We start from the raw sequence: 66,705 nt of genomic DNA, 5'->3' as shown, positions 1-66,705 counted from the left end.
AGGAAGAATGGTTTGAAAACAACATCAAGGCTGGGTGCAGTGGCTCATGCCTGTGGAGCAGATAGAAAGATCATGGCCTGAAGCTGGCCTCAGCTTAAAAAAATGCAAGATGTTATTGGAAAAATAACAGAGCAAAGAGGGATGGAAGCTTGGTTCAGGTGGTAGAGCACCTGTTTAGTAAGTACAAGGTCCTGAATTCAAACCCCACTACCACCAAGGAAGGAAGGAAGGAAGGAAGGGAGGGAAGGAGAGAAAAGAAAGAAAACGAAATTAAGTGAAAGAAAGCACCAGCCTTAATCTTAGCATTTGAGAGGGAGGAGTACTGTGTGTTTGAGGCCAGCCTGGGCTGCATAACAAGGACCCTCTCTCTTATAAAAGAAAAAAAAAAATGAGTGTGACTTTGAACCCATCCACAGGACTCATGGCTCAAGGACTGGAGGAGAAAAATAACCATGCTGTGCACTTGTCAGCGTGCTTGGGAGATTTTCAGTACAGTAAGAACAACCAGTTAAGTAAGAACAGTAAGAACAACCCTTTAGCCTTAGCAATGTGATTTTGTAGAAGTTAATGAACTGTGTAATAAGAATTGTCGAGTCAAATGCATACATACTTACAATTTTCAATAAAAATGAAAATCTTGCCTAAAACTGTATTGAAAACCATTATAGCTCCAGGCATGGGAAAATTTGGGGAGGATATGAATCAGATTAATTTTTAGTTGGTTCTGGGAGGTGGTAGCTAGGTAAGTGAGATTGCTGAAGTGGTGTGTTGTGTATAGATATAGATATTTTGTTGTATATAGATATGGCCCAAACAATTTATGTACATATGAATAAATGAATAAAAAATAAAAATAAATAAAAATATTTCTAATAAAAATATTTTGTTTATATATGTACATTTAAGTTTAAATAATGGAAAAGTTCAGGGACTAATTCTTGCCTTGAGGTCTTTCAAGTTGATATGACTTAAAAAAAAATTGGGTTTTCTAAAACATTACAAGCGAATGAGATTATTTGCTGTGTGTGTTTTAAACAGGTAGACAGATAATATGTATGAAGAGCAACCCAAATGACCAAACATTTGTAAGTAACAGTTCTGGTATTTAATATCTACAATGCAAACAGCCTTCACCAGGAGATAGGAGCCGAACTGCTCTGGACGCAGAAGCAGAGCAGACACTTTCCATGTGAATGACAGTACATACTCTCTGAGGTCACAGAAATCCCATCCAGTGGTGCCACATGAGGCAGGACTAACACCAAGTCTTAAAAAAAAATCACAGATTGTTAAATTTTGGCCCAGAACTGGCAGCTGACCAAATTTTTCCAGCCTGCACTAGTTTTAATCATATTTTTAATTTTATTTTTCTTGGTACATTGTTTTCCATATGTACCAAGTTAAAAAAAAAAAGGTAAAAGCCACAAAAAATTTATTACATGCCAAAGGTATGAGAGTATTAGACTCCCATATAACTATTTGTAGCTGTATTTTTTGTGTTCATTAAATGCACACTGTACATGACATTAAAGTGGTTTTTTGTAACGTAAGAGTATAAACAAATAACCAACAACTATATTTTAACAAACTACCTGAATGTATGGATCTGTTTAATGAGCCAGCCATCCTTTTAGAAAGGTGGTATAACATAGGAGAAGAATCATTGTATTCTTGGAGCCTGGAGACAATGTTTTAATTGGTAGTACTGGGGTTTGAACTCAGAGCTTCAAGCTTGCTAGCAGATGCTCTACTTCTTCAGCCACACGCCCAGTTCTCTTTGCTTTAGTTATGTTTCAGATAAAGTCTCATTGTTTTTGCACAAGGTTAGCCTCATAACATGATTCTCCTACCCGTCTCTGCATAGCTGAGATTACACCTATGAAACACCACACCAGGCTTATTGGTTGAGATGGGGGTCTTGCTAACTTCTTGCCTGGCTGACCTTGAACCATGGTCCTCCTTATCTCCATGTCCTGAGTATCTGGAATTACAGGGGTGAGCCACTGTATCCAGCCTGAGCAGAGAGACTTTTAGGTGGCTTTGTCACAATTATATTTCTAAATAGCATTTACATGGTGTTCTGAAATTCTTTGAGCTTTACCTCCTATCTGTACGTGAGTTGTTTAGAAATACACAAGAGCAGATAAAGATTTTAGGCCAAGTGCTTTTGACTGGGGGGCATGAGCAACTTCAGCCAGCTGAGGAAGAAGGAAATGAGATAGGAGCAGCTACTGTGGCAGGCAGGACAGAATTGGGGCTAGTCTGAGACATGGGGCACAGTTAAAAGTGGCATCTTTATTATTCTTTTGTCTTTTGAATTCCTCTGAAACAAGCAGAAAAGGGTCAAAAATTATGTATTAAAATAATTTATTTATTCCCATTGTTTTATTTAGTTTCAGAATTTTAGCAGACTGCATTGTACTTGATAGTGGCAAAATTGCTCACCTGTCACAGGTTGGGGATACTGAGGTGTCTTCTGAATGCCCAGCCATGAGGTGGCATCTATGTGGGCAGAAAATTCCACTCTTCTTTCCCCAGAGACAAATAGGAACACCTTGGTGGCCCATCCATCTCATCAGCTGGTAGTGCTGTGATTGTTCCAGACAAAGGGGACAGGAAGTCAGATGAGCCTAATAGGAATATGACCCTTCACCCCAAGCAAAGGCTGCATGTCATCACTATGTCATGGGGAGAACGTGTTTCACAATTTTGTGAATAAACCAAAGAGAATGACAGTGTCACGTGATCCTGTGCTGTCTATCAGCAAAACTCAGAAAATACCGTGTCAAACCAAGTGTAAACAGATACACTGTGGCTGGTTCTGAATCTGAATCTGTTGGATATACAGTTTTATTTGTATGTTTTAAAATTTTTCCTTTGGAATTAAAATTCTGAAAAGGGAATAAGCATCACAGCTCACCAGACCTGTGTCTAGCTGACTGGTACTTGGACTCATTTGGAGTCTTCTTCTCAAGAGACCTCCTCTTCACTTTCATTTTCTGTGGCTCCCTCTCTCACACCATGTTTGAGCTTCTTCATCTAAATTGAGACCTAAAATCACCATCGTGTTTCTTTAACTTGTTTGAATTTTTTATCATCATTGCTCTCACTATGGTCTTAACTACATGAAAGAATGGCCTTATTTTCTGTCTCATTCGTCAGTATAACCTAGGCTCTCCAACCCTGCTTGTAACAGTCATTGTATTCCATATGCTGAGTGAAAGAATGTCACTAGTTTAAATCAAGTTGCCTTGTAATACATGTCTACATCACTTAAGGTTATTATATTTCAGGATATTGTTTGATTTTTGTCTGCAGTGTGGGGATGGAATCCAGGACCTCACAGTTGCTAGGCAACGTGCTCCACCATGAGCCGTCCCCCGGCCCCTATTTTGGATATTATTTTAAAGGAATCTCTATTATTTGATTGCTTATGGACTTTTCTAAAACCTATGCTGCATTTCAAATACCTAGAAAGTATAAAATAAATATCAGCATGTTACTGATATCACCAGTTACTGTGTCAGAAATACATATCTTCTGGTGTCCTGTTTATATTTTAATATGTCTTGTTTAAAGTTAATAGATTAAGTTTAGATATATTTCTCACCATTCAGCTGTTTAAGCCGGCCCAGGAGTGGAAGCAAATTTGGAACTGCTGAGACTTATTTTAGTTTTTTATTTTTACAGACTGTGGATTGAGCCCAGAGACCTGGCTTGTTAGGCAAGAGCTTTGCCAATTGAGCCCGCCCCCAGTCCTTTTGTTAGTATTTTGCTTTTGAGATAGGGTCTCACTAACTTTGCCCAGGCTGGCCTTATACTTGTCTACCAAGTAACCGGGGATTATACGCATGAGGCAGGACTCAAGGTAAGACACTCTTTCACAAATACCTTACTTCCCGCAGACACTAAGAAACTTGCCATAAAGGTTAGATTCTGCATATTATAATTTTGTTCATATAATTAAATTAAACTTGAAATCAAAATCAAATGAACAACTATTTATTGTAAAAATTGATTTCTTTATTGCATAAGAAAAAGTATTTCTAGATGTGCAGCAATGTAAAACTTGCCCTTGATATATTAGGCATATTGCTGAAGTCCACAGCTGGGGATTATAAGACAGCCTGTATAGGATGAGACTTCAGATGAGGAACTTGCTTTACTCCCTGGCTCTGTTAGTTGCTAGCATATACAGACTTAGCAAGGTGCCATTCTCAGAGAGGTAAATGCAGGAAAAGTGCTGCTGTGCTGACATGCACTTGTAGTCCTAAACTTGGGGGGCGGGTGCCGAGGCACAGGATACTTTGAGACCTGGAGTTTGAGGTCAGTTTTGGGAAGCATAGTGAGATTCTATCTCAGAAACAAAAACAAAAACAAAATAAATTAAATAAATGAACTAGTGTATAAGCATATGGAATGATCCTAGCAGAGTATCTGGCATAGAAAAGCATTTCAAATACATAATTCTTTTCTCTACTTCATTAAATTTTCTGCACTTGTTTGTCAGGATGGGTTCACAAATATTGGCCATTTATCTGGAAATTATCAATTTAATTTTGGATTTCTCAGAATACAAAATGCACAGGAGAGAGTTAAGTTAATTGCACCTGGACTTTTGCTTAGAAGGGGCTCAGCAAAATTATAGACATACTGATATACCTTTTGGTGTGAATACAGTATAACTCATGGCACATGAAACTTTGTAACTATAAAATATTCCCAGGCTTTCAAATATTAGTCTGTTACTTCTCTACTACGTAATGAGGCATTGGAACTGATCTGACTCTGGTTGAGACAAAAATGTAGAAGGATCAGATTTGACTTCTTTTTTTTTGAGAAATAACAGTTGTGTTTTTATATACCTTACCAGAAGTGACACATAGGGCTTATCCAGAGGAAGTACAGCCTGCTGAGCAAGTCAGGCACAAAACCAAAGGATGATAATGAATGCAATGAGAGCTAAGAATCTGAATCAGAATAAAAGAATGTCAAAGAGGAAGGTGCTCCTCCTGAGACATTTTGGAAAGTGTCCCAGGCTGTTTGAAATGGATTTTAATGACTGAGCAGAAACTGGGAAGCTGGAGGGTCTGGAAGCTACTCTGAGCATGGGGAAGTTAGGAGAGCCTTCCACTCGTGCCCCTGTTCTGAGTTGATGGGTGCAAAGTGGTGGGAATGATATCCAAACATTATACAACCTGCTGTAGGAATAAAGTCTTGGGTTCTCGGCTGATAAGGGTGAGTGCTGAGTAGATTTTGTCGACTATGAGGAGATAAATTTATTCTGGCTGCATCAGAATATGCATCCTCCATCCTCTTCAAAGAACAGACTTCTCTATTTGATCATTTTGAGAATTATCTTGACACATAATTACTTTTAATAGTATTTTAGTATTTAATACTTAGTAATACTTGAATAGTAAAAATAAGGTGGACCTTATAAAACTCCTATTGTTCAGCCATTTTGACCTATAAAGCATCAATCTCACAATTCAAATTGTCTATTATCACTCATCATTTTATTGCTTTTATGTAGTTGGTAATAAATGTGCTTCATAGAACTTTAAAAAATTTTATTCCAAATAAAAAACTATATAAAAACAAAGTTTTAGATATACTTTGTACCATGCAGATAATTTTAACATTTTCCCATTTATAAATCTTATACTTATTTTTAAAAATTCTACTCAGTTACATAATGAAAAGCATTATTTTTTGACAATTTTTAATTAATTACTTTTTGAGGGATTGGAGATCAAACCCAGGGCCTGATACATGCTGGGTAAGTGCTCTACCATTGAGCTATGGCTCCTGCACTTTCCTGACAAATATTAAATGGCAGTACAGCATGTTGGTCTTGTGAAAAACAAATATTAAAATATAGGTCAGAATTTTACTACATATTATACCATCAGTACCAAACAAAAGCAGTTTTCATAGTAAGCTGCTTAAATTAGCTGCAACTTACATTACAAATCTCAATGCAATTATTTTTATAATGTTCATGGTTTTAAACAACAAAGTAAAATAGAACTTTATCTGTAAGCATTTCCCTACAAATAGCACATTCCACCACCCAGGGTGAGAAAGGCCATTAGTTCCTGGCTCCTTGATGGTCTCCACTGTGGGAGGCCTGTGCAGGAGGACCCCCAGTTCAAGACCATCCTGGACTTTGTAGTGAGAGCCTGTATCAAAAAAAGAAAGAAAAGAAAGGAAGGAAGGAAGGAAGGAAGGAAAGAAAGAAAAAGAAAAGAAAGAAAGAAAGAAAAAAGAAAAATCTTAAGGACAATGCTCTGAGTAGCTAGGAATTCCTTAGTTGAAGAAGCATTCAAAGAGCTTTCAGAGTTAGCTATGGAAAAAGAGGACACTGGAGCAATCATCCATGAGAACACTCCTATTGGCTCAGTGCTTCTGGGTATGCTACAATTTGTAACTGCTGAGTGAGGAAAAAATTTGTACAATTGGATTGGTAGGTAGAGGGTTATTTCAGTGTCTCTCAAGAAAATTTAACATTATCTAGCATGTTACATATGGTATGTGGCAGAAAACACTGTGATGGCTGAAATTTTTGTAAATTTCTTTTTACTTTCTAAATATAACCTAACACAAGTTCCTGTTAATGTCCTCTTTGTTCTGTTCTCAGAAACTTACCTCTTTGCTGTCTCCCAACCTTAGAAATCAGAAGGAAAGAACAAGAGTTAATGGAGTGGCTCAAGTGGGAAAAGCACCTGCCTAGCAAGTGTGAGGTCCTGAGTTCAAATCTCAGTGTCACCTGTACCAAAAAACAAATGTACTAGGAAAGGAAAAGAGACAAATGTTTTGGTTTGCTTTTAATAGTCTTAATTTATTTTTCATATTCTTTTGATATTCTGTTACTACCTAACCAAGGCAGTAAATGTCATTATGTCTCTTAGCTTCTGAGGCATTTAGATGGTTTCCAGGGTTTATTTACACTGTCACAATTTGCCTCTTTCAAGCTTATTCATCCACCAGTCTTGCCCCCAGCGTATTCCTTTTGCAATCCTGTGCACATAACCATTTGCATATCGATATATATTTAGCTAAGAAGATTATTATAAATCATTGCTTACACCACATATTCTCTGGGTCTCTCTCTCTCTCTTTTTTTTGGTGGTACTGGGGTTTGAACTCACAGCCTCATGCTTGCTAGGCAGGTGCTCCACCACTTGAACCACTCCACCAGCCCTCCATATTTTCTCTTTTGACTTGATATAATCATCCTTGAGCAGGTATCATCTTCTGCTATACAGTGAATTTCTTTTCCCAGTGACACTAGAGTTCACTTTTTGGTTTAGGATTTGTAAAACTATTCAAATCTGAGAGAACAAATGTTTGTTTTTGTTTATAAACTCATTGACTTTATATATTCTAACATTATGCCAAATGCTTTCTTGGACTTGAATAATAAATGCTATCTTTTTTGACTTGGCTTCCATTGATTTATTTGATGTTTGTTACTTTGGATATAAAAACAGAGCTTGTCAAGTCAGATGATTCAATCTGGCAGAATACTGCTCTAGCAAACAAACCATGCCCAACCAAAATCCACTTGAAAGTTTACAGAGGTTCAATTCTGTACCAACTGAAGTGAGAACATAGCTAAAAGCACAAGAAGAGTGCTGATTGGCTGGAGTGTGTGAGCAGGATACATAAAAGGCAGCTGTAGAACATCTGGGAAGGTCAATGCTATCACTCACCTAGACTCAAAGCTGCTTGCTCCTCAAACAGTGCTTCTTCACCATGAGTGGGTGTCCATTTTTGGGAGAAAACTTTGGGTGAGTCTTTACTTCTGTTTTAAGTGGAGTTAGGCTCTTCAAACTGTGGGGTATATGCATTTTAATTTATGAATTTAAAGAGCACTGAAAACTGTCACCTTTATTCTCTACATTAATAACTTAAGTGGAATTAGTAATAGAGAATTTTAATCAATCATATTGTTAGTCAATTGTGTTTTCTCAAACTCTTTTTTTTTTCATCCATTAAAACTGTAGATATGCTTTTAAAAATCTCTCAGTCAAAGACAGTGAAGAAGACAAATCACAAACAGGTGTGAATAGAGCCAGCAAAGGAGGACTCATCTATGGAAATTACCTGCAGGTAAGTGGCAGGGTCACCAAAGGGGCTGGCTTCCATTGTTAGACACTAAACTCTGCTACATGCCTTCTTCCTTCCCTTCTCTCCTTTTCTCTTCTCTTCTTTCCTCTCCTCTTCTTTTCTTTCTCTTCTCTTCTCTTTTCTTCTCTCTTTTTTTCTTCTTCTTCCTCTTCTCTTTCTCAGTCATCAGATGTTTTTTGGATCTAAGAATAGCCCTATTGGTATAAATACATAATGTTTCAACTTCCATTAGAAAAATTCAAGAGCAATGTAGGTCAATGTAGGTGAAAATTCACCTCTCTGGTAGAGCACCCAGAATCTGGGCAGAAGAGTATGAAAGATAAAATACAGTGTAGATAACAGGCAAGCTTTGAAGAACTTGGATAAATAGGTCAGGGTCAATAAAGCCCCAGTCCACAGAGCTGCAAATGCAGCTCAAAAAAATTTCTCTTTCAATTTGAAATGCTAAAGGCACACTGATACTCTTCTTCAAATCATTAGTAAATAAAAGAGACATGTCAACAAATGACGTATTTGGAGGTTATTCTAGGTAACCTTCAGCCTGTTTGTCTTTTCTGTTTTTAAGAAACAAAATGTTTAGAACTCTTGATGCCTTAATGGATGGATTTCTAAGAATTAACTGATAAAGCAGGTTAAGACTGTCTTGGAGTAGGTTGCTTAGAGGAATAAGAGAACAAAGGACCACAGATGAACAGTACAAGTAAGTTTTCAGATTTTCACAAGATCCATTTAATGAGATACGAAGGACATGACTACACAAGGAATGTGATAGCATTTGTTATTACTAAATCTTCCCTAACTGAATGTTTCTGAGAAAAATAAAAATCACAAATTCAACTCACACACTTTATGAGACTCATTCATCATTTAGAAGAAAACAGATTGGTTTCTGAGAGTTTGGGACCTTGGGGTACCTTTTCCAGGATTGTATCCTACTTCTTATTAAAGTTGATTAAAAAACCCAGGTTCTACAATTTCAAAATCACTCTTCTATTTTCATTTAAAGTTGGAAAAGGTTTTGAATGCACAAGAACTTCAAAGTGAAATAAAAGGAAATAAAATCCATGATGAACATCTTTTTATCATAACTCATCAAGGTAAGTTGCAAAGGGTTGGACAACAACCATTCCACAGGCATTTATCATCAATGATGAGAACAGCTACCAGCTTTTATCTATATGAAGGTGAATGATCAAGGGATCAGTATCGTTAGAGATGCTTGATGACACGTTGTGTCAGATAGATTCTCACAGGACACTTTAGGCTTCACATCAGTCATCTTTATGTTCATTCACTGATAATGAAATCAAGTAGGACGTCAGCTTTGTCCTTAGCACCAAGGAGATTTTTTTATCTCTTGGAATTTTACTGAGAATTTGCAAACTATTTTTTAACTTGGAATTAAAAAAAAGCTACTTTAAAGAAATCATTTGAATTTCTTGCAGATATGTGAAATTTCATAAAAAACATAACTTTTTTCTAAAAGATAGGCTTATTCGCTCCAGATTTTCAGTGTCTGGGGAGTGGCTGTTAGCCTTGGGGTCTGTGAATTTAGGAGTTTCAAAGGTCCCTGATCTCTGAAATTGTGTGCAAATCTTCAAAAGTATTTATTTTAAAGAAGATCGTGATCCCACTTATTAAGAACACTTGCTGTATGTTGTCAGTACCACAATACTTGGGTCATCTGTCTGACCAGAGCCCAACAATGCATACTGGTCCTGTACCATATATGTCTACACACATTTCCTTTCCTTACCAGTTCTTTTGTCCTTTTCTCAAATAAGCACTTACCTAGGTAACTGACTAAAATGACAAACTCCTTTGAGTGAAAAAATTGAAGACGGAAAACAATTGGCTTAATGCATTACTTCTTCTGTTTCACATTTATTTTTAATTGCAGGCTTATTCCAAGGAAAAATCAGTAAGAGATGAGTCACAGCATGGTAGCACAAACTTGGACTTGAAAAATAAGTCAGAATCTCATCTCTACCTTTATAAATTGTGCGAATGTGGCCAGTTTGGAGAGACTTATTGTGGGTTCTCAGTCACTGTGTTTCCATGCAGAGGGAATGAGATAATCTGCATTAAACACCTGGCCCAAAGAATAGCACATAGTACGCTCTTGACAAATGGTGACTGTCATGTGATAGGAGCACTTTCCTTCTTTTGCTCAGTTACAACATGTAGGCTGCGGGTCTGGAACAAGCTACATAAGGTTAAATTTGGAAATGAGATACAGAAATAAATCAATAAACCTTTAATTTTCTCTTTGCCCAAATATGAAAATTAAATCTCTCCAAGTCCCCTTAAATGCAATTTAAAATTACCATTGGATTTTCCTTAGTTATCACAGAAACATAGCCTATACTTATACCAGAGAAATAAATAAGATATACCAGAGACATCTAACACTACTGACCTTCTGTATTCATATAGTTATTATATTGACTACTTAATTCATTTATTCATAAAATAACTGCCTAGGGTCTACATTATGCCAAACATTGTGTTAGGTACTCAAGGAAAAAAGTAAATGAGTGTGACAAAATACTTAGTTTCTAGAGCTTAGAATATTAGGGGAAGGACAAGCTAATGAGGGCAACACGTCTTGCTTGCCACAAATAGTCTGGTATACAAAGGGGTAGAAAGGTCTTCCCATATCTGTCGGTGATACTACTGCAAGTCTTATGATTTAGAATTAGGCTTCCACCTGTAAGTGGCTCCCTGTTTGACCATTGTACAAAAGATCAACTGGCCTTAAGGGAAATTCAGTTTTCTACCCCAGTGATGTTGTTGGTAACTTCAGTTGGACCGATTCTAACTATGCTTCTTCCAGTCCACCTTTTCTCTCCTCAATGCCAGTTTTATTGTTTGATATGCCTGTGAAGGGGAAATGAACTTGCAGTTCAGGCTTTAAAAACTAGCTGTGCATCCAAATGGGTCCTCTAAGAAGAAGCACTAAATAATGCTGAATTAATTATAAGAAAGTCTCCCCTGGGAGAGTAACTTGAAGCTTTGTCATAATTGTTTTGCTACAACTTCTGGCCAGTTTCTCAGTTGTCCTGGCTCATGAGCTTTTTTTTTTTTTTTTTCAAATAATAACAACAAAAACAAATCCCACTGCATTTTAAGTAGCTTAGCTAGAACTGTGTAGTAATAACGAATATGAAACATACAAGTGAAATATCTGGCATATTCACACATTCAACAAATGGAGACTATTATAACTTACTCATTTCTAGCATAAAATGGCTCTATATTTACATTTATTGATTTAAAAGTGACATGCATTTGTTTTTCAATATGTTAAATACATCTTTCAATGCTCAAAGAGGCTCTTTTTTTAAATTACAGCTTATGAACTCTGGTTTAAGCAAATCCTCTGGGAATTAGATTCTGTTCGAGAGATCTTTCAGAATGGTCATGTAAGTTACTGTGTCATGATACTGATTTGATATATTTTGGGGAAATTAAAAATGTTAATGTGAAAACATGAACACAATACTGAAATGATTAATAATGAAAAATCTTCTTTCTGAGCAGACAGTTTTGTCACATTTTACCGGTGTCTTTGCTATACAGTTTCTTTCAAATTTCAGTCTCAAGCCCTTTGTGTAGATTTCAGTATTTTTCTCTTAAAAAAAAAAAAAAAAGAAAAGAAAGGTGTTATAAGCAATGGTAGATTTCCAGGCTAACTCATAGAGATCCTTCATTTCATTGGTAATAGAATTATATTTCTAATGAATATTTGCTGTGAAAAGATAGGAGGAATAATGAAGACAGTGAAGATGAAATTGGAAGAGATAGAAGAGGAGTAGGAGGAAGAAAAGGGGGAGCAAGAGGAGGAAAATGGGAATGGGGAAGAAAAAGAGGAGGAGAACAAAGAATGAGAGGAGGCAGAGCAGCGCTCAAGACGGTGGCAGAAGTTCCACCTGTACTTTCCTATTTTCCACCTCCCTTCCTCTTTCCAGCCTCTTCAGAGCACAGCCTTAGGTCCTCCATGCTCCAGGAGTGTCTGGGAAAGATGCACATATACACACAGAAAATACCCTCTTATTTCTGTAGACAGAAACCTTGGCCCTCAGTGAAGGGCAGATTTATCCAGGAGTTTCTTAATTCTTACCTGGACATTTTCATGTTAACTTGATCTTTTATTTTTCTCTGAAATAGAGAAACTTGAAACTTGAAAAAGAGAAACTTGTTTTGAAATCAGTGGGAGCTGTGTTCCAGAATTTATGTCTAATTTGAGTCTATAATTTTCTATTTTTAAAGAATGAAAAAAGAATTCTGATATGGGAAAGTTTGAAAACATCCCTTTGCACACAATTCAGAATTGCTATAGCTCAACATACACCCATGGCGAATGTTCCAATGTTCCAATGTTCCTCTTTACAATACAAACCAAAATCTCCTGTATAAGTATCATATACTAACAAAAACATTAAAAAAAGACTTCGAAGCACACATGCTTATACTTGTTTAATTATTTATAACTATTATTGCTTGTTGAAACAAAGTTATCTTAATAAAATTTAATAGAAATTAAAAAATAAAATACACATGAAATCAGTAAGAATCATTGCCATTTATGGTCTATTCTGTACCTTCTCAAAATCAGAGTTGACTACTCAGTCTTTTATCCCTCACTCCCCAGGTCAGGGATGAAAGGAACATGCTCAAGGTCGTGACTCGGATGCACCGCGTGGTGGTGATCCTTAAGCTCCTGGTGCAGCAGTTTTCTGTGCTGGAAACCATGACAGCGTTGGACTTCAATGACTTCAGGTGTGAATGGGGGACAGAGAGGTTTGCCTTCTCATTCTGTGGGGTAAAGGAAAATGTGTGTGGTGTGTGACATGAGGAGCCTAATATACTGACACTCATTTGAAGGATGTTGGGGTCTTTAATTACAAAGCATTTGAGTTTTAAAAACATTTCATGATTCACTTTTACATATAAAAATAATGTGATTAAATAATTTCAGTTCGTAGTTGCATACTGCTTTTCTCCAAAACATATTTTGTATTAGCTAAGACAGCTAATACAAATATAAATAAGCTTTAAAAAATTAAAAACAAAATAAATGAAAAGGAAGTGATATGTAAAGAAGCATGTCAATCAGAAATGTCAGAATAATTTATGTATTGAGCCATACATTTTAGCTCTGAATTTTCAGGCAATCAAAGCAATCAAGTATGAATGCATACTTATATCTATCTCTACATCTATAGATCTATCTATCATCTATTTATCTATCTATCTATCTAGTCTTTTCAAAAAACATATGCTGTTTTTGTGCCAAAATTAGAGAAGAAATTTTCTCAAGAAACTTGCCTTAGGTGTATCTTATGTGTAATATGTAATGACCCAAATGTGTTTGACAAACAAAGAACAAGTAGTAGAATTCTCTGTGGTGGATTTAGAAAAATTAAAATATCAGAATCAATTAGATGTAGGACATTTAAAAGGAACTAAGAGTTTGAGTGGCTTGTAGGGTTTAATAGAAATAGTCTTTGATTGCCTGTTTTATGCTAAGCTGCATTTCATTTCTTTGACTTGGATTATCTCAATGATGCTCATAATAATACTGGGTAGGGAGAAGAATAATATCCAGGAATGTAATTTGTAGGAGGAACTAAATAATATTTGTATGCAATCTTTTAGTATTGTAGAGTGAGAACAACTGCCCACCTATCTTTATCTTAGGGAAAAAATTAGCCAACACATATGAACACAAAATTACATATATATACAAACACACATTTATAGTATTTGTATACATGTATGTATACACACACATATATATAGTTACACATACATGTAAGTATATATAGTATTTTAAAATACACACAAGCTGTGCAACTTCAAATTGGCAATAATGGTGGTTCAGTAGCTCTTTTTCTTATTTCAATAAGAGTCAATCACGGGTACAAGTCTAGGTGGTTGTACATGTCTCTTCTCCATTGTGTACTGGAAACCCCTCACAATAGAAGCAACTGTTTCAGTGATTCAAAATGCTAACCCATGCCTTCTTTTCTCTTTTCTTCCCCTCCTGCATTTATTCTTACAGAGAGTACTTATCTCCAGCATCAGGCTTCCAGAGTTTACAATTCCGACTGTTAGAAAACAAGATAGGTGTTCTTCAGAGCTTGAGAGTGCCTTATAATAGAAGGCACTATCGTGATAACTTCAAGGGAGAAGATAATGAACTGCTACTTAAATCCGAGCAGGAAAAAACACTTCTACAACTGGTGGAGGTGCGTGCTTCTATACTGCCTTGGAAGTTAAATTCAATACCCCTTGTTAATTGAGCTTCTGGCTAGGTCAGAATTTTAAAACATATCAGAGTTGGGTTACAATCATGGTAAGTAAGGACAGAAAACATTTATGAAAATACTGAACTTATAAATTCAACCTATTAAAATATCAAAAACTTTCTCTGAAAATTCAGAAATATTTATATAATTAGTTGTATGTTAATATTTGATAACTTCATCATATCATTAAAACAATCCTTTTAAACATTCCTACTAAACAACATTTAATTAGCTGATTTTTAGGCTGACTGTGGCTAATTATCAGTTTCATTTCTTTAAAAAATAACTTAATTGAAAATTTTCACTTGAGTATTTTTCTTAATTAAATTGGATTATTAAGGATATACTCTGCAGTATTTTTCACCTGCATGTCACAATTCCCTGAGAATCTATAAATAATCTTCAGGAATTATTAATTTCATTTTGTAAGTGAGTTATAAGTGAGAATTTTATTGTCTTAATTTTCCTCATAAAATATTTTCTTTGCAAATTAAACTTTTCTTTTAGTGAGTTACACTCTGTTCTTTAATCCCACGGATATTGTAAATATGGATTTAGGTTACTCTATTCTACATATTATCACATAATTGCTATGAAGACTCAGAAAGAGTCACAACACTAATTTCTAAACTAAATACAAGTTAAATGAGATTCCACAGATATGCATAAATTCAGCTTCATTTCTACATTATAAAGTCTTGTGTAATCTTAAAATAATTGCATGGTTAAGTAATTTTAAAGTTGCTAAGTATAAAATGCCCCTGAAATGCAAAGAGAGCACATCTTATCACACTTTCTTGAGCTCCTGAAGCATATTTTGAGAATAAGTCAATAAGCTGGAAGATGCCATTAAAACAGTGTTTAAATATGTTCATAAATGTCTAGAAGAAAATTAGAACTCCAATAATCATGTATTTATTAAGAAATAGAGAGTAAACATTATTAGTGATGATTGCCTAAAAGATTAAAAACTGAAACATATCAATTGCTATTTCATACATGAAGAAATTGAAAGGAGAGAAATATATTTACAAATAAACTTGTGACATGTTTCTCAAAATTATGACGATTACTCATTTGAAATTTATAAAAGTAGCTGTAGTGTATTTTACATATTTTATATTTACATATATTCACTTAAAATAATATTTATTTAAGGCATGGCTAGAAAGAACACCTGGTTTAGAGCCACATGGATTTAACTTCTGGGGAAAGTTTGAAAAAAATATCATCAAAGGCCTGGAAGAAGAATTCATAAGGGTTCAGGTATATATGATGTCATGTGTTAATACGAACTTACTTCAGAAAAAGTATTCAAAATTTTATTTCAAAAATTGCTATTCTATTAACTTCTCATTTTTTAATATTCTTTTTCTTTCATAAATGTATCTTCTTGTACTATATTATATAATATAATTTTCTTCATGTATAATAAAAATTATACTAAATTAAAATACTCAGGCAGAAATTTTGTTTATGGCAAATAGCTGAGATTAAGAGAATTTTTTCATGTCTCCTGAAAATTCCATATTATAACCAATTCTAGGAGCAACTAAACACAGAAAGGAGTAGCCAGCCAAATGAATTTAGCGACGTAACTTTTCTTTGGCTCTTGTACATCTGCAGGGTCCTTTCTGTTGACCATGGACAAGGTCAATTTGCTGCTGTGTAAAAAATGCTCTTGATTTCATGTTTCCATCAAGTGATAGTTGTCTCATCCTCTCTTCATGACTGCATCTCTTGAGTCATTTAAAATCTCTATTTTAATAGCCTGTATCAGTTAATATTCAAAGCATGATCTCTGCCGTCACAGAGCAAGGACTTAATTCCACCTCCACTGTGGAACCTGCGACAGTAAACAAATTACTTAACTTCTCCTTGTCTCATTTTTGCCACTGGTAAAATAGAAAATAATCATATTTACCTTAATTGATTATCATAAGCATTAAATTAGATTCATGTTTAAAAGTTTAGAATAGCAGTCAGGATAATTGTTTCTTTATCTTTCATCTCCTCCTCAATCCACTCCAATCTTCTTACCCATCATTTATAAATTGCATCCAGGAACTAAAACCAGAGGCCATTTTTAGTTTTAATTTTGTCCTGTGCTAATGGCTACTTAGTTTTTCTTAAGCATTCTTTTCCCTCAGATTTTAATATACACCATCATGTCTGCATCTGATTATGTCTTATTTCTGTACTTCTTTACTTGCTCATATTTCCCTTTCAACTAATAATAAGTACCAGGGCTTTGAAATGGCACTGGCTGAAATCTTTTCTGTTCTGTCTCGATACTCTCATTAAATGATCTCATTTATACCCAGCACTTCAATATCTACTTATTCATCACTAATTCTCAAACATTTATCTCTATTTTGAATACCTCCTTAGATTTTTTAGGTCATATATTTAATGCTGTCTTTGATATTTGCTTCTGCTCCTCTTAAACATAATAATAAAAACAAACAGAAAATTTCCCTTCCATACACTCTCATATTGACCTGGTCTTCTCATAGTTTAGGAAGTTGTTCTTTTGTAATCCTTTTACTGGTCCTTTTCCTCACTTCCCTCAACTACTTCTCTGAAGTATCACAAATTCTACCAATTTTACTTCCAAAGAGCTCTCAAATCTCTCCTTTTTACTCACTACTACTAGTTGAGAGCTTATTGGTGGTATTGCTAAAGCAATTGTCTCTCAACTGTCCCATCCATTACCCCAGCATGGCTCTTTACAATTCATTGTCCACACTACCCTCTGAATCATCTTTTCAAAATGCAAATCTCATCATGTCTCTCTTTTGCTTAAAGTCTTCTGATGTCTCTCTGTTATTTTCAGGAGAAAGACAAAAATCTGTAACATGGTAATAAGGCCATTAATGATCTCATAAACTCCAACCATACTGACCTCCTCTTAAGTATTAGAGCTCAGTTCTTTGAATTTATGGAATTCTTTTAAATGCTATTCTCTGGATTTAGAATTTTCATCTCCAGGTAATTTCTTCCCACCCACTTTCAGGTCCTGACTGAAGGAATGTTTTCTTTAGGTGATGCTTTCCTTTCTTCCTCATTGATATTGGTTACTTTGGCACAAATTCTCTTTTTGTACAGCACTGCTCCTGGCTGCAATTCAGTGCTTGGGTAATTACTTGTGAGATGTCTCAATCCCACCAGATAATATGTGTGAGCTCAAGGGACTCAACTCTCACCTACAATTTTATGTTTACCACTTTTCTTCAACATTTATTGACTAAATGAATAGCTAATTGACAATAACATGTATACTGGTGCTTACTTGCACAGGGTGCTTGTTCTGAAGAATTGAACATTGGGCTCACTAATTTGCTCCGTTCAGTGAGTTATATTATAAGTAGAGCATAGGTGGTGGGAAGAAAAATAAGATTTTGTTTAAGTCAGTCATTAGATATTAAATGAATAAAAATACAAGTGTAAAACACATGTAAGAAATTGTATTTACTGAATATAGAATGCATATTACTGAATATAGAATTTCAGCCTACTAGTTTTTCTGGCTAACTATTCTTAATATTACCTAAGCTGAATTTCTTTATTCTTATGTTAACCAATTGCTATTTAAAATTAGATCACCAGTGACCACTTGTCAGTATTACCACTAAATTTTATTCACTTTATCCATCCCTCATGGTTTTCATGAAGAGAGTATTTGAGATTATCAAGCTGTTTTAACTTAAATGAAAGACTAGAACTAGTGAGTATGTGAAGGATCCCTTCTCATTAGATATATTTTCCAACTTGTAATATTAGATGACAAAATAAATATTCTAGGCACACCCTTGCTACAACTTGAGAATCTATTTCTCCTAAGTGAAGTTTTCTAAAATAGGAATCTGCTCTCTCTCGGAACATTAATGCAATATTTTCCCTAAAGGCTAAGGAAGAGTCTGAAGACAAAGAGGAACAGATGGCAGAATTTCAGAAACAGAAAGAGGTGTTACTGTCCTTATTTGATGAGAAACGCCACGAACACCTGCTTAGTAAAGGTAGCTATTTTATTCTAAGGACCCTTTCCCTGGAATGTATGAGCATGAGATCAAAATATAATTTTTTAAAACTATCAAACCTAACTTTGGAGAAAGAGAATAAAATTGCCATTCTACTTATAGAAACAAGAATTGGGTAGGTGTTGTCTCTGATGATTGATCCTTTAACAGGTTTCTATACCAATATGTTTAAAAGATACTAGCTAAAGCATTCATAGTTTGTGCTAGAAAGGTAAATTTAATATGGTTTTCAAGTGGCTTATAGTCCCACTGGAACAAAAATAGACAAATCATTATAATTGTGTACACAGTGGTAGAGGTAAGAGAAGGAAGGAAAAACTACTCTGAGAGTGAGAGTGGCTTAACAGAGTAAATTTTTCCCACATAAACCAGGTAAAGCCCCATTTAGACTTTTTGGCACAATTGACATTGAGCTATTTATTATTTTCTGAAAGTAATGGAGGAGTATAATTACAACCTTTATTAATCAAATCTTATATCTGTTTGAAAATACCATGTTTGCTTTGAAGTTTTATTTTGAAGTACCTCAAAACCTTTTTGGAAATAGGCAGGATAGAATTCACAATTGGTCTTTATTATACAAGTATAAGGTGTAGCAGTATACGAGATTAACATTTAATTCTGTAATCTTAAACCTCAATGAGGTTTCTAAAATACTTCAGTGAAGGATGGCAAATCTTGTTTTCTCTAAGTCAGGAGCAAAGCTTTTCATTTTCTCTCTCTTATTTTATATACTCATTGCACTCCTTAAAGCCAAAGAACTTGATTTTAAATAAATTTTAGAGAAAACTACTTTCAAAGGAAGACTAGAATGAATCTTGTTTAATTTTTCAAAAAGCAAAGCATCATACTATTTTACTTATCAGAGACATTATATATTTTATTAGGCTTTCCTAACATGACATTTAAAGCTTTTTATTAGTGTATACTAATAAAATGTACAAAGGGTTTTCATTGTGATATTTCCACACATGCATATAATGTACTGTTAAAATTCACCCCTTCTATTACTTATTCAAAGGTTTTGAGAATTTAAAGTGCACATATTTGAATCATAGGCTTCTGAGTTCAAGCTAAGGGATAAAAAATTTTAACTAAAAGTTATATTGTTTTAAAAAATGTATAAACCATTTAGTTATTGAGGTGACAATACTGGATTAATATAAATTCAGGCAATTAAAACTTGTTGTATCTTGCAGGTGAGAGACGTCTGTCATACAGAGCACTCCAAGGAGCACTGATGATTTACTTTTACAGGTAAAGAAGTCAGAAGAGAAGAGATGGAAATTAAATTTGAGGTTTGGATATAGATATAAATCACATATAAACCTTATAAATTGCTGTCATAGTATTTTACGGCAAGTTAGCATTTAAAGTAAACTTATGAAACAGATTTCTTTTTACTTTTAAATACAAAAGTATACTTTTATTCATTAACAGATTATACACAAAGTAATTCAACAGCCTTTTGATTGAGTTATATAAAATATTATGTGTCATTAAGTGTCCTAAAATGCCAAAGTTTAATTTTTCTCAGGAACCCAATCGTGACTTGTGTTCTCTGTCATTAACCCATACTTGCAGAGTTCTTCGCATTTTGTAAAATGGATAAAATGAAAATGTCTCATAAACAGTTGTTCTATTAACTCATGGTTTCACATATACTTGCCTTAACTGTCTGGAATCTTTTCCGTGTCCCTTGACCGTACTTATTTCTGCTTCATGTGTGAAGGTCCTGTCCTAATGGCTCATGAATAAAGTGTGCAAAAGAGCAGTGGAGAGCAAAAGAGCAGTGGAGAGCAAAAAGTCTTCAAATACCTATGTTTGCAGAATATTTTGCTTCCTTGTATTATTTAATTTTAAAAATCCTTTCAAATCTATTTTTTCAGAGTATCATCATAAAATCTTTTGACTCTTTTCTTAGGTGTCCTAAGTAAGATAGTTACTGAGAAGCTTGAAGGATTTGATGAAAAAAGGAAAAACAAACATAGGAAGTAAATTGTTTTTGTGAAGCTTTTGACTTGGGGTGGTGTATGCATCTTCCTTTTAGTGAGAACCTGTTAGGAATGACTCTAGAGTTCAGATGGAACTGTCTAGACTTCAAGCAAACACTGGAAAGTGAGTAGTAGTATTCACATTTGGAGATGAAGAAACTGAGACTGAGAGAAGAACCCGAGGCTGCTGCAGCTCCTACGTGGCAAAGTTGACATTTGTTATCAGGGCCAAATAATTATAAAATTCAGGTTCTTCTCAGTCTACTGGATTTGTTAAACAGATGTCTCCTCATCTTTTCCTCTAGGGAAGAGCCTCGATTCCAGGTCCCTTTCCAGTTGCTGACTTCCCTTATGGACATAGACACACTCATGACTAAATGGAGATGTAAGTCCTCCCCCTGCTCCCAAATCCCTTCTCCTGTCCTTCTGGTCTTTTAAATAAAAACTTTTGTGGGCTCAAGGAAATGTTTTAATATTTCAGAATCAGGAGGAAAAATGAACTTTAGGTCAAAGGAAATATTTATGTATATATTTATATATATATATGTTTATTTATATATATGTTTATATATGTATATATATATGTTTATATATATATATGTATGTTTTAATAATATATTCGTCCCATGGCAAGGAATTTGAAAAGTATGATTTAATAGTTACTTTTTTAATGAAAGAAGGGTCCCATGGAGGCAAAACCATCCAAGGACTCATGAAAGTCATCGCGTGGCCCTGCCTGCCCCTGCTGTGCTCACAGGTTAAATATGATGGACGGAGGGAGTGAAATGCATGCAATATAGGCAATGTGGGGTGCTAGGCAACCTGCTGGTGTCACCGGGTGCTCACAGGTGAACCTTCCATCTGGCTAGTTGATAAGGTGTCAACCTTTTCTCAGAAGCAATAATCATTACCAACCCCTTGTTTTTAGAACATTGTGGAACTAATGGCAAAACGATGCCCATGCAGTAAATTTGTGTGTTTACCTAGATAACCATGTATGCATGGTGCACAGGATGCTAGGCAGCAAGGCTGGCACCGGGGGCTCCTCAGGCTACCAGTACCTGCGCTCGACTGTGAGGTACGTGCAGAGCCCTCCTCTTGTCGTAGTGGATGAAACATCTAAGTGCATTATTTAGAAAAGGTCATTTATATGTGCTCCTGTCTGAATGGATAAGAACACATTTGTAGTTACATGATGATATTGCTATCGGTCCTCCATTACAGAAATTCACTATAAAATCCTCCACTACAGAAATTCATCACTTTGATTCAGTAATGAAAAGGGGACTGACATCAAATCTGTGTAACTGGTGAGGACATAAAGGAATCAATAGCTTTTTTATCCAGGAAGAGAAGGCTTCAGCTCATTCTGGCTCAAGTTTTAACTATACCAAACTTCCATCACCAATTCTCCTAACACATTCTTGGCTAGACAGATGACACAGCTAAAATAGTTTCTTGTTTTGCCATGTCACTGTTTAATATTATAAAACTATTTTCTACTCTCCAGAGAGTGCCCTTTTCATAGTGTTTATAAGGACAGAGATAATATTTATTGAGGACTTAAAACATGCTAGATCAGTTTCCAGGCCATTTGCATTCTAATTTTGTTTAATATTCACAACATCATAGATAGAAAACACCTCTGAATACTGGGAAGCATGGCTCCTTAGAAAAATCAGTCAGTAATAAAAAGATGTTCATATTTAATCCCCCCAATTCTTTACTTGCTCCCATCTCTAATTCAATTACCAGATTGGATGATTTTTGAAATGTGCAACTTGAAATTTTTATTGTTTTTATACATTGTGACTTTCCAGGAAAATAAATTCTGTATGCATGAAGCAGTCAATGAGTGTACCATATGAGCACATGTATCAGGGGTGGTGGGTGTAACTAACACAAATAGCATTTCTAGTGTACTCTTATCTCTTTAATCTTCACAAAGGCCTGGTAGAGGGAGGGATTGTAGTTTTTATTTCACAGAGTTAGAAATTGAAACACTGATATTTAAACACCATGGTCCAAGTTCCAACAGGTTCACAAAAACCAGGATTCAAACCCAGGCTTATTTGACTCCAAAGGCAAATGTTCTTCCTTCCTCTAAAACTTCACCAACTGAAGGTGACTGTTTTAAAACTATAGTTTAAAATAACCAGCTAACAAAGTAGTTTTAATGTGAAATCTGCTGATGGACATTTGTAATGAATCAAAACAGTATTTGAACTTATTGATCCTTTCATGGTGGCTACTTGGCAGCTACTTCTCAATTGGGAAACATTTTCAGTGAACAGCCAAGGACTCTGTGTTTTAAATTGATCGCTAAGCATACAACCGTTAAAAGTAGAAAATAAGGTCGCATGATAATAATCAATAGCTGGGTTTTCATCTGGATCACCCTAATCTAGATCAACCAAGCACATAATACCATTTTAGGAGCTTGAACTTTAGGTATGGCTTAAAGCCAAGCAATCTTAACACTAATACTACATGATAGCTAATGTATATATGATATATACAATATGCAATGTACAACAGTGTTGAATACTAATTATTTGTGAAAATATCTGAGAAAAGGAATTTGAGGATAGAAAATTATAAATAGTTCATGTCAGCAAATCTAACCAATCTGCATGTGTATGTTTTTCAGTGACAGGTACAAGGTGTTTGTGGATTTATTTAACCTTTCAACATACCTGGTTCCTCGACATTGGATACCAAAGATGAACCCGATGATTCATAAATTCCTTTACACAGCTGAGTACTGTGACAGCTCCTACTTTAGCAGTGATGAATCAGATTAATTCATCTGAAAATTCTGTGAGAAGTACTGATCTCTCACTCTAAATTCTATTTTTAAAATTTGCATTGAATACATGAAAAGTCTTAATGTGATATATTTATGTACTTAGTTCAGTACCATGATGTTCTGATTCAATTCTGGAAACAATGCTGTTACCTCATGTTTGTGATATAAGATTAAGCATTAAGATGAGAAATAATTCAGTTATTGAATGTTGTACAAATAGTGTTTCCCTATAAAAATTCAGTTTTGGCCAGATATGGTGGTGTATACCTGTAATCCCAGCTACGTGGGGGGCATAGATACAAGGGTCACAGTCTAAGGCTAGTCCCTGGCAAAAATCAAGACTGTATCTGAAAAACATATAAAAGCAAAAAGGGCTGAGGATATGGTTCTTCATCACACTTTTGTATTTGTGTATATCATATACATATGCATGTGTATGTGTATGCATTTGTGCCTGTGCCTGTACATATATATAAATAGTGCCCAATGGTGGTAAAGCTGGAAAAACACAGAGGCAAATAGCAAGGTAGCTGAAGGTGCTAGCTTTGAAACTGCAGTCTTAGGAGCAAATTCTGCCTCTGCCATTGGTTAAGTGCCACCGTGGGACAAACCTGCTTAAGCCTGTTTCCTATCCAATGAGGAGGATTTTATAAGCTGTGCTTCTCTCATGAAGCAATGAAGAAATATGTTAACATGTTTTGGCACCAAAAATGTCTTTGAATTTTGGAAAAAAATGCTAATTTTGAAGGTTAATCTTTCTCTAATACACTACATGATTTGATGTAATTTGTTACATCTATATTTTCGGTGTGACTACGCTATATTGTAGTTTTTTCAAAGGAGGCAGTAATTCGTTTTCATATCTACACAATGGCTTTGTTATGTTCCATACCCTTTATGGAGATTCATGCTTAAAGAAATTTTTTTTTACAGTTTTATTAGAATATATTTATTGTATAGGGGAATTTCATTGGGACATTTACATACGTACTTATGATATATTTTAATTAGATTTACTCCCCCCACCATTCTCCCTCATTCCCCTTCTCCTCTTCTTAGAACAATTTTGACAGTTTCCATTGTTCTATTTTCACACACATATACAAAATACATCGACCGTATTCACCTGTTTATCCTCTTTGACACATTCTGTTTACCTGCCCTCCCTCTAACCCCACATACAAACTGGTACCCACCCCTTGACAGGACTTGTTTTATCTTTCTACCTTCATTTTTTTGTAATTGTACACTGATTGTTAAATGGGGTTTTGCCATGGTATTTCACACATTTATAGGTCATACTTTAATCAGATTACCCCCTTCTGTTACTTACTCTTGCTCTGTCTTGCTCTATTCCCCAGCTTTCAGTGTATTTCCTTACACTGTCTGCATACACAGATGCAATGTATTTTGATATTATTCACTCTTTTTCAGTAATTCTTAATGGAACAGGTATTCGAAAGCTGATTTTGCTGAAAAACACTGACTCCCTACCTGGGGCAGTGAGTTAACTGAAGACAAGATAAAAGCTAGTCATCTCAGCCTCCATTTTGAATGTATGTCCTTTACTCTGAGCCATTCTCTCCTGTAGTTGCTTTGCAAGCAACTTGGAATCCAGGAAGGACAGACTGATGAATAAACATGGTGTGACAGGAAACAAAGCCTTCCCCTGTCAGATAGCCATGACTTTTATTGTAACAAGACCCCACCTGGCCAACCATGAGGCAATGAATCACCCATGACTGCCATGACCACAGGAATGCACCTGTGACTAGGACTATTTAATAATTATGCTTAGCTCTCTCCCTGCCCCAATTCTTCCATTCTATCTAAACCTAAACAAATGTCTGCATGTGGAAGATGTGTTTTGTTTTCTTCTTCCCACATGCCCGGGCCATGTTAGTTACATCTCCTTTCTCTGTCCATCACCATCACTCATCTTTTTATTTGGTGTATTGGGACAGGTGGTCAGATCTGACCTATGAAACCCAGAAGTTTTGACCTATGGCATAAAACTCCTTTAACAGCAAGGTAAATATTAAAACAATTTATAAAGATGGTTCCTACCTGTGACATCATTCAAACTTACTTCTGGTTCTGGAGCTCCCCTTCAATAAAAAATTCTTTGATGAATTACAAGATTGCTGTAAGGTTGAACCATTTAGCTTTTGCTGTGAGACCTTTGTGAAACCTCATGCAGGACCTACTGGGGATCTTCATTGTGACTCCCAGGTATGAGGTGCGGAGCTCTGAAGTTTGTTGGGGCTGGAACATTGCATATGCCTTTGTGGAACAGAACAAAGGAGGAGGTGATGGCAGGAAGGGACTTTTCCATAAAGCTCATCTGAAGAATTTGCCTGCTATCTCATAGCTATTTTAATAGTACAAGAAACATTATGCTGTTTTTTAGAAATATAAATCCCAGGGAAATATGAATTACAATAACATACATCAGAATTACCTTTCTGGAACCCCTGGATTAAGGGACATAGAATGTAGTTAGTAGTGAGGGTTGCCAAAATCAAAATTGTGTTACTTATGTCAAGCCCTAATAAAAATAAAGCTGGGGGACTGGAAGTGTGGCTCAAGCAGTAGAGCTCCTGCTTTGTGAGCATGAAGCCCTAAGTTCAAACCCCAGTCTCACCAAGAAAAGAAAAAAAAAAAAAGCCACGCCAAAAATAAAGCTGGGGGGCTATTAAGAAGGAAATATTATATGTATATCCAGGTTATCAAGAACCATTGCAAAACACTGCTAGAACAATATTATATGAAATGTCACCACAACTTCAAAGGAAAAATACTTTGTGAGAACATTTGCCCAGCAACTACCTGCTTCACCCTGGGCTGGTGCCATCTGCATGACAGACCTCTGTAGTCAAAGTTCATTATTTTAAGACAGCTTATGAAACTCGATTCATCTTACCTTTAAAAATCTGTCTTCTCTGGCATCTTTGCATATGCCCACATGCATTCTCCTTACAATGTTCATTCAGAATAAACTCGTTATCTTCGGAGATATTTTAGGTTGACAGCAGATTGTTAAAGAGTGGTGCCTAAAGGACGTGCTAAAGGACATGCCTCTCAGAAAGAACAGTAGCAATGGAGAGCTCAGTGATCAAGTTCCTTGGGATTGGGTTCCCAAGGTGTAACTGACATGATTGAGTATCTAGAATTTCTGTTAACTTGTTCACTGGATGATTGTGTAATATTGATGCTGTTAAGCAAAACAGGAAAGAATGAACTTCTTTGGGGAGAAGGGAGTGAGGGAGGATATGAGTGGAATTGGAGACACTAAGTTAAAAGTATCTATGGAGAGAACCAAAAATTGGGTCTACAGAGCTGAGAAAAATTATAGGTGATTGTAAGGACATTAATACTATGATGACAAAATATGAGCCACACACTTAAGAATGAGTTCATTTTAAATCAAAATCAAATATAGACTGTTTATTATAAATATCAAAATTCAGAACAGCTGAGAAGTATTAATCATTTTGAAATTTGAAAAATCCTTTAACATTTGAAGGAGTATTAGAAAAAGATATCATATAGAAAGTAGATAACACCGACTAGAACAACTGGGACTTAATTATTTTCTAGCATACTTGGATAATTAGATATCTTATCAATTAAGTTGCCACTATTTATCTTACTGGAACATCTCTACACCTGAGTCAATATATATTCTTTTGGGATTGCTTCTGGTTTGGTGTTATTCTCATAAAGAATGTCCTAGAATTTTTTTAGTGGTTGTCACTGCTTTTGAAGTTTTACCTTTTTTCACATCTTATTCTTTTAAGAGCACTGGTAAATTTTAGAGAAGAAATATTTACACTTGCCATTTTGATAGGATTTTCTTATATTAAGTCTTTTAGTACTGATTCCCTTTGATTCAATCAAAAGACCAGTTCCTTTGTTCTGAGGTTCTTAGGCTGCCACACAGGAAGTGGCTTGTCTCCTGGCTGCAAACTTTGTGCCTTCTGTGCTTTCAGAATTATTAACCATCGCTAACACTGCAGAGGGTGCAAGTTAATAGATCCACACTAACAGCAATAACACCACAGATGTTAAGAACCAGGAGTCAGGTGAAAGATGAAAGAAAGGTGAAAGTCAGATAAGATGGGAGGCTGGGAAAAGTAAGTAGAAAACAGGAGTCAGACAGCCTGGAAACTCACATTTTGGCTGGGGCACTGGGTTAACAGATGGGACTCTGAAAGGAGTGGTACCCAAAAATCATGAGAGGAAGACAGAGGTGAGATTCTAACGTTGCTAGAGACTTAAAGATTAAGGGAACCAAGGAAATAGTGCAACAGAAATGGAAAGTCAATGATGAGGAAAATTAGGGAATCATCCCATAAAGAATATGAGACAGGGTACTTGTGGGAAAATACTTTGTTCTCTGATACAGGGAGAAGAAAGTAACTCTCAGATTTTTAGTAACAATGAAAATTTCCTAACAGTAATTTGCTTTGCAGGATATGCTACTTAGGTTTCTTATCACATGGTTGGCACATTGGTCATTTAATTTCAGTCCCTTTGTTTCTCTGAAGAAGGGATCTGGCCTTTTGTTTCTTTGCACATGGCCATTCACTCTACTGTTCAAGCTCCATTTGATGAGACAAAGAATTGGAATTTCAAATTGTATGATACTCCATCTTGGAAGGCTGCAATTCTATTGGAAGTTTGGCTATTTTTGTAGATAGTGCCCCTATCTAAAGCTACTGATTATATCCCACAAAGTATAACAAATTCTTTTTTTTTTTTTTTTGGTGGCAATGGGGTTTGAACTCAGGGCCTCATACTTGCTAAGCAGATGCCACTGCACCAGTGGGAAACAAATTATCACCTCTTTGATCCTACCTGATCACATTAAAATATAAACAAACATAAAATTCAAAATGACAATAAGCAAACAAAACTAAGCAATAGCTTCTTCAAGTCTGGGGCCCTTAAATACAACCTAATCTAGTCTTCACAAGTAGGGGATATCCCACAGGTTTCTTATAGGATGCGATGTTTATAGGCTTTGGGTGTCTTTCATCTGTACAAGAAGATGACACTCTGCAACTCAGTTTGAATGCTAGGCTCTAGAAGCTTCTGTAGAGTTGAGCAATGCTTAGGATGAAGTGTCATGTGATACTACATTAAGAAAATCTTCATTTTTTGTAGATATCTCTTGATGTCCCCAACATTTCACACAAATACAGCAGAAACAGAATCTGCAATACCTAAGACATACCCAAAAAAGAAATTATTAGTACCAGCCTATTTCTGTTTGGACGCTGTTTAAGTAGTGAATTAAAGCTTTCTTTTCACTTAGGTTTAGAATGGGCTAGTGTCTACTAAGAAAATAAAAACCTGTCAATGAAAACATGGTAACCTCAAAAGCAGGTATTTGAAATGTCTGATATTTTTCTTTTAAAATACTATAAAAACAAAGTTTACTTGCTAACTTAATAGGTGAATGCATCTGAGACCTGTATTGCACTAATATATAGTTCTTAGTTGATCAAGTTATTGTAAATACAATTTCAAACCTCAAACTCTAAAGTTGAAATGTGAGCAAAATTTTAATATAACCCATGTCCTCTACTTTCCTGGCACACCAGAATAGAGATCTCAATGCCATGATGAAAGCAAAAAGTAGCCCATTTGAAGACTGGATTTTATTGTAATGACCTATACTTTTGAACTCTCTTGGGGCTATGGAATCCTATCCACCTTGTGCCATTGTTCATAGGGGCAAGAGGACTAGCATCAGGTACACAAGTTTCAGGAAATCTCTCAAGGATTTGAATTCCTGTATAATTAATAACCAGGTGCTTGGAGACTCAGCTTCATTGGGGTAACAGAATAGGTTATTATTTAATTTTCATGCATTCTATTTTATGGAATGATTGGACAACAATCATTAGACTGAATCAAAACACCCAACTCACAAGTTTTGCCTCACAATCTGGAAGGTTCTATAATTTTTAAGAGGTGAATGGTAGGTATATTATTGTTTTATCTAATATTTTGACACATCTGGGTAAAATGTGTCTAATTTTTCCCCTTCTAAAATGTAAACAGTGTGTGTGCAACAGTGTCTCTTTTCAAAATGTTCTTTTATTTTTATCTACTGGTGAAAGGATGGAAATTATTGCTGCAAATGTGCTCTGAGTACATTGGAAGTATTCTATAAAGTAGACAGGTTTGTAATTTTAATATATTCAAAAACCTTCTCCAAGATTTAGCCTGAAATTTTCAACAAAAATCCACAACTCACCACACATGTTAGCTCCCATTTTGACATGTGCATAGCCATTTACACCCCAGGAACTTCCCCATGAGTTCCGCACTATCCAATATGGAGTACTTCCTACAGACAGAAAATGGTAACAAACACTGAAAACTCACATTCATTAGGAAAACCTAAGTGTCTTTACTTAAATTGGGGTCTTTATAAATCTAGTAGCTCTGAGAAAAAGAGAATAAATGTAGTATAACTGTTTATACTTATATAAATATATATATATATATATATATATATATACACACACACATATACAGCATCACACTCAGTAGAATTATATGTCTGAATTCATTTTGCTTAATACAGAGACTGTACAGAATAAAAACAAACAGCTCCAGGGAATGAGGAAAGGGTTTTTTACCAGATATAAATGATAAATTAACAAGCACCTCTCTTTTCCCAACAATTATCCTAAATATTCCAGATGAAGACTGCTCATTACTTAAATTAAAAAATATCATTAGCATGTTGGGGACAAAGTTCAATGGTAGAGCACTTGCCTTGCACATGCAAGGTTAAATCTCTACAACACACATACAAAGAAATGTTCAGGCAGAACATTTACACCTGAGAGATCACTCACAAGTGGGCTTTTAGGCACAGCAGACTGAATTTCAGTATTGTACAGATTGGCCGTAGTTTGTCAGAGTTCAATCTGGAAAGCAATCAAGGGAGTCTTATCGACACTCACCTGTCTTATCAAAGCCAGTTATGAGAACTGCATGGTTTGGTTCTCCCCTGGAACAGTGGTGCTGGATTATGCCTCCTAGGTAATCCTGCCAGCTCACTGCATCTACTATCACTACCAGAGGGCCAAAGGTAAGAAGTGCTTTTGCCATTTCATCTTCTTGGTCGCTATCAAAGAGGAAACACTTAGGTAAGGAATTTGTTTTTAAGGTGATAATAAAAATGATCTTTTAAATCTGGGTATGATCAGAGCTAGGCTTGGGTCCAGTTACAAATGATCTAAACAACAGAGACTAAGTCTGAGAGAATGGCAGTCCAGGACTGTATGTGGCTCAGAATGTCAAAAACTCAGCCTCTTTTTATATCATTTTTCTGCTATGTGAGGTTTCTATTCTCAAGGTCAGCTCATATTCTAAGATGGCTGTTGAAGCTCTAGCCATTTAATAATTTCAGAAAGCAGGAAACGGATGGAGAAGAAGTGCTACATCTCTTTTAAGAAGATTTCCAAGAAAGAACACAACCCCCACTGCATGCTGGACTCATGGCCTGAACTCAGTCATGTGGTTAAGTAATGGCTTAATAGGGAATAGAGGTTTGTATCAGGCTGGCAAAGCACTCAGTTAAAACACAGGGATACATCTAATAATGAGTAGGGATACGCCTAATAAGTATAAGATTAAAAATTCAGAAATACTTTGTCATCTCTGCCAAATTATGTGAGAATCAAGAGACTAAGCAACTTACGTTAGTGACTGCCAAATATGGAAAGTATAGGAAAACCTTATGTAAAAGTAACTAATATAATTATACACTAGAATATATTATGTCAAAAAATAAATAAGAAATGCTGAGGTCCCAGGAGGACTAGGTGTTAGACAGCAAGAGATACACTTGCTTCCACAATTACTATGGACATCCGCTAGCAAAGTCTTATGTGATACAACATTTGGCTTCTGTCTATCTTGAAAGTATGTTATTAAAACATTCACATGTTTCAAAGGTCAGCTTTGTGGGTGAAGGCACTGAAACCAATGTACTGCCAGCTCAGGCCATTAAGATAGCATTAAGGAGTTTATTGCTATGGCAAGCCATGGTGGTTAGGACCTTAAAAGAGTAAACAATTCCTCACCAGGCCCAGCTGGGGACCAGTTTCTACCAAGGAGATACTGTGTTCACACATGAGGGAAACTTGATTTCTTAAAAAATGGTGTTTATGAAATAGAAGCTATGCATTTATTTCACATGATTATTCATGTAAAATATTAACCTGAAATTTGTTTTTTGGAGATCTGTGAGTGGGCATTTCTAATATTTGCTATAATAATTGGTATGCATTAAGATTATTCCAAGACAGGCAAAATTATAATATTTTTCAAAGACACCATGAAAGAGTATAGCCTTTGAATTTTCCCAAGCCTGGGCTCAAGTTCTAGCTATACATTGGAGTCACTCCTCCTACTATGCAGAATCAACACTAGCATGAAATTACAGTATTTTGTAGGCAATAAACTATGTAGAAGGTCCAGGATGAGCTATACTCTCATCTTAAAAACAAACATTCCTTCCTTCAATTCTAAGTCATCTAAGAACAATTCTGTTCAGCATAGATTTTAGTACATAATGATAACTTAGTGTGCTCAAATTAACTTGAATACTTTATAAGTTAAACATGATATTTTTGGTAATCTCTGTATTTTCCAGAGTATAGTTGTCTCCATCTATTTAAGATAACAGGACACAGATGGGAGGATTATGGTTTGAGGCCCGCCTGGGGAAAAAGTTAGCGAGACCTCACTTCAAAAGGGTATGGTGAGCCAGGTGATGGTGGCTCATGCCTGTAATCCTAGCTATGCTACTTGGGAGGCTGAGACATAGAGGATCCTGATTCAAAGCCAGCTCGGGCAAATAGTTTGAGAGACTCCATCTCCAAAATAAGCAAAGTAAAATGGACTGGAGGATAGAGCACCTGTTTTGCAAACAAGAAATCCTAAGTTCAAACTCAGTTCCATGAAAAAAATGAAAGGGTGTCATACCAGCTATGTGGGAGGCAGAGGAAGGTCCCAAGCCATCTCTGGGCAAAAGTGAGACCCTGCTTGAAAAATAAACCAAAACAAAAAGGACTGGGGTATGATTCAAGTGGTAGACCACCGGCCTACCACGTGCATGGTCCTGAGTTCCAACTCCAGTAATTGCAAAAAAGACAACAAAAGATGCACTGTAAATATATCACACCAGTGATCCATTATAGCGGCAACAGGAGAAAAGCAAATAGATTAAGGAGAAATACTGCTTACCATGTAAAAGATTACTCAAACTGTAGCATCAAGTAAGTAATTTAGTACCAACCCTTGCTTTGAGCCAGGATATGGAAAAGATACTAAAGATAGCAGAGAACCAGGAGCAGGAAGACATGTCCCAATCATAGCCAGGAGACAAAGGCTCCATTTGGCCCCAGAAATAATTTTAATACATAGTATTTTAATGTGTAATATTAAAATGTAGCTTTCTTTCATTGTTGCTTGTTTAAATAGTTATTCTAATATTCTAATTTGAGTTGTAAAATGTCCAGGTTTGATGAACAAAAAAGAGGTGTCCATCAATGCCCTCCATCCTTCCAACACCCTGTTTTAATGTTATTTTTGGTAACCAATACAGTCTCATATGCTGCTCTCAACCTTCCCACTACATGTAGCCACCCTGGCTTCCTCATTTTTCTTCAAAACTTCCAGGCATGCTTCTGCCTCAGGATCTTTGCATTCACAGTCCCCTCTCACTGGCACAATATCCCCCACATATCTGCACGATTCTGTTCCCATACAAATCTTCACACAAATGTCACCTCTGTAAGATTCTCCCTGGCAACCCTCTCTATATACTCCCTTTCCCCATAGCACTTCTGCTTACCATTCTATTTTGTTCTCTTTAGAGCTTATTATGACTAACACATCATAGACAGTTTTGTTTGTTTTATTCATTGTCTGTCTTGATCAAGAAACACAGTTCATGAGGACAGGTCTTATCTGTTTTGTTTACCGCCAAGTTCCCAGAACTTAAGCAGTGTCCAGGAAATATTTGACTGACTTAATAAGTCAAATAGAGATCTTTCTACAGTGTAAAACAGTCATTTTAGGATGGAACTACCAGAGAGTTTTAATGTACAGAGTTAAAAACAAACGGGTTTTCGGACTGGGGTGCAGCTCAGTGGGAGAGCACATGCCTAGTATGTATAAGGCCTTAGATTTGGTCACCAAAACTAAAAGGAGCAAACAAATAAGAAAACCAAACTAGAGATTTTTTATTAGGATCATTTTCTTTTTTATTTTTTTCCTGGCAGTTCTCAAGTTTTGAATTCAGCTTCGTACTTGCTAGGCAAGTACTCTACCATTTAAGCCACACCTACAGCCCTTTTTGCTATAGCTATTTTTCAGACAGTCTCATGCTTTTTGTCTAGAGCTGGCCTCAGACTATTATCCTCCCATCTCTCCCTCCTGTGTAGTGGGATTATAGGGATATATTACCATGCTCAGCTTATTCTGAGATAGGATATCCACTAATTTCTTGCAGGGGCTGGTCTCAAACTGCAATCCTCTCATCTCCACCTCCCAAATAGCTCAGATTACAGGTATGAGTTACTGTGCTTGGCTAGAATCTCTTCCTTCTTAATCAAAGGCCCACTGTCAATGTTTGCATATTCTGTCTCTCTCTGATTCTCTTCACCTCCAAATCAGACACCCATATCCCCATGACTGGGGATGTTCTGCATCCCTTTTAATGATGTTTTAGAAATCTGATTCCTTCTATGGACGCCCCACCCCTATTCTCAAGGAAGGACAGCTTACAGCTATGCCTTTCACACTTTAGGAAGCACACTCCCTTTACTCCAAGGGAGACACTGACCACTGTACCTGAGGACCTCACATATCCTATGCAAGTCCCCTGCCACCTGACAGGTGGGGCATCAACTCTTTCTGCTGTGTGGTTCCTATGCTCCCCCAGGGCCCTGGCTGCAGACAGAACCTGGCTTGACAACCTGCCAGTCTTCTGGCGGACTCATGCTCATTGACATTGGTTATACTTCCATCCAAGGATCTAATTTCTCCCTTGATTTCCCTCAGTTCCCATGGGAAGGTACCATCTGAGTCAAGAGAGTCTCCTAGGTTCGGCATCAGTCACAGGGCATTTTCTTTCCTTATCTGAATTTAATTCCCTTCCTCTCTTTCCTCTGCCTCAAAAGATGGTACAAAGTTCCTGTCATATTTTTTGAAAATGAGGCCAGGAGTGAATTTTCCTTTCTCTTTATTGTCCCCAACACCTATTTTGCACCCTACCAAATGGTCACAACAATTATCTGGCCAGCTTTGTGCTTTTCCTATGTGCCTCCCCCCACCCATTGCCCCTGAACGTAGCCAAAATTATCCTCACTTTGATTTTTAATGCAGGTCCTTTTCTCTGCCAAACTATCCCAGCATTTCCCCAGTGCTTGTCCTGTGGGGCATATAACTAACCTGCAGTGTTATACTCTTGCCTCTTGGCTTTAATATGAAAGTTTCAGTTTGTGGTTTTCTTATAGCTGATGTCTTGAGACATATGAGGAAGTTACAGGGTGATCAAAAATACTTCTTGGTCAAGAGTGTACTCAAAGTGACTGTGGATGGACTCAACAGTAAAACTGGAACAGGCCGATGGTGTTACACCATCTGAATTTGGCAAGAGAAAGGTGGGAAATATAAATTATGCTTCAAGCAAGATTTAAATTTGTGAATTTAAGTTTCTTATTTCTAGAAAAATGACAAATAGAAACCTTTAAGAAACATCTATACTACCCTTTCATGATCTCCAATTAGTCTCTCTAATAAAAGACTATGTGGGTGACTCCCTCAATCAAGTTATTAATTCTGAATAATCAGTAGATCATAAATTAAGAATACACAGAAAAAACCACAACAGAATAAGGTGCTTACCTGAAGTCATGTGCAGAATAACCTTTGATCGAAACTCCCTGCTGTGAGCTGGAGAAGTAACGGCATAGGCCGTTATGAGCTTTAAATGGGTACTCTGAGTCAGTCACCAGTTGCATGTGTGTCTAAAAGAGAAAAATCACTCAAAGCCTTCACTGTAAGTTGTTTTAAAAATCAAACAGAACATACTTCAATGTGCCACAATAGGCCAAACTTCACCATACTTTCATGTGGGCACACTTTGAGTTCTTAAGACATTAAAATAAATATTTAGATGCTTGTTATAAACATCCTAGTCAACAGACTCAGTATCTTTCTTTCTTTACTCTAATTTTTCTCCCACTTTTCTTCCTAGAACTTCCATCCATCTGCAAATAACATCTCACCAGTCATCTTTCTCCTGATTGTGGTCGGTTGTGACAGAGCGTGTACCTTCTGCCAGGCTTACTAACTCTGTGTCAGGCAGTCTTTGAACCAGCACAGTCATGTACACACAGGCACCAGTTAGGTCATACATTTTTGCTACCATGTCTCTTCAAGCCATTCATTCAGCACATGTCACATTTTACAGTTGTTTGTTCAGAATTCTCCCCTTTGGAATGCTGGGATTATCAGAATGGAGGGGACTCACAATTTATTGTTGTCTAGAATATGAACTAAGCAGATCTAACTCACAGTGACCGAAGGACAGCAAATGTACACTGGAAGGACATTTGGGTTGGGGGAACTCTTGCTTGATGTTTTACAAAACTAGACTTAGTTATAGGAACGTACTACAGAAGTGGCAGAGAAAAGGAAGAACAACTGAGTGTCTTTGTGGAGTGAGAGTCTCATATGCTGGATATGGAAAAGTGTCACAGTGTCCTTGGAAAACTGAAAACACTTCAGCACACTGAGCAAACCCTCAGTGGAAGGCAGAGGACTCAACATGCAGTTCCAGCTCAGACAAATTTAGCTACATGGTCCCAGCTCTCAAGTCTCATTTCTTCAGATATAAAAAGTTACAGGGGCTGGGGGTGTGGTTTAATTAGAAGAGCACCTGCCTAGCAAGCTTGAGGCCCTGGGTTCAATCCCAGTACTGCCAAAAAAAACAACAAAAAAAGTTACAAAACTAGTTGGTCTCTAATGACCCTTTTTAACCTCAACATTCAGAAATTCTATGAAAATCAGTAATTATAAGCTCTTTCTGGAGCATTATATGATATGTCTCTGCAAAATTGCTACTAAGAAATATTGAGAAAGCTGGGCAAAGAAATCAGCATAATTATCTTTCTGAAAACAGATCTCTAAGATTCTTCACCCTTTCTATCTTGATGATTATTTTGCCTAGAAGCCATTAATTCTAGAATCAAATTAATTCATTCAAGCTCTGCTCATCTAAATTTCTCAATGTGGAACCATTGTGTAGTGTGTGAGAATAACTGAATTTTGAACACACAGTAAAGAATGTCAACAGAGAAAACCAGCAATTTGAAAGGCTGAGAGGTACTCACCTTGTTTAACCAGCTCAGAGCACTGAGAGGTGACCCTCCCTGGCAGCCATAGTTGTTGTAGGAGCAGTCGATGACCTGCTGCACACTGAGGTCCTTTAAGGGTGCCCCATGTATTGCACACACAGACTCCACTGCACCCACCACGCTGAAAGCCCAGCACCCTCCACACTGTCCAGGAAAAGAAAGAGTGTTGTGATTACTCTCAGTGAGTGTCTTAAGTCATGCTTATCAATGTCTCTAAATATAACAAGTTAGCAAGTATGGCAAAGGTTCTAGAATCTGGAAATTTCCAAAATATATGAGCCCATTCTCCAGCTTTTCAAATTGAAAAGATAAAACCAAAATCCAACTATTAGTTAAAGCAAAATTAGTAATGCTAGATTATAAATTAAGTAATGCAGGATAAAGTAAATTATTAGAGACTAGCAGAGCACCTGATAAATGATGATATTTTAAGACCAGTCTGTTAATTGAACACATGGATTCTGTTTATAAGAGGATCCTCTCTGGACAGTATGCACTGACTTCAGGCCACTACTCAGTCCTTCTTTCTTCTGCCCCAGACACTCTTTCATGGTTATACGCACCTCCATTCCCAGGGCCAAGTCAGCAATGAGGATGTATGTTGTACTCATCATTTGATAAGTGGGAGTGAACAAATTACTGCTTAAACCATCAAGATGGCAGTGGATACCTATGACACATGCATATCATGGATATACTTACTGAGTCTCAACAATATAACCCATACATATAAAACCTAAATATTGGCTGTCCTCTGGCTGATGGTGGATCTATTAACTTGCTTTTATTTAACAAAAGAGAACCAAGAATGAAAGGGCTGATCTTAATAGAAGGGAGAAGACTGAGGGAATGGAATTGGGGTCATGTAAAATGGAAAAGGTAGAGAGCAGTATTTGAAACTAGAGTTAGTCATTGGACCATTATCTGCAGAACTGGCAAAAAAAAAAAAAAAAAAAGGAAGAACAACTGGCTGTTCTTTTGGAGTGAGGTTTGTGGTTTTAAGTGGTCTTATTTACATCACTAATTCTAGTGCTAGCACATAGAGGCATATTCACTAAGTAACTCTATAGCTTGGGAAAGTTCTCACCTCCAGAAATGTGAACACAGGCAGCTGATACCATCCATAGCTACCTTTAGTCAGGCTCTGAGGGCGGTTCCTTCTAAAACAGTATCCTCTGTATACTACCTTTTCAAAGACTAACTTAAAAGTTCCTCTTTAATACAGTGTAGAAACTTTGTGGAAAGATTGGGTTGATGACCAACTCACCACTTATTATGCATGCAATAATAAAGCAAATGATTCAATGGTAACATTAAATGCACAACCATACACAATGAATCAAAGAACTGAAGAGTTCATTCTTCTTAAAAAAATTTTATTAGGATACATTTGTTATACAGGGGGCATTTCATAGTAACAGTTCTGATTAGACTTATATTGTACATTGGTTACATTGTCCCCATTGTCTCTCCTCCTCAATTCCCTCCCCACCCCACTTAAAGCAATTGCAAGGTCTCTTAGTTCTATTTTATATAGGTATATGAAGTCCATGCACCATATACCGTCACCTTAATTCCCACTATCCAACACTGCACTTATTTTATAGTCCTGTTTTTTATCATTAATATTTAAGTTGATGTTCAAAGAGGTGTCTCAGTGTATGCCCACTGTGAGTATACTTTACTTTGGTTAATTCAACCCCTTCTATTACTATCCCTTACTCCTTTACCTCCCCCACCACTTTTCAACAGCTTTCAATACACATCCTTATATCCTCTACCTTCACATCTTATTTATTATGGTATTACTGATGCTCTGTCATTCTTTTCCTTTCCCCCTTTCCCTGAATTCCATAGAATAGTTCCACTATTGCAAACACATTCTGCCTCTGAGTTTGATACAATCATGCTTGTTTTTGTGTATAAGTTTATCTTTTGAATCTATCTTCCAATATGAGAGAAAACATGTGGCCTTTGTCTTTCTCAGCCTGGCTTACCTTACTTAACATGATGTCCTCTAATTGCATCCACTTACCTTTAAACCACATGTTCCTTATGACTGAGTAATACTCCATTGTGTACATATACCACATTTTCTTGATCCATTCATCAGTTGTAGGGCACCTGGGTTGTTTCCAAAGCTTGGCTATTGTGAATAGTGCTGCAATGAACATTGGTGTGAGGTGCCTCTATTGTATCCTGTGTTACATTCCTTTGGGTTGATGCCAAGGAGCAGTATCATTAGATCACATGGCGGTTCTAGCTTTAGTTTCTTGGGACTCTCCATACTGCTTTCCATAATGTTTGTACTAATTTGCATTCCCACCAACAGTGTATAAGGGTTCCTGTTCTGTCACATCCTCACCAGCATTTGTTGTTGTTACTGCCCTTGAATATGGCCATTCTAATGGGGGTGAGATGAAATCTATGTTGTTTTGATTTGCATCTCTTTTACACCAAGGGAAGTTTGAACACTTCTTCGTGTATTTACTGGTCATTTGTACCTCTTCTGTTAAGAATTCCCTGTTTAATTCATGTGCCCTTTTCTTCATTGGGGTGTTGATTCTTTGGGGGTTAAGTTTTTAAGGTCCCTGCGGATTCTGGATATTAGTCCCTTATCAGATGAGTAGCTGATAAGATTTCTCCCACTCTGTAGGCTCTCTTGAGTCTGGTGACTCCTTGGCTGTGCAGAAGCTCTTTAGTTTGATACAGTGCATTTGTTCATTCTTTCTGTTAGATGTTGAGCCTTTTGAGTTCTATTTAGGAAGTTGTTGTCTACATCTATTTGTTCCAGTGTATTTCCTACTGCTTCCTGGAGTTGTTTCAAAGTTTCAGGCCTTATATTTAGGTCTTTGATCCACTTTGAGTTGATTTTGGTACAGGATGAAGACAGGGATCTAGCTTCAGTCTTCTACATGTGGATACCCAGTTTTCCCAGCAGCATTTGTTGAAGAGGCTGCCTTTTCTCCATGGTGTGTTTTGGGCTCCTTTGCAGAAGATCAGTTGTCTATTGATGAGTGGGTTTATGTCTTCTGGGTCTTCTATTAAAGGGTTCATTCTAACTAGGTGGTGATTTAAAACTGCTGGGTATAAATCACTGCATACGAGGGGAGGCTGAGTGACCTGCTGAGGCGTCCTCTGCAGACAAACCTCAGACAAACTAAGTGTCCTGTGGTTGGGAACCTGAATTTCCCTAGTCACCTGCATTCCCTGTGCTGATGGCAGATTGTGGGCGTGTGGAGGGGAGGCAATGCCAACAAAGTGCACACACAGCCCTAAACACCTACCAGCCAGGACATCACTACATGCACCACCCATCCACATCTGGAGTTGCCATTTTCCTTTGGATTTGACATCACCCTCCTCCCACCACTTCATGATACACTGCAAGCCACAGACCCCCCCCCCCAACTTCCACTTTTGCAGATGCACTTGGGGTCTGTCTCAGAGCAAACTGCTGTTTTTATTATAGTTCTTATTTATTTCTTAATCATCCAACAAGTATAAACTCTGCTACTGTGTTCATTAGTTTCCCACCTGTTTTTAAAACATGTCACTGTTTTTAAGCATGGTGACCTAACCTCAACTCTCCAATATTCCCTGTCATTTTACCACAGTTATGTGCAGGTGGTGGTGACTTTTTTTCAATGTGTATGTCACCTCTCAGGTGAACCGACTATGCTTTTAAGGAGAACTAAACAGCGTGTGACGCTGTCAGCAGTGAGCAGGTAGACAGGGCTTTCTGAGGGAGCTCACAGGTGAAGTCTGAGAACTCAGGACACCTGCTTATGCTGCCGGTAAATGTGAACAGCCTCATTTATTTTCCTTCGGAATCAAACAAGCAAGAGGTCACTTTCCCTTCTCCAGCCTTTCACCTGTGATTCCGCAGAAGGCTTGGTATCTGTGGTATAGTGGCCAGGACATGTTCCTGAGTCGGTGTGCTAGGGACAAAAGCAATTTCTGAGTTAACACACTAATGAAAACTCATCTTCAGGAATAAAAGTCAAGATTTGACATCTGCCTGTCATTCTTCAAAGACCCTCCCTTCATTGTCATTTTGGAATGAGTCAGGTGTGATTTTACCTAGAAAAAATGATTGTTTTCATTATAAGTTTAACTGAACCTGACCTCAAAGGTACTTTCCAATGTTTACATGTTTAAACAAGAAACAGGATCTAAAACTCACCATCTGCTGGTTTCTCACTTGTGTCACAACATGCTTGTCCCTCCAGTCAAATCTTAGTGGCAAAGACACGTTGGTGATGGACATTTGTACTTCAGGTGGGTGTCTGGGAAACCTGGAAGGTTTGCTTCTTAGATAAATGGCTGAGAGAAAATGAAGTGGAGAGGAAACTGAGATTGTGTGAGAAGGAGGGTCCCTGAGGACTCTTTCTGGAGCAACCTCTCAAGCAGAAGTAGCAGTGTTCTGGTAAGCCTGCTGTGTCAGATTTTCCCTCTTGCTGCCTATAGCATGAAAGGCATTCCACCAAGAGCTCCAGAAGAGAATTCTTGCAACAAGGTCAGGGCTTATATATACAATGATTTGCTTGATAGAATCAGGCTAGTAATAAAAACATGTACAATTGACACATTCTTTCTTTTTTCAGCGGGGCAGAACTGGGGTTTGAACTCAGGGCCTACCACTTGAGCCATTCTATCAGTCTTTTTTGCTTGAGTTATTTTTCAGATAGGGGCTTCTGTTTATGTCCAGGCAGGCCTGGACTGTGATCCTCCTACCTATGCCTTGGGTAGCAGTGATTACAGGTGTATGCTTCCAAACCCAGTGTGGTCTTTGACATAGGGTATCACTACTCTTTTTGCCCACACTGGCCTCAAACAATCATCCTCCTATCTCAGCATGCTGCATAGCTGGGATTAGAGGCATGACTACCACAACAGGCCCCAAGTGACAGCATTTCTTTTATCATAATCCATAGAGCCATGAGTGTCCTGAATAGAAACTACATTGAATGACTGCAGAAGTGATAAGACCATTGTTCCCCATAACTGCATGGATCTGTGCACAATGGTGCCATTTAGTTCTTGTAAGCAACAACTAGCAGAGAGTGGCCCTGGATTTATTTTTCTTATGGTCAGCACAAGGTACATGCTTGATATTGGTAAGTATCTAATAAATATCAACTAGATCTACAATTAAACAATTTCTCAAAAATTAACTGAAGAAGAATCAGTGGATTATCAATTAATAGTATAATCAGATCATACCTCTAAAGTCTTCAGGAAACAAATAGGAAAACTGATTTATTCCATAGAAAGCAGTGGCATTTTCACGAGGAAAAGAATTCAAGTATCGATGTCTGTTGAGACTTTCCTACAAAAACAGAAACAAGTTATTGTATATTTACTGTGTCAGTTCTCCAAGGCAATACATGCATGAACAGCTTGAAGATACTTTCAGGTACAAAAGTTAAAACTTGATTTATTTCCTGAAGACTACAATGTTGTGTAAGATATCCATATCAGATTTATAAACATTTTGTTCTTAGAACTACTACAGACCTTTTTTAGGTTAGGTAAAGTGTGGTTGATGCATTTGTAATTCCTCTTTCCCATGCATGCTGAGAGCACTGCATATTTATTTAAGTATTGACATAGTGGAAAAATAGGTTGTAGACAAGTGAATTGTTTAGTGGTAAATTGTCACTGGTGGACATGCACTCGTGTGATTAAGCAATGGTGAACACGGGAGCTTCCTTCTCATTTTTGTTTTTCTCAGTGCTAAGTAGTGAAGTGCGAACAAAGACTGAGTAAATAAAGGGTGGAGAAGTCTGGTTCTACTAAAGCTTCCTTGATAGTTCTGTCTTGAGTGGGGTAAAAAGACATTGTGAAAGGGATGCAATCCCAGAAATGTGCCAGGAAGGAGAGCTAGCTTTTCTCTCAGGAGAGGAGAATGGGACCACTATTTACATACCCCAAAACTCTGAATTTTGTCATAATTAATATTAGGCTTGTCTTTTCTACTAAGGTACATTGATTTCCTAACACTAATCAATCTTGTGGGACAAATGAAACCTCAGAGGCCTACCATTTGGTAAGTTTCCAATTCTAGCTTTTCTAAGTTTCAGTGTATGTTGCTATGTGTTTACTGTGTGAGTCTCAGAAACCAGTAAGCAGACAGGAAGCATGCTTGTCAGTCCTACTCACCCACAGTGTGCACGTTCTGGAACACAGTGCATCCTCAGGAATGATTTGTTGTTTAATACTTATGTAAATGATGTTTTCTATGCATCATGCCCTCAGTAGCATTTTGTTGTTTATTTTTAAGGACATTATTGCTAGAAGTTATCATAACCTTATCTTATCTTTCCTTTTTGAGTAGGACTGAGGATTGGGTTTTTTTTTTTTTTGTAGTTATTTGTTTTGTTTTGGGGTTGTTTTGGTGGTACTGGCATTTGAACTCAGGGCCTTGTGCTTGCCAGGCAAGTGCTCAATTACTTGAGTCATACCCCCAGCCTGAGGCTTGGAAGTCAATGAATTAATTGTTTTGGGTTTCAAGTATTTAAAAATCATCTTGGTGAAGCAGGGCTTTGGATATACTCTGGACATATTAATATAAAAATAGAACTAAACTATAAGGCAATTCTGTATATGGCAAGTGACAAACATAAGCCCATGGCTACAGCTTCTAAGGACTTGTTCCCACAGCTGTACCTAGTGAGGACAAGCTCTGGGGTGGGTTACTGGGGGAGACAAAGGACTGCCCTGACTGCTGGCTTTTGACTAATGCCTCCTGGATGGCCTTGCCAAGCCTTCAAACACACCTGAACTACTCAGAAAAATGTAGCAATTCTCCAAACACCCTCTCTTTTCTCCTTTACTCAGAGTTAGACTTACTTTGAGTCTGTAGCTGTCCCTAGTCTTCCCCCATTTTCTTATAGGCATTACTCCTGTGATGGGTGGATGGAAGGAAGGAAGGGAAGGAAGAAGGGAGGGAGGGAAAGAAAGAAAGAGAGAAAGAGAAAGAAAAAGAAAGATAGAAAACAAATTACTAATATCAGGAATGAAAGCACCATGAGGACCATGATTACAGGCATTAGAAGAATAATATTTTGAGATTATGCCAATAAGTTTGACAGTTGATGAAATAGAAAAATACTTTTTGAAAAGGATTACCAAAGCTGAATGCAGAAGAAATAGAAAAGTTGAGCAGCCCCTTATCAACTATGGCATCAAATTTGTAATTGAAAATTTACCCACAAAGAAACTTTTAGGCCAGATGGTGTCAGTGCTGAATTCTATATAATTGAGAAAGAAATAAGGCCAATTTTATAGAAAATAGAAAAGTAAATACTTTGTAACTTAAACAAGACCCATGTTACCTTGATACTAAACCAGAAAAAGACAGCTCAAGAAACTAGAAGCAGACACAAACAGCTCTCATGAATACTGATGGGTAATCCTTAACAAATTAGCAAATCAAATGCAACAATATTTCAAAAGGAGAATACATCATAATTGAATGATGTTAACTCAGAAATCCCAGGTCTGTATAATATTTGAAAATCAATCAAGATCACATAACACTCATAGAATAAGGGAGTTAGGAAAGAGGTATGATGGTTTTTCAATAAACACATAAAAATATTTGATAAAATCCCAAAGAGTTCTCAATGAACCCTAAAAAGGAAAGAGCACTGCTTACACATGATTAAAGAATTCATGAAAAGCCTACATCTTACTTAACTTTTGGAGGACTCAATATTTTCTTCCCTAGAACAGGAAAAAGGAAAGAATGTTATCATTACTTTTACTTCACATATATATTAGAAGACTTACTTGATTCAACAAGGCATGAGTAAAAAATAAAGATGCTATAAAGAAAGAAGTAAAACTGCCATAATGAAGAAAATATAAAATATGTATGAAGCCTAAGGAAATTTGCAAAATGCTACTTGAACTAATAAGCAAACTTTAGCAAGATTGTAAGATATACAGATCAATGTAAAAACTAATTTTATTTTAGTATTTTATTTTTTTGGTGGTATGGGGTTTAAACTCAGAGCCCATGATTGCTAAATAGGCACTCTACCACTTGAGCCACTCTGCCAGCCCTGTTTTGTGTTGGGTATTTTTGAGATAGGGTCTTTTTGACTATTTGCCTTACTTGGCCTTTAACCACTATCCTCCTGATCTCTGCCTCCTACGTAAATAGAATTACAGGCGTGAGCCACTGGTACCAGACTTTATATAATGGCAACAAACTACTAGAAAATGAGATTTAAGTTTTTCAAGGAATATGAAAAGTTAAATGACTATCCAAATTTTTTTTAAATGAATATACTGAACAAAAAATGTTAAGACTTAAACACTGAAATTTACAACATCTTACAAAGGGAAATTAAAAGAGATGCAAATTGATGGTGACATACACCATATTCATGGTTTGAAAGTATCAATATTGTTCAATATTGTTCATAACAATAGTCTTCCCCCAATTGATCTATATACTCAATGTGTCTCCAATCAAAATTCTAACTTTCTTTTTTTGTAAGAAACTGACCATTTGGTCAGGACTTCTACAGTTTGATACCAAAGGAAAAGTATATCAAAACTGAAAGAAAGCATTGACTACAAAAGAGAAAAAACCTCCAGTGTATCACAAAAATGAAAAATTAAAAAGCAAACAAAAAGCATAAAAATGACCTGAAACTAAACGTTAATATATTTTTATTCAAGGAGCTCCTACAATAAATAGAAAATGAAGTGCCAATAGAAAAACCAGTAAAAGGAGCTAATCTTGCATTATCAAAAACAGATAAACAAGTGATTAATAAATACACAGGTTTTTTAAATTTAATAAGGTGTTAAAATAAAAATAGCACCTACTTTAACTATGAAATCTGCGCATTATAAAAGTAAGACTCCTTCTGCAAGAGGACATGAAGAAACAACACAACCTACGCATGCACACAAAGCATAAGTCTGAATACCATTTCAAGATACTTAAAACCGTGAAAGCTGACCAAGAAATTCTAATTCCAGGAATTAATTCAATTACTGGTTTTGGTAGTGCTGGGGATCAAACCTAGGGCCTATGCTAGGCAAGAACTCCCTCTGTCACTAGCTACAACTCCACCCTAGAACTTTATTTCAGACTTGTGAGTCTGGGCAAGGCTCTGACCCCAGCATTCAATGATGCACCTGTGGGTTCATGTAATTGTGTGGCTGGGTGAGGCAGGCGGCAGTTCACTTAGTTCATTTAGAGAGCTAGTGCAACTGTATCTATCTAGAGAACTTTCGTAATCTTACTAGGAAAACAAAATATTGCCTCTCTGAGTTAGCAAATGTCATATTAAAGCCAAAATACTTAGAAACAAATTTATATATCATCTTATTTTCAGTGAGTTCCCAAGTACTTCTTCAAATTGCACTGCTATAGGAATGTCCTATCATCCAAATTGTACTCATTCTGGTCATGACACAGCTATAATAACACCAACTTAATAAAGAAAGAAATACATGATTGCTCTATTTTAACTATCCGCGTTCCTAATTTTCAACAATGATTCCAATAATGGTTACTTGATTTTGGTACTGCACATTTGAGGTGATAAACTGCTCTCGCCATAAATGCTTTGTTTGTTTCTACTCTCCATATCACTGTGTCATTTATGGAAGCAGTGCCGGAATTTGCAAGGTTACAGAAATGTCACTTTCTTCCACTTGTTCAACCAGAGACCAATAAGAAGAATTCCACTTGCCAATCTTGCATGTCATTCCCATGCAATTATCTCTGCTCTGTTCATAGCTCCCCAGAGCCCATGTCAGAGCTACACATATTTATTTATAACTGCTCATTTCTTGCTAAGAGCAAAATTCTCTACACCACCAAGTATTTACTTTGCCCTTTCCCTACCGCTAGTTCCTACTCCCTTCTTTTGACTCTACAAGGCCATTAGTAACATCAGAAGTACTTCTCTAGGTGCTTCTAAACAAAGCATAGTTCTCTCACACCTCTGCAAACACACAAACACACATATAAACTTGTGGACAGATTTGTGAAATCTCCACCTGACTTGCAGCACACTGATATAAATGCTTTACCATTGCTGTGCAGTCTTTGGCTACATACTCAACCTCACTAAGTTTTAGTTTCTCCATTGGCAAATGGGGCAACACTGACCAAATGTAAGGATTAAATAAGATAGTGTTTGGAAAACACATAGTACATAATAAAAATGTCCAATTTACCTGTTCTCTTGCTACATCTTCCTTGTTCTTTAAACATAGAACAGCTAGATTATGGAAAATGCCATTCAAAGATCACATTTCCAGGTTTACTCGTGTTAAAGTGGAGCAGATATTTCTCATGGTATTAGAAATGAGGACTAATTAGCAATTGAAAACAATCATAATAATGCTACCAGTACAGCACATACAAGGATCTCATCTCTGGTTTCCTGTCAAGTAGAACACATTTCTATTCCACCTATCCTGGATTTCACTTTGTCTAAACAATGTGAAAAGTCCTTTATGTCATTTCTTGAATTATCTGGAGACTTTCCTGGGGTCCCTAAGTTCTGGCCTTCAGAGCAGATTTCACAGAAGCAGCAACAACTGGGAGCCTGGTTAGCCTCTTACTGCTCATTAGATCAGCAGCCTGTGTCACAGGATGAACAGGAGGTAAGAGAGAAACTAATGCATGTTCTCAATACTACTCAAGACAGAACATTATAATGTTCAGAGTGGAGTGACCATCTCTAAACACAAAGAAATATTTAAATCAAAGACCTGAGCTTGCTTGCCCGCCTTCCTTCCTTCCTTTCTCCCTCCCTTCCTTTCTCCTTCCCTCCCTCTCTTCCTTCTTTCCTCCCTTTCCCTCTTCCTCTCTTCTTTCTCCCTCTTTGTTTTCTTTTGATGCTGCAGATGGAACCCAGGGCTTATGTGTTCTAAGCATGCAGATTACCACTGAGCTACACCCAGACCTGAGACTTGAAGCTTAATTTCACTTGAGAGGAAGATGCAAAGATTGGTGGAACAGACAGGAAACTTCTTGCTAGTAGTTTTGAAAGGCACAGAAATCTGATGAAAGTCAGATGGTTCTTGCATTAGAAAAATGAGAATTGCTAATTAGAAATGGTCTTTGAATGCAAATGGGTTTAACTAATCAAGTTACAGTGGGAGACACCAGCTTCCTGCCTGGTAGGGGACTGGGGTTGGAGAAGTTGAGGAAATCTCTTGTGATTATAAAATTAAGAGAAACTTGCCCCTCAGACATGAACAGACACTGTGTATCCTAAATATCTCTAATCAATATTAGGCCTTAAGACTCTGGTCCTATAGAATCCCATCCTTTGAGCTACCTGTAGAGTGACTTCTAATACCCAGTCTTCTAAGAGCTAGAATCTGTTGTAGTGGTATCTGTGTATACACTGCATGCATGTGTACATGTGAGTGTGCATGTATGTGCAGCACACATGTGTTTGAGGTTATCACAGGTTTGAACTAAGATGGAATTGTGAGATATCCCTAAGCAGCCTCCTTGGTATTCTAACTTGCTATCCACTAGACAAGTTAGAGTATTTATTTAACGCTCTACAATTCTTTCCAAGTCATAATCAGAAAGAATGATGTTTACTTAAAACCAGAAACCAAGAGGATTGTTTTAGCCTGGAAAGTATAAAAGGTAACTCCATTGATACGAAGTCTGAACTAGTGTCATGTGGAGATTAGGCTGAAGTTTTCATATTCTTCAGAAATCATCATTTTTCTTACAGGATCAGGAAGTTTCTCATTCCATCTCAAGCATCTTGACTCTTGTAACTTTCCAACAATGGGTAATGACAGCCTTAAACATTGCTTTATTTAGGACAGTTGGGAGGGAAATGGCCACTTTCAAAAAGATCTGGGAGTAGAAACCCACAGCAGGATGGGGGGCTCTCAGCTATTTGGTGGTCCTGAATCTATCCCTGCAAGAGAAAAACTAGTGAAATATTTTTCACAAATTATTTCTAAATAAGGATAAATTCAAAAATGCATTTTTTTCCCCAGGCATCTAGTCAGCTGCCTCTGGAGAAGAAAGCAAATCCTTTAAAAGCAAACTGTCAGGCTTTGGGTTATCTAAAAAGAAAGATCTTGGCCCCTGAATACCTACATGCATAGTTGAAGGCATGGCCAGGTTTGCCAAATTGAATGCGAGTATGGGTTCTAATGCTGTATGTTAATTAACTCAGCCCTCTGGGAAGTAATGGCTAATATTTCTTCCTTTCACAGATGAGGCAAAGACACAAACACCATGCAACTGGTATTTGGTGGAGGAGTGTGCCCCTTCAGCCAGTAAGGAATCGGCAGAAGAGATATAAATTATAAGGGGCTTCATGTCTATTTTATTAGCTGCCATGGCAGTGAGAATTTGATATCTCTTCCTTACTGGTTATCTATGTTTTCTTCTATTAAAAATGATTTATTTTGTACTATCAAGACATACAATGGTGTCTGTATTCTCTTATGATACATTCTATGCATACAAGAGATGTTTTACATTGAAATTACTAGAGAATCATAAGGTACTCTGCAAGATTATTTTTTAAATTAAGAGATGGGATCTTAGTATGTTGCCCAGGCTGGTTTTGAGCTCCTAGGCTCAAGTGCTTCTCCTGCCTCAGCCTTCCAAGTGTTGGGACTAGCAATCGGCACTACTGCACCTGGCATGCATATTATAGCAAATATAACAATATTCTTATATTAGACTAGAACTTCTTACAGGGGTTAGCACACATTATTATCAATCGTGTCACTAAGAAAAACTAGACCGGTTTCTTACAGACAGTAAATGTTAACTAAAGCATTGGATAAGTGGATGGGAAGATGGACTAATAAATGAATACAATCTGATCCAAGATTTTACACTTATGATATATTTCTATTTGGGCAATATGTGCTTTAAGCTCGAACCATCACAAAAGTTCTCCTATACATTACCAAACTTGGAATTCACCTCTTTATCTTTGTATTAGACAGAAAGTGTGATTTAAAGTAAACTTTATCCAGAATTTCATCAGGCTCAGTATGGCTAGCAGGTATCTGTGGGTCATAGTTAGAATTGTTCATTGTGAAGAAGTTATTAGGAGCCAGGTGTGGCGGTACACACCTGTAATCCTAGCACTAGGGAAGGAGTCTAACATAGGAGGATCTTGACTTCTGGACCAGTCTGATCTATAATAAAGGGATCCTAGCTCAAAAAAAAAAAACCCAAACAAGCAAAACAACAAAAAACGGAACCAAAAACAATGCTATGATCATCTATTTACACATAATCAAATATGCCTACAGGTATAAAGAATCTAATCAAGATGTGTCATTATTGTGGTGTTTGTTTTTTAAGGGGAAGCTCTTGAAATTGCACGTTAAACCACACATATGTGGACATATCAGCATTATTCTGAAGTGAGTACCCACAACCTTTATTACACCCTTGGGTCTGTGGCCCCAAGGATAAGAATAACAAGAGCTCTGCTGTGCAATGAAGAATAGCAGCAAATACGAATGCACACCTGGGTTTCAGTGCACTTAGTGAGGAGCTGCTTGAGCGTGGGAAATTTCTACAGGAGAGAAAGGTCATGGCTAAGGGCTGCTGCTCCTTCTTCTCATCAGGTATCCTGAAAAAGGCATCCCATAACAAACCACATGGACTCTGGTCATCATTGCACAATGATATAATGACAGTTTGTTGGGAAGTATCATAGGTACCACCTAACTTTCATTTAATTAATGTTCCTGGGGACCTTATGAAGACAAAGCAGGCTGGTGTATTAGTCAGCTTTCCAACACTGTTACAAAGTACCTGAGATTATCAATTTAAACAAAAAAAAGATTTATTTTGGCTTACAGTTCAATCCATGGTTGCTTCGACTACTGCTTTGGACCTGTGGCAGCATAGTACCGATGGCAGGAGCAGGTGGTAAAGGACACCTGCTCACCTCATGACATCCAGGAAACAGAGAGGAAGGGTGAGGTACTAGTATCTCCACCAAGGCACGTGCCCATGATCTAACTTCCTTCCAGGAGGCCACTTCTCAATGTTGCCACCACCTCCTAGAAATGCCACAGACTAGGGACCAAACCTTCAAACCCACAGGCCTTTGGGGGAACACTCCAGAACCAAACTACAGCAACTGGGATGACAAAAACTTTCACCTGTCTCTAACCCCCTGGCCACCGTGGCACTTACTAATCAATCAGGCACTTTTTCCAACTGGGTGTCCAGCTGCAATCCCCCGATAACATTCTCCACCATGTTTCAGGGACTCACTGTTGATTAATCAGTTTGCAGACATGATGAAAGCTATCTGCTATCCCTGAAAAAGACGCCAAGATCTAAAGACTACAGCTCTTGGTCTTCAGTATTTGTCTACTTTTCAGGCTGCAATTTATAGGTTTGCTTCAGGCAAGCACAGAGTACTTTATTACTCTATTTTACTTTTAAATTTTAAAAAATTACTTCTTTACAAAACAATGGAATTTTCTAGATTATGTTTACAATTTAGCTGGTAGATAAAGAGCAGAGTCTCAACTCATTTAATTCATAGGTTAACATAACTTTGTAAAAAAAAATAGTTTGCTAAAATTACACTGAGTTTTACTTACCACATATTTTAATTCATTCTGCAAGACCAGAGGCATTTTTCCTAATGCTCATAGTTATCAAAAAAGCCAGGCCCTCTCCATCTTTCCATGTCCAGCTCTCTACACCAGGTCCAGAGCGCCATCTTGGTTCCAGCATTAAGAGGTGCTCAGAGTTTCTGGCAACAGCGTTTTGAAGCCTATATGCTCACCTCGTGGAGCAAACTCCTACTGGTAACTGCATTGCAAAATTTTCAGTCTTTCTCAACCCAGCCTTGGACATGTACCAAGAGGTTAGATGTTCTTCACTTACCACTTTCCATCTTCCAGTCTGGACACTGGTATTTCTCCTGAGAAGACTTTTATTTTCTAGAATTTGTGTCCCGGATATACCCTCTTCACATAACTAATATGGGTAATTATTATTTTATGTAGAATTTATAAAATGTTTGTAAAACATAAATATATGTATATAAATATAAATTGTACATAAAATAAATTGTCTATAAAATATATTTATAACTGGCATCCTTGAGCCTCCAATACTCAAATATGATTTTTTTGAGGAGTATGGCAGCATATTTATTTGGCCAGTGAATACACTGTCAGCATAGATGCTACTGACTATTTTCCCCCAGAGAGTGTGGTTCAACAAGAAGTATAACCAAGTTCAGGACAGAGTTGGAACACAGGCCAGAAACTTCTTTCTCACATAAGTGTAGGAATGTTTCTGGTGTTGAAAGTTGGAACTGAGCTCAAGGATACTGAACTGGAGATAGGAGTTCACACCTTGGTTTAAGCAAAAACCAAGAGTGGACAGAAGGAGGGAACGCAACGGAGCTTTCCAGGCAAGAGAGGAAGAGTAGAAAGGGGTACAATTATAGGATCCCATGAGAAATTCCATGAAAATATCAGGAAGTAATTACACTTCCAATTAGCAATGCTACTGAATTCAGACTTATTTTTGATTCCTAATGAGATTTCCTTCATAATAAATGAAATCACAATAATGACAACTTTTAAAACTTAAAAAAATTGTGTTAAATGGAATCAGTTGTAGGAACATAGGCCAAGTGTAAATCATTCTCCCCTGGTCCCTTCCAGAGTTTTAAGGCTGGAGTAAATTAGAAGCATTATTGTAAAGTCTTTTCTAAACAATCTAGAAGGAAACGAAATTGCTTCCTTTGCTGTAAATCAGTGTCCACCACGTCAGAAAGACCTTAGGGTGGTGCACTACCCTGGCCCTAGCAGGAAAATCCTCGCGCAACAGAACTCTGCTCCTGCACCAGGCTTTACAGGTAAAGGTCGGGGTACAGGAGCCGATCCAGCGCCCCCTACCGACAGAACAGCCACAGGTTTCTCCCGCCACCCGCAGCGCCCTGCTTCTGGGCTGGTAAAGGGGAAGCCCAGCAGCTTTGATCTAGGGACGCTAAACGGGGCGCCCCTTCTCGGCAGCCATCGGGGGCGCGTCACTGATGGCCGTGAGCGCCCCACGAGGACACAGCACGCAGACCTTTCCCGGGGACCCGGTCAGGGCGGGCAGAGACCGGGGAGGAGGGCGCGGCGGACCCGGGTGGGGGTCCCGGGACAGAGGCTCGCGCTCTGCGGCCCAGATGGCCCCGGCAGCGCCAGCCTGACGGGGAAGGGGGAAACGGAGGGGAGGGCTGTACCCGAAAGGCGGCCGCCTCGCGCCCGAGGCTCCGCGGCCAGCTCGGGGGAACGGCGGCCCCGCAGCACAGCAGCAGCACCACGGCCAGGGCCAGCGCGGGGCGCGCCGCCCGCGGTCCTCGCCGCATCCCGCCGCCCGCGGTCCTTCCGGGTCCTAGGCTCCGCCCAGCGGCCGCGCGCGGGCAGAGAGCGGTGACCGCCCCTCCCGCCCAGCCGGGGATGGGGGTGCGTAGCAGGGGGAGACGCTGCTTCTGTTGCAGTTTCTTTGGCTTTTTGGTGGGTTTTTGTTTGTTTGCAGGAATGTCAAGCTCTTCCCTGACCACGTGCTGCTGGATTTCAGGGTTCCACTCTTACCCAGTGAAAAAAATCCCAGAGGCAGGCCTTATATGAACTGCTGTGTTTCCTGCACTTCCGCAATGAAGCCCTTTCTTTTTCTTCCTCTTATCTCAAATGGAAAGGTTTGTGCACTTGGCCTCAATTGCTTGCTTGCTTGCTGGATGCTAGCAACTCAAGACCCCAAATGACGTATCATGTGGGAATTTACACGTTGGCATTCATTCAGGAGATACTGATAAATACCAGACACATTTTTACGGCTGTGCAAAAAAACAGTTTCTTTAAATATTAACATGATGTTTTCCTCATTTGCCATGGAGGATAGAGATAGCACCGACTTCTTAACTTTGCTGTGAAGTGATCCACATCAAACACTTTATAAGATGCCCGACACATTTTAAGTGCTTTATTAGCTGTTGATTTTGCTTTTTATGTTTCATTACATTACTTTCTTCCTACTTAGCATTGAATTGAACCAGGTTCTATTAAAGGAATTGTAAGGGTGGTCAGGACAGGCTTCCCTGATGAGGGGACATTTGAGCACAGACAAGACAAGTCGGTATCTGCAGGAACAGCAGCTAGATAGAAGAAATCATCCACGCAGAGGACTTGGAGTGAAGTATGTTTGGCATGTTCCAGAATCAGAAAGGAAGTGAATGTGGCTGGTGAAGAGAAAAAAGGAGAGTAGAGACTGGGATAAAAATAATAACGGCACAGATCACGGAGGTCTTTGTAGGTCATTTAAAAGGGAGATCAGAATTAGTTGTTAAACAATAAACAGTTTTTAAATGGCTTTCATCTGGAAAAGCAGAAGTAACAAGTATCTGCTAATTTAAATTCTACAAATGGTATCATATGAGGATGTACTTTTTTCCATCAAATTTGCAAAAGAGCACAGGTTACTTCCTTCAACCTTGTATTACTTATATATTGCACAGAAAAATAAGCCCTGACATTAGCAGCTTTGCTAACATGGTTCACACATGTTCTTTGGGTGAGTATCTGGGAACATCTTGGGTGTAGACAGACAAGCTGTTGAATGCCCTGTACTTGTCTTAAAGTTTCATGGGGTTGGGTTGGAGAATTCGATTTCAACATGGGCAGGAGTCCTCAGTTCTCCTCAAGCTTTTGCACAAAGCCCTCAGAACCTTACCACCTGGGCATCTCCTGATGGCTTCATATGCCATGACAGCATCTTCCTCCAGAGTGAATGGCGAGAGCTGGAGAGAGCAGAGGGTTGTCCACAAATTGACTAAGATAATGTAGTAGACTTTTGTAATTTCTTCCCACCATATCATCCCTTCTACTGAGACAACGCCTGGAACGATGCAGAAGGTGGAGGTCGCATCAGAGCATGAGTACCAGGAAGTGGGTTTCATTGGGTGCCATCTCGGAAATCAGCTACCAGGGCTGCATGTCTTTTGTCAGCAGCCTGATGACAAACATGGCCATTTTGTGTGTGTTTAAAAATACTCCAGGACCTGATCCTTTTCCATAAATACTCCTCAGCTTCATAGCTTTCACATAATTATTTATTGTTATTTTCATCCTCTCATAAACTTTCTGAGTTTTCTTCAGGATTATTTGGGGAAAGGGCAGAGTTGTAATGGAGTCTCCCTGTGTAGCCCAGGCTGGTCTCAAACTCCTCAGCCTACTGAGTGCTGGGATTACAGATGTATACCCAGTTTTTAACCATTATTCTTCATTCTTAAATAGTTTTGATGTGAAATAATTTCCCTGCTTTTATTTTTACTTAATAAACACTTGTGTTTGTAATGATTTATGAAACATTGTGCCTTCTAACAATTTTATAAATTTTAACTTTATCTAACCCTGGTAATCAATCGTTGTAGGAGATAGCATCATCATTTTCACTTCATAGAAACATTAAGACACTTGCTCAAGGTTCTCCCTCTGGTAACTAGAGAGTCTGTGGTCTCGGGCACTAGTGTGTGCCATGCCATCCCTCCAATTCCTTGTCACCACTTTCATATGCTTCATAAAGCCCTGTTCCTTCTCAAGGCATGAATTAATAGTTAGTGACCAATGAACAATGAAACAAACATATAAACAGCCAACTATTGTCAATTAATTTGCAAAGGAAAAGAGAAGTGCCGGAAGCTCGGCTCAAATGGTAGGGCACTGGCCTAGTGTGAGGCCCTGTGTTCAAACCCCAGTACCACCAAGAAAATAAGAAAGAGTAAGGGTTATTCTTGGGGAACTATTTGAGTGGATGTTCGTATCATAAGAGAGTAATTCTTTAGTGATTGTTTCCATGATGGAAGGAATTTTGCCTCACTGCACAGCCTTGAGACCACAGGGTTTCTGGTAATGACCACATTGAGAAGGAGACTCATCTGCTCTCTCTCCTTGGTAAAGCACTGCTGTGAGGTAGTGTTTCACCACTCTGAGTTGTAAGTGGCCCTGGTGTGGTGTTTATTGGGCTGTGGGCCTCAGAGTCCAGGTGTGCCTTTCAACTTCACCAGGTTGCCCTCAGATACTGAGGCCTGTCTTGTTTCCCACTACTACTTATATTTTGTTCGGGTTTGCTCTGTGAATCATGTCTTTGTAGTGCACTATGGGCTTTCTGTGTTCTCGTCTAACCTACAGGAAAGCATGCCATTCAATAATGCTCCTGAGTCATTACCTTTCCTCTGACTCCAATTATTTTTTCCTCCTTCATTTTTCTCCTTATATTATGGGCAGGGACATTATTCCTCCAGGTAATTAATTGTCTAGTGTCTGGGTTAAAAGAGTTGACTACCTTTACTCTTGGATTTTACACTTAAAATTTTTCTAATGCCATGAACCCCTTTTTGTTGTCATTTGAGTTCCCACAGCTATTGCAAATGTCTTTAACTTTCGATATTGGTGACATAAGGATGATGTAATTTTTGAACAAGAAAATATGCTGCATGAATTTCCACATAAGAGATATTCAAACTTCCTCTCTGGCCAAAACAGAAGAATGATGCCTGGTTGGCTACAGAAATGGACAGGATTTGTCAAACTTCACAAGTGGATTGGTCCAGTTTCTCAGACACAGTGAGAGGCGATGAATGTGGTTGTTGGAAGTGCAGGGAGACACAGGAGAATGTGGGAACTCCACCAGCCAACCCTTAACAATGAAGGAAAGTAACATACTGAAAACCAAACAGTTAATAGAACAAAATGGCCCAAGAAACACCTGAAACCATGAGTGGTTTCTAGGGAAACCTCAATCCATTTCTTTGCTGCTGGCTTTTGAATCCATGTGAATAGAAGAAAACTTTAGTGCAGCTGTGTGTATACACAGTGGAACAGAGCGAATGGTTTATCTTAGAATCATTGCTTACCACTGCAGCAAAATACTGTCAGGTCTGCGGCTGCCCTCACACACTTAGGCTATTCCATAGTCTTAAATATTTCTGAAAAATCTGGGCTCAGTAAGCAAAAACAATACTTCCTACATGATCATAATAAATTTTAGAAGCCTAAAAATCCCTTTCTCATTCATGTAATAATATGAAAGAGCAAGCAATGGCATTTTCATTGTCTAAAAAAATGATTCTGGTACCTTTCATTCTGTGTTGTTAATACCAATAACACATTCTGCATTAATAGCTTCCCATTCCCTGCAAATTTGATGGAGCCTGCAAGAATTACAAGCCTTTTGACTTCTGTTGCCTGTGCAAATATCACATTATCCCAATGGAGAGATGCAGGAAAAAGGCAAGCTCACAGACACAGAAGGGACAAATACAGAAAAACCAGTCTTAAGTGGAACTTGTGTAATGAGGGTGCCTATACTGACTGTAAATCATACCTCGCCTTTAGCAATTACAAAAAGCCCGGTAGCTCAAGCAGCAGCACATACAGAGGAGAGCTCCTTGGAGCCAAATCACAATGGCAGTTAACTGTAGAATGACTTCCTTTCACTGTTTTCAGGGACTACTTGGTTTAAATTATTTTATTTGATCACCATTTTCAACATCAAATCTGTGCTTCACATAAGTCTCTAAGGCAATCCTTGATCCTAGACCGTATGTAATGCCACACAACACTGGAGTAGATGAAACACACTCTTGCACTTGGATAAACATGGCTCTTCTATTTGTTTACTCGCTTTGTGACCATAGGTAAGTTATTTATCGTTCTTGAACCTTAATCTCATTCCGTATAAATTAGAAATAATTTCTAATTCTTGTGTTCTTATGAGGATTAGAGCTAATGAATAAAGATGTTTGGTTCTGCAATAGTTGCCTCATGGCAGTTATATTTGTTTGGTTATAAATTTTCCCTTTAGGACAAGATTCAGAAGCAACCTTATTGTACTTTACTTCCTGCATTGTTAAATCCCTGGAAAAAATAATTTTGTATTTGAAGCTTGTAGCCCTTCCCTGTCTTTTTTACTACTTAATATTCTTTTCTAATGCCAATGCTGCATTTGTAGTCATATATTATAAGAGCCAGCTATCATTAGTAACAGGAACATAGGGTAATTTTCCAATGACTTGTTTAGCTTTATAAATACAGTAATTCCTTCCCAACCATAATTTCCTCTTGGACATGCTCAGTGATTCAGCAAACTCAGACAGATTTTTAGTTTGGAAGTGTGAATTCTGCCATGGGGCTTGGGGAGACAGAATGCTAAGTGGACTGAACTGCTGGCTCCCTGTATCTACATAGTTCTTTAAGAAGATCTGGTGACATGTTCTGTGGCTTTAAATAACTTTGGGAAAAGATAAGATTATTAACTGCAAGTCTTACAGAGGTGGGTGAGAAATAGCAAAGTAAATTTGACTTGCTTTTCTTTTATACAACTTAGAACTTAGCTACTGCTCATGTGTTTCATGAAGCCATCCAATAAAGATATAAAACTTAAAGAAATTCTCCTTCCTTACAAATAAGGGACTAGGGATGTTGCTTTGTGGTAAGGAACTTGTCTGGCATGACTGTGGCCCTGGGTTCCATCCCAGCACCACATTTTTTGTGAATAGATATTTTCACATTCACCTGTTAGTAATTAATGGAATAAGACATTTTATCTCTATTGATTCTTAGCATCATTAATAATGAATATTAATTATTAAATGGATGGGTTGTATGACTAGCAATATGGTTCATAATTAAAACCTAAGTTAACAGTTTGGGCCCCAACTTAAATAAGAGGCATTATGTTAATATAGTTTGCACATATATTATCTCCTTGTATTTCAATTTTCAAGGATTTTATGTTTGTTTTCCTATTAGTGTCTCCTAAAAACAAAGGAATGTTTGAGAATGAGATCTTAGACATTGAAAATGGTTAAGAGAGAATGCAGTGGTGAAATATACAACAGTGGACTTGATGTTGTTGGCCTTATCAGTTATTGATCATGGAATTTTGACATGTCTCCAACTGAGCCTTAATTTCCTAATCTAAAAATGGTAGATTGGAAAGAAAGAATGAAATGATATTAACCCTTATACTAATCAAACAGAGCATGCTCACTGAGTTTAACTAGCATTAGTATTTGTATTTACATAATTACTGGTATGAGAAAAAGTTCGCATTACTGTGAATTGGTAAAATATTGGGTCTTTATGGATAGGTGTTTCAGATTGATTTGGTTGCTGACTGTTTATGCATTATAACTGCAATATAGTATTTCACTTCCCGTTCAAACAGAGCAAAACACTGGTTTCAGTAATCATTTGTGTATCATTTCAAATCTGACCACATGAGGGCAGCATAGCACCTTTTAAAACAATGCACATCTCGTGCCTGAGATGGGAGAGAGGGGAGATAACAATACCTAGTATTAAAGCAGTATAAAAATCATTAAAATTAAAACTAAATTAAAATTAAAATTAGAAGGTTCCATATTGATCTTCTCACCCAAACTTTCAGTTTCCGATTGAAGGAACTGAAATCCAAAGAGACCAATTAGCAAGTCCAGTCACACAATTGATGACTTTTGAAGGTAGAGAAAGAACCATTCAGCATTAGGAGAAGCCATAATGAATTGCATTACTGAAACACCTAGATGTTTTAAAAGACTTCTTATTATGTGCCAATGTTTTGTGTGACAATGTGTTTAAGGAATGTTTCTGATACTGAATTAGCTTCAGGAAGTACTCCTTTCTGGAAAAATAGAAAAATAAAATAGAATCTCATTTTTGAAAAGACTTAAGTGTGTACTTGAGGACAGAAGAGTGAACCATGTGACTTCTCAAGATTTTCATTAATATTTTTCTCACAATCCTGTGCTCGTGAGTTACCTTGAAACTGCGGCACTGTCTCTGAGAAGCAGCAGCTAACAAGAGAAGGGTGCATATTGGTTTTGACTAGAAATTTTCCATTTCCTTTTTTGGTAACCTATTTTTTCTCATCATCCCACACCTCTGCTAGAGAGCACACAAATCCATAAACACAGCCAGTATCATGCAAACAAACACCTGCTCACTAAGAGCAACACCATAGAGCAAGGTCTTGGAGAAGGGATGCTTCAATTTCATGACTATAGTTTTTTTCACACACATTCCTTTTCCTAAGTTGTCAAACATTTGTCAGGAAATATATCTGAATAGAATATGCCCATTACACAACCCTACTCTCCCTTTCCTGTTACCTCCTTAATGTCTTTCAAATTTTTGCAGCTCTTTCCTTCTCTGCTACCCTCATTACTGCCCATTGGCATTGCTCCATCAGTCTTGCAAAGTAGACCTGTGTTGGTCAGCTTATGTGTCAACTTGACTGGGCCATGAGAAGCACAGATAACCGGTCAAACATTATTCTAGGAGTTTCTGGAAAGCTTTTTTTGGATGAGATATTTAAAAGGACAGAGTAAAGATGATTGCCCTCCATAATATGTGTGGGCACTGTCCAATCGCTTGAAGGTCTGAATAAAACAAAAGGCTGACCATCCCTGTGAGAAAATTCTCCTTCTTTCCCTGCCTTTGAACTGAAAGAGGAGATTTTTTTTCTTGCCTTCAAACTCAAATGGGCACATCAGGTTTTTTGGAGGCTGCAGCCTGCTGGCCTTCGGACTAGAATTGCCCTTCAGCTTTCTTGATTCTCAGGCTCATACTCAGACTGGGCTAAATTATGGACTTTGCTGAGCCTCTGGCTTGCTGACTCACCCTGCAGATCCTGGGGCTTGCAAGCCTTCCTGATTGCATGAGCCAATTCCTTTGGATATATTTCTCTCTGTATATACATATCTTATTAGTTTTGTTTCTCCGGAGAGCTCTAATATAGCCAGTCATACTCTCTCTATATTTTCAGTTGAAACTAGACTGTCACTGTATAATAATTTATCAATTATGGTTATATATTGATTCAACAAATTATCTTACAGATATGGAGCATCAACAGCACATTGGACACTGACCTTGAGCCCTCCATGGTTATCACTGTGTTGGTTTATTTTATATTTAATAAACATGTGTTGAATGCATGACTGTATAAATTATGTTGTGAAAGAATTTCTGTTTCTACCAGAGTGCTGGCATTCTTCCTTTCCTCTATGTGTGAGCATGTTAGGGTTATTAGCTTACTGCAAAGAAAATGCTTATAGTTTTGTTGCTAGGATACCATTTGGTCCAATCACAATACTGTGAATATTATAATTTTAGGCCAAAGGACAAAACAAATTCTAAGTGTGGTTAGCCTAAAATAAAGAGGTTTAATGTGAGTATTAATTTTTAGTTGATCTGTTAAACCCATGAATTTTTTTTTTCTTTAGCTCAGTCCATTAAAATCTATAATGGTACCTTGACAATGTAGACTTCCACATTTTGCAGGTTATAAAAATGAGATCTGGGTTTGGTGCAATGGTACAATCCTGCAATCCTAGCTATTCCAAAAGTGGAATTTGGGAGGGTTGAGACTCAAGGTCAGCCAGGCAAAAAAGTTTAAGACCCCATTACAGCCAATAAATGCTAGGCATCACCATGCACACCTGTCATTCCAGCTACACAGAAAGCATAAATAGGAAGATCATTGTCAGGCATTTCAGGCATAAAGCGAGACACTATCTCAAAAATAACCAAAGAAAAAAGGTCTGGGGGGCATGATTTAAGTGGTAGAGCTCTGCCTAGCAAGTGTGAGGCCTCACATTCAACCCCCAGTACCTCCAGAAAAAAAGAAGATAAATAAAGAGGTGGGGGAGGGAGGGAGGGAGAGAAAGAGACAAACAGACAGACAGAGAGAGAGAGAGAGAGAGAGAGAGAGAGAGATGATTTATTTGGCAAGTTTGCACAGTTGTCAGTGAAAGGGACAGTGACAAGTAGAAACCCAGTCTTGGCTGGTTCTTCAGAGGCAAATTGCTAGTGTTTGATGGCTTGCATACACTATACCTGGAAGCCACCATCATCTTTGCCAAAACTCTCCCAGTAGCTGTGCACCTGCTCATCCTAGTGTGTCTGGCAGTACCATGCTCTGCCTGGATCACTGAAGTCACTGCCCTGCCTTTTCTTCCATGTCTCTTGACCGTCACATGACATTCACACCACTAAGTCTGGAAATCTCCTCTCCCACATCTCAACATTGCTCCACCTTTCTCTTTATCTTCCTTTTGTTTTTTTTTCAGCTCCAATGTCTTCACTGACTTCTATTTCAACTAGTACACATATAAGGACTCGTTTTCTTTCCCATTTTCCTGTTTATTCTCTTCATAGATCTTTATTCCAAAGTAGATTTATCTTTAATTTTTATTGTTCTTTCTTGTCTGTATCCCTGGCAGATAATGTCAGGAGACCCATGACTGAATCCTATCTCTGTTCTTGGTGCTGACGTTTTGCAGCGTGCCCAGTGCCTAACACAGCAGATGGTCTGTATGGGTTCTTTGAAGTGACTGATCCAATAAGAAAATACGAAAATGCATTGATGAGAATACCAAAAGTCATTTTGATCTGAAAATGTGGTTCAGGACTAAAGAATCAAGTAAAACTTCAGATGTTTGTTTTGAGGGTCTTCGTCTTCTAAATTGGAAACTGCTATTTAAATTTGGTTGTTAAAATTGTAGGGAATTTCTATGCTTTCAAATTGGAAAAATTGGATGTGTGCAATATTGGGATTTGTTTTGTATAAAACATACACATGTCTTGAATTTGAAAAGATAGTTTGAAGATGCTGTATCTAATATTTAATATCAGCTGAGTAGGGTTCTATGAAACCTTTACAGCTGCCATCATTTGAATGAGGTTATCAAGCAGTCAACTTCAGGAATGTATGTCATGTGAAAAGAAACTATCAATCAGTAATCAAGAGAAAAGCATAAACTGTCTTATTCTGTTATATTGCATGACTCCTCGACTATTTAGGAGGCCCAATAGCTGATATTTATTTTTTGTTTAAAATGAAAATACAATCTTTAAACTCTAATCCTGTTTTTAAGTGAATTAAGAGGTCTAAATACATAACATTTCCATTGACATGTAACATTCATATTTTGAGAACAATTGTTCTTCAGAAGAAGTTGTATCATTTAATTGTTAAAAATACACAGGCTCTGTGGTCAAGGTTTTCAGGTTCTAATTGCCAAGTGCCTATGGTGAGACCTCGGTTATTGGAAGTACTTTACCCTTGTTGAAAGAGTGAAAAGAAAGGGTTTGATAGAATGAATAAGTGAAACAGAGGGCAGAGATGAACTCAGAGGAAAAAATGCAGTTTGGTGAAACACTGCTAAAAATATTCAACCAAATGAAGGTGGATAGGTGTGCTTGAAACTGAATCAGGGAAAGATCCATAAGAGCACCTGGAAAGAATGGTAAACCCGCTCCTTGTTGGGTGGTGTGAATTGCTACTTCTTGTGTTCTTTTACAATCATGATGCTCTTAGCATAGTGTTTGCACAGTATCAGCAGACACTACATTGTATTAGCTATCTTCTCACTTGCATTACTGGTGCAGATTGTATTGAGTCCATAATTACTTTTCTCTCCCCTATCTTGCAATGGGCTCCCCATGGATATGGCCAAGTGAGCCATCTTTGAGGGATAAGATAATGAGCAGAAATGATCATGGGCACGTTCCAAATGGAAGCCTTAAAAGGCATGTCAAGTCATAGCCAATGCTCGTGGAACATGTGCCCTCTGCCATGAGATAAACAAGTCCCGAGGAGCCTTCTTCATCCCAGATACTGAAATGAAGACCCAAAGCAACCCAGCACAGAGCATGAAATATTAAGCAAGTGTGTTTGATACTGGTCACTTGACAGACCCTGAGTAACATACGAGTGTGGAAAAATGATGGCTTCAGGAATCCATAGAAGTTTGGTGGGTGTTTGTTACAAACCATGATTATAGCAGAAATGTCATTAATTTACCCATGAATAAAGTACCATTAACAATGTTGTACATTTGTGGACAAGAAGATAAAATGATTAATAGAAAAATGTTTGTAGGAATTGATAATACTATCCAGTGAAATTGACCAAGAATAATATCACTGGGCTGGGGATGAATTTAGTGGTAGAGCACCTGCCTAATATTTGCAAGGCTCTGAGACTGATCTCCAGCACTGAAAGAAAGATGATCATTATTTATTTACTAAATCTGCTAGATTTTGGTAGAATTACTGCAATGACTTACCCATGACAATGTCTAAAAACAACCCAGGCTGGATAAGCAACTCTGGCATTTGAGGTGCTTTATCATTTCTTCATGCCAAAAAGCAATCTTAGGGCAAGATTTTGTTTCAGAGAAGGATGAATCAGCAAGCTTCTACCAGGACATTTGTACCTGTGATGGATTTTTCAAGTTAGCTCCTTAGAAGAGCTTGGCATAACCAGTGTGACTAAGCCATGTGTCCCAAAGTTATGTGCAAAACTACTCATTCTTCCAAAGTGGGAAGCCTGTAGTTATTCTTCTGTTTTATTTTGCACTCAATTCTTTATTCTTCTATGCCTAGTCCAAACAAGGAAAGAATTGGAGCAATGTTCTCATCTCTGAAAACGTGTGCTATAGATAAAAGTTATATCCGCCCATTTTGTCTGTTTTTAAAATGCTAGCTAGTATTTTTATTCCTGTCTATTGGTGCTTTTCTTTAAATTTTCTTCCTCAGTTTTGAATACCATGAAAGCAGAGATTGTTGCCCTCCTTAAAGTTATCTGGAGGTTTGGAAAAGTGAGCATTCAGCAATTGTTGCTAATTGCCTCTACTCTCCACTTCACATTTTGCTACTACACACCTGGCCAGAGGCTTTCTGTTTGAATGAATCCCATCTTTGTTTCTTGCTAAAAATCATTCTTTTAGGAGAAGTGAACATTGCTATTTAAAGCAAGCAGAAAATATGCATCGCACATTGAAGAAAAGCTCTAGTTGGTATATGCATAACAAAAACCAAAACAAAACAAGATTTAAATTAAAGACAAAATTGTTTTACCTGCTCTCAATACTGAGAAAATCAGTTTCTGAGATATTTTCATGTGATTAGCTTAATTTGTGATCATGTCACACATTAATAACTGATAATGTTATTTTTCTCACTTTTCCAGCTTAACTATATCACAAAACTGGATAATTTTAGTATCATTAAAAATAAGCCAGTTAAATAAACATAAGTATGTTTTCAAAGATAGTGTAGCACATAAGTACTTTTTAAATTTAATCCAGCTTCAACTTTGAAGTCTTGATTCTGAGGCTTTTCTGTTCTTTACAATTTCATTTATATTCAGTATCAATTAAAAGACTGGTAGGATAATAGCAGTAGGTTTAAAAAAATAATTTATATGATATATGAACTATAATTCCTGTAAAAGTCCTCCAATTCAACCATGTCATTTCCTCTATGTTAAAGATAATTATATTTTTCAACTCTCAAATTATACACTGTGCATTTACAAAATCTAAATGATGTTAATGTTTCTTTTCTAAAAAAGAAAAATGATGTAAATTACAGAGGTATATTTATTTTCTGTAGTGATTGGAACTACTCATAATTGCCACTGTAAAGTTTACTGTTCTCTGTAAAGTTCTGTAATATATACCCACACCTAGGTTTATAGATATTGAAAATGTTTTTTGTTACTTCTCTATCTTTAAAGGGGCAAGGGCAATACAATCAAACTATAATCTTGTAGTAAGATGTTTGTTTATACTGAATTGAAGCATCAAATAATATAAGGAAGCACCTATACAAGAGGACCAAGTAAATAACAAGAGCTCCTATCTTTTATTGATTACATTGGAGGTAATGACCATCCTGAGCAATCTCAGGAAACTAAGTATTATGTGAATCTTTTAGTCCAATGGTTATTGGAAATTTCCAAAGAATACGTTATAGGTATAAGGAACTGATAGGTAAGACACCTAAAAAACTAGATAGCATTTGTTGCCCTCAATGCAGAGAAACTAAAGCAGATACTTTAAAGCAACTGAGGCCAATAAGAGAAGGGGACCAGGAACTAGAGAAAAGATTAGATCAAGAAGAATTAACCTAGAAGTTAACACACATGCACAGGAATCAATGTGAGTCAACTCCCTGTAATACATTATAGGTATAAGGAACTGATAGGTAAGACACCTAAAAAACTAGATAGCATTTGTTGCCCTCAATGCAGAGAAACTAAAGCAGATACTTTAAAGCAACTGAGGCCAATAGGAGAAGGGGACCAGGAACTAGAAAAAAGATTAGATCAAGAAGAATTAACCTAGAAGTTAACACACATGCACAGGAATCAATGTGAGTCAACTCCCTATCCTAATGTCAACTAGCAAAAACCCTTGGTCCTTCCTATTATTGCTTATACTCTCTCTTCAACAAAATTAGAGATAAGGGCAAAATAGTTTCTGCCAGGTAGCGAGGGGGTGGGGAGGGGAGGGAGGGGGCGGTGGGGGTAAGGGAGGGGGTGGGGGAAGAGGGGAGAAATGACCCAAACATTGTATGCACATATGAATAAAAAAAAAAAGGAACTGATAGAGAAATCACATTATATTGTAAAACCATCCCCAGAGGACAGGGAACACAGCCCTTAGGAGGGCAGAATGGAAGGTTTTCCTTGGCACTTCCATGCTACTCAGTTCCCATCTGTGCCAGATGCTAGGTAGAGGCCGAGTGGGTCCATCATGGCACCCACCAAGGGAGAAGGTAGAGTACACTTGCCTCAAAGGCTTTCAGGGGTGGGAGATCTGGTGGCAAATGTGGGGTCTCTAGCTCTGCACATGTCTAGGAAAACCTAGGTCTGCAGGGCAAGGTATCTGACCCCAAATGGACTAAGCACTAATAGACCTCCATCAGCCAACTGCTGATATGCTTACAGATGTTAATCTAATTCCCAGAGATGGAGGTTGGCCCCAGAAATATCCTGGGGGCTACTACATAGCCAGAACAGGCATGGACCTCAGGCACATTGAACAGACCTGAGGCTGTACTACATGTGCTTCCTCAAGATCCTGTGAATGT

General features: G+C 37.5%; 2 protein-coding genes and 1 long non-coding RNA gene across 6 annotated transcripts; 2 read left to right on the top strand and 1 right to left on the bottom strand.

Annotated features, from left to right (window-relative positions):
* The first annotated feature begins 7,640 nt into the window (after window positions 1-7,640).
* On the top strand, window positions 7,641-25,426 carry Tdo2 (tryptophan 2,3-dioxygenase). Of its 2 annotated transcripts, XM_020152607.2 has the most exons (12): window positions 7,641-7,796; window positions 8,013-8,118; window positions 9,143-9,233; window positions 11,491-11,561; window positions 12,791-12,918; window positions 14,204-14,390; window positions 15,609-15,716; window positions 18,358-18,469; window positions 19,690-19,747; window positions 20,790-20,869; window positions 21,472-21,562; window positions 23,135-24,079. In XM_020152607.2, the coding sequence occupies exons 1-12, from the start codon at window positions 7,762-7,764 to the stop codon at window positions 23,286-23,288; spliced, it is 1,221 nt and encodes a 406-aa protein (XP_020008196.1). In that variant the 5' UTR covers window positions 7,641-7,761; the 3' UTR covers window positions 23,289-24,079. The 2 variants fall into 2 exon arrangements, with proteins under 2 accessions (XP_020008196.1, XP_073897866.1); XM_074041765.1 differs by lacking the exon at window positions 15,609-15,716 and having other exon boundaries at window positions 23,135-25,426.
* Window positions 25,427-27,410: 1,984 nt separating this feature from the next.
* Window positions 27,411-53,136, bottom strand: Ctso (cathepsin O). 3 transcript variants are annotated; one of them, XM_074041764.1, is made up of 9 exons: window positions 44,451-44,466; window positions 43,606-43,658; window positions 41,977-42,082; window positions 40,937-41,076; window positions 36,727-36,894; window positions 35,237-35,358; window positions 30,280-30,443; window positions 29,562-29,654; window positions 27,411-28,521 (listed from the first exon to the last, which is right to left on the bottom strand). In XM_074041764.1, exons 2-9 carry the CDS (start codon window positions 43,651-43,653, stop codon window positions 28,487-28,489), a joined length of 876 nt encoding a protein of 291 aa, XP_073897865.1. In that variant the 5' UTR covers window positions 43,654-43,658; window positions 44,451-44,466; the 3' UTR covers window positions 27,411-28,486. The 3 variants fall into 3 exon arrangements, with proteins under 3 accessions (XP_073897865.1, XP_020008194.2, XP_073897864.1); XM_020152605.2 differs by lacking the exons at window positions 43,606-43,658; window positions 44,451-44,466 and adding an exon at window positions 53,004-53,136; XM_074041763.1 differs by having other exon boundaries at window positions 43,606-44,463.
* Window positions 41,041-42,796, top strand: LOC141410929 (uncharacterized). Its single transcript, XR_012435737.1, has 3 exons — window positions 41,041-41,179; window positions 41,688-41,870; window positions 42,737-42,796. It is a non-coding gene; the product is annotated as an uncharacterized lncRNA (long non-coding RNA).
* Window positions 53,137-66,705: the final 13,569 nt, after the last annotated feature.

This window comes from Castor canadensis, chromosome 9 (genome assembly GCF_047511655.1).
Source record: "Castor canadensis chromosome 9, mCasCan1.hap1v2, whole genome shotgun sequence".
Taxonomy (NCBI): domain Eukaryota; kingdom Metazoa; phylum Chordata; class Mammalia; order Rodentia; family Castoridae; genus Castor; species Castor canadensis.
This window is presented reverse-complemented; position numbering and strand designations above follow the sequence as displayed.

Excerpts from the sequence above, each read along its gene's own strand:
- Ctso (XM_020152605.2), bottom strand. The coding sequence starts at position 53,129 with ATGCGGCGAGGACCGCGGGCGGCGCGCCCCGCGCTGGCCCTGGCCGTG. Across the intron at positions 35,359-36,726 it reads CTCTGAGCTGGTTAAACAAG|ACACACATGCAACTGGTGAC; the intron begins GTGAGTACCTCT and ends TTTCTCTTTTAG. Across the intron at positions 28,522-29,561 it reads AATGGGAGCTAACATGTGTG|GTATTGCAGATTCTGTTTCT; the intron begins GTGAGTTGTGGA and ends GGTATGTCTTAG.
- Tdo2 (XM_020152607.2), top strand. The coding sequence starts at position 7,762 with ATGAGTGGGTGTCCATTTTTGGGAGAAAACTTTGG. Across the intron at positions 7,797-8,012 it reads TTTTTGGGAGAAAACTTTGG|ATATGCTTTTAAAAATCTCT; the intron begins GTGAGTCTTTAC and ends TTAAAACTGTAG. Across the intron at positions 19,748-20,789 it reads CTGATGATTTACTTTTACAG|GGAAGAGCCTCGATTCCAGG; the intron begins GTAAAGAAGTCA and ends CTTTTCCTCTAG.